At 40.7% G+C, this 72,089-nt stretch overlaps 4 protein-coding genes across 4 annotated transcripts; all 4 read left to right on the top strand.

Moving 5' to 3' along the window:
* Positions 1–16,668: 16,668 nt before the first annotated feature.
* On the top strand, positions 16,669–17,625 carry LOC117270281 (stefin-C-like). Its single transcript, XM_078173543.1, has 3 exons — positions 16,669–16,839; positions 16,942–17,046; positions 17,281–17,625. The coding sequence occupies exons 1-3, from the start codon at positions 16,756–16,758 to the stop codon at positions 17,416–17,418; spliced, it is 327 nt and encodes a 108-aa protein (XP_078029669.1). The 5' UTR covers positions 16,669–16,755; the 3' UTR covers positions 17,419–17,625.
* Positions 17,626–21,159: 3,534 nt separating this feature from the next.
* Positions 21,160–34,142, top strand: nus1 (NUS1 dehydrodolichyl diphosphate synthase subunit). Its single transcript, XM_033649294.2, has 5 exons — positions 21,160–21,697; positions 23,657–23,788; positions 30,997–31,149; positions 33,257–33,356; positions 33,625–34,142. Exons 1-5 carry the CDS (start codon positions 21,298–21,300, stop codon positions 33,713–33,715), a joined length of 876 nt encoding a protein of 291 aa, XP_033505185.1. The 5' UTR covers positions 21,160–21,297; the 3' UTR covers positions 33,716–34,142.
* A 5,949-nt stretch (positions 34,143–40,091) lies between these two features.
* Positions 40,092–57,938, top strand: slc35f1 (solute carrier family 35 member F1). The gene is made up of 8 exons (XM_033648163.2): positions 40,092–40,537; positions 42,832–43,007; positions 46,778–46,905; positions 50,332–50,491; positions 50,710–50,866; positions 51,239–51,291; positions 53,081–53,235; positions 53,612–57,938. Exons 1-8 carry the CDS (start codon positions 40,443–40,445, stop codon positions 53,843–53,845), a joined length of 1,158 nt encoding a protein of 385 aa, XP_033504054.1. The 5' UTR covers positions 40,092–40,442; the 3' UTR covers positions 53,846–57,938.
* A 2,410-nt stretch (positions 57,939–60,348) lies between these two features.
* serinc1 (serine incorporator 1) lies at positions 60,349–69,783 on the top strand. The gene is made up of 10 exons (XM_033649100.2): positions 60,349–60,502; positions 61,326–61,487; positions 63,598–63,791; positions 64,001–64,080; positions 64,958–65,095; positions 65,509–65,678; positions 66,871–66,961; positions 67,149–67,290; positions 67,437–67,661; positions 69,213–69,783. Exons 1-10 carry the CDS (start codon positions 60,464–60,466, stop codon positions 69,349–69,351), a joined length of 1,380 nt encoding a protein of 459 aa, XP_033504991.1. The 5' UTR covers positions 60,349–60,463; the 3' UTR covers positions 69,352–69,783.
* The last annotated feature ends 2,306 nt before the right edge of the window (positions 69,784–72,089 follow it).

The raw sequence follows: 72,089 nt of genomic DNA, 5'->3' as shown, positions 1-72,089 counted from the left end.
TACAGACAGTGTTTCCCAACTGGAAGGTCGAAGTCCAAAAGTGGGCCTCGGGTTTGTTCTGAATGGACCACAAGTGACTCGCAAGTTTGTAAAAACGTGCGGTTTCCTGCTGGAGAGTTAGTGACTAACGGACAGCTACTTAACAGAGACAGCAAACTAGCCCAAGGACATGGCCAAATGCAAGTATGACACTGAATATATTTAACTGTGTGGACCTTGAACTAATGACTAAGGAGAAATCTGGACCAGTTGGGAACCGCTGTGTTAGTAGATACATACAGTCACTCTTACTTTGGGTTTAGTTGCACATGTGAATTTGTGACAGTAGTAAAAATATGGAATAACACCAGCCTTTCCTTGTAACGTTTTGATGTCTCTTGGGCTCCATAGTATTATTTTGAAAGGTATATTGTGAGTTAACACGGCTACCAAGCACTGCTAATCAGTCATTTAGCAGCCATACTGGCTCTGAGGTGTTTTATCATCTACACACAAGCTCCTGACCTTACTTTTGGTAAATGCTTAAACAATTTACTGTCAGAATCAGTGCTGCATTACAAAAAAATCTGTTTTCAGATGGAGTAATTCACTCAGCCTGTACGAGCATTGATGGATTTCTGAAGAGTGGAAGGTTTTATTTATTCAATAATGATGCTGATACACATCTGCTGTAACTCCAAGTCAACACAGTCTAGACACTCGACTCCTCCACGCCCTTTGAGCCTCACATGCATCAACGTGCCTCGGAGGTGTCTTATTGAAGAGTTGTTAAATCCACAGGCTCTACGCAGTAAATAAGGTTTGATGAAGATGACAGGCAGTATTAAAAAAACACTCCCAGGCAAAGAGCCAATCAGGGATCAGTACTGTATATATCAAACAAATTCATTTTCTTTCTTATTTTAAAGGAAAAATAATGTCTGTCTAACCCAGATTAGTGTCACAGGTCAGTTCTCTGGGTGGAGGGATCCTGCTGCAGTGTAACTGAGGAGCATCACTGGCCTTTTGTTGACTCTGTGAATTTCATCAGCTCCTAACTCCGGAGTCAGGAATACACCGAGTTAGTGAGCCAGATGAAAATTATGTCTTTCCATCCCTCTCCTCACAAAAAATGCTGTGGTTTTTTTTGTTATGATTGAGCAGATAATCACTTCCAGATGTGCTCCATATGGCTTCCCTGCTGTCTGGCCTGGTCCAAACACATCGGGGCGATGGAAGTGAAAGACGACTTATTCACTCGGTCTCACTAACACATGAAACCTTATCGTGACAAACAGGCAGAGGTTTGGTTTGCCTTTGAAACCGGCACTGATAAACATGAACCTCAGAACGAGGCCAAACATTTCTTGTATGATGGTGCCATGAATGTGTTAGGATGTGAGATGCTGCCATCTGCTGGCTGTGCAAAGGCTCATTATGTTACTAACTGGAGACTCTGAAAATGTTTTCTCTACACTCTAAAGACACTGAAACAACATTGCATTATGGAAGCAACACAGAGACAAAAGTGGTATAAGTTTAACAGCCATTTATTATTGAAAAATCTAATTTAAACAAAACTAAATTTATAGAAATAATTTTAAGTATTTTATTTTGTAAACTATGCAACTGATTTTTTTTTAATTCTGAATACATTTTTTGAAATTAAAATATGAAATTTCGTAATTTGCAAAAGCTGAATTTTAGTTTTTTTTCAGTGTTCACAAAGTCAGTTTCAAAAATCATTGTTTCAGAATTTTAAAAATCAATTTAAGCCACAAGTGGCATTTAAAAAATTAATTTTACTTGAGTTGAATATATTGGATATTTGAGATTTGTCAAAGGAGGTTGGGAATTTTAGTTCGGCAATGAATAAAGTAGCATTGATTTATTATCATATGTTGATGTTTGGGGTGTGAAATGTCTTGAAATTTAGATTTGTTGTAATAAGCCCTCTTTAAGCAATCATTTCTAAATTTAATGCATTGACTGAGACGTGACCCTAGATGGTGCAAACTGAATTTCATATTAATCTCTGGCTAATTTAACTTTTTTCCGGAGCTTTTTCATGTCAGCAGTTGCCAAAAGAAAATACCATCAGCAGTTAAAGCCTGTGTCTTTATCTCCTATTGAAACTTTGGTTTAAAATAATGGTTATCTATGGTCCTATATTATGTTTCATCTTTAATAAATTAACTTTGTCACAGAACTAAAGTGTGATTTGAATTTATTTAACCACCTTGTGTGAAAATTGTTGATATAACCAGGTTTAGTAAGTCTGCTTAAAGTTACGACCATTTTAACAAAGAAAACTAGTTTAGTTGGACTTGATAAATACAGATGAGTAATGGCTGTCAAACAGAGTTAAGTTAGTATAATGAAATATCTTAATGTTGGCATTAATTAAAATATGTTTGTCATAACAAACTACATTTTGTTTTAGTTATGTTTGTCAATTAAGTTAGCTGTAAACTGACATTGAGTAAATATCATTTGACCATATAATGTTCAAATTGCTATTAAAGTCACGTTGGTTGCACATGAATCAGTTACTGCCATATTCATAGCATTATTAATTCTATCTAACACAACTCAATTGGGTGGTAATAGCTGACATTACTAGATTAACTAAATCCAATTTTTTTTTCTCTTTTGTGAGTTTAGAGACACATTCACACCTACGAGCAATTAAAAGTCACCAATTAACCTAACCTCCTGTGTGTGTGTGTCTGTGTGTGTCTGTGTGTGTGTGTCTGTGTGTGAGGAGTGTCACGAGGAGCACAGAAGACACTAACAGCGTCCTCTGAGCTGGTCGGGACAGGGTGCTCCTCATTGTCTTGTCTGGTGGGTGAAAAGGGTGGTGTCATGGGTTGGGGTGGGGGGGCTGGGGGGTCCTGGACTCACTGAGGTGCTGAGAGTGGTTCAGTGGTCTGCTGTGGTGTTGGAGCTTTCTAGGATGGTTGACGTCCACTCTCAGCTGCCCCAGGAGTCCTGTCCTGTGAAACACAAACAGTAATGACTTAAGACTTTTGAACTCAGCTATACATGGAACGATATTATAAACAATGAATAATGTTCAAGAAGGCTCCTCTCATGAAAATAATTCACATATGTAAAGTTATCTTTATCTGAGCAACACTTTATGTCAATACTGGTACTTTGTAGTCTTAGTGAGGGGATTACTTACTGAGCCCAGTGAATGGGCCTGTGGTCATCTGTCCTTCTCATCTGGTCCTGTGGTCATCTGTCCCTCTCATCTGGTCCTGTGGTCATCTGTCCCTCTCATCTGGTCCTGTGGTCATCTGTCCTTCTCATCTGGTCCTGTGGTCATCTGTCCTTCTCATCTGGTCCTGTGGTCATCTGTCCCTCTCATCTGGTCCTGTCTTGGTCTTCCACGTCGCTTATTACCATCCCTCTGTTTGTTACAGCTACCTACAGCTGAAAAGACAATCTGATATTATTATACTGTCAGAGAGATAAATACTTGTAGGAGACTTGTTGCTGTACTGACTTACCTTTGAATGGTATGGTCACCTATACTTTATGAAGAAAAATGCATAACAATATAACGTGTATCAACTGTTACCTTACCACTGGTGTGTGCATATGAAAATGTAAAATATAAATAAAAAGCCTTGATGCAAGATGCTATCGAGGGCTTTGTTAGCCTTGCCAGATGCAGAGGATTCCAAATCCCTGGTAAATGCATCCTCGATTAAAATGAAAAAGTTGAAAAAAACTAGCGTGCTCTGTGTCGGTCGTGTGTGTGTGTGTGTGTTTATTTGTGTTTGGAGTCGGAGTTGCAATATATAGATGGTTGTGCCAGCGCTGCTGGCCCACAGCCCAGCTGCAATGCAGCATGCACTGGAACTTATGTCATCTGTCTACCACTCACTAGGTCTTGTCACCAACACACAAAAAACAGAAGTCCTCTTTCAGGAGAGGTCTCCATCCCCATTCTCCATCCAGTGTTCCCCATCAACAGTGTACCCTTCAAGGTGGTTAACCAGTTTTGCTACCTCAGCAGCATACTGACATCCACATGCCAGATTGATGATGATATCCAGGCCTGCATCAACCTGGCATCCTCTGCCTTTGATCATCGTCAACATCACCCTGAGTCTATAAGCATCAAGGCGATTTTGGCACAGAGGCAACTCCGGTGGGTCGGCCATATCATCCGGATGCCTGGATGCCGTTTGCCCCATCAGGTGCTTTATAGACAGCTCCTGTCAGCCAGCAGAAAGCCCCTTGGACAAAAGCAGCAGTTTAAAGACCAGCTGAAGGGGACTTTCAAGAGGTGCAACATCACACCCAGCAACCTAGAGTCTGCTGCAGCTAACCGACCACTTTGGCGCTCTCTATGTCACGATGGGGTCATGCACTTGGAGGAGAGTCGCACCCAACAACAGAGGATCCGGCAGACAACCTCACGCTACCGAGGGCTTTGTCAGCCTCACAAGATGCAGAGGTTTCCAAATCACTCGTAAATGCATTCTAGATTAAAATGAAAAAGTAAAACGTAAATAAAAAGCCCTGGTGCAAGACGCTACCGAGGGCTGTGTTGACCTTGCCAGACGCAGAGGTTTCCAAAACACCTGTAAATGCAACCTCGATTAAAATGAAAAAGTAAAATGTAAATAGGAAGCCCTGGTGCAAGACGCTACCGAGGGCTCTGTCAGCCTCGCCAGACGCAGAGGTTTCCAAATTACTGGTGCATGCATCCAGCATCATCAACTATATGAAAAAGTAAAATGTAAATAAAAAGCCCTGGTGCAAGACGCTACCGAGGGCTCTGTCAGCCTCGCCAGACGCAGAGGTTTCCAAATCATTGGTGCATGCATCCAGCATCATCAACTATATGAAAAAGTAAAATGTAAATAAAAAGCCCTGGTGCAAGACGCTACCGAGGGCTGTGTTGGCCTCGCCAGAAGCGAAGGCTGCCTGGGGCTTTTTCAGTCCTGCCAGACACAAAGGGTTCCCATCAGTGCCGTCAGTTGTCGTCACTGAAGTCGCTGTCCAGGGACTCAAAGAGAGTCAGGCAGTGTCTTCTGAGGTGGGGGAGCTGAGGCCTGCAGTGGAGGATCTTGGGTCTTAGTCGCCGTCCTCACCAGTCATCCTCTGCCTCTTCACACTTACCTCAGGTGTGTCGCTGTCCTCCCTGCTTCTCTTGGTGGATGGGCTGGGGGTGGAGGCTGGGGGAGCAGAGGCTTCAGAGCTGGAAGAGACTGCAGGCGGGATCCACTGGACGCGAGGGAAGAAATGAATGTAGTCCCGAGTGTCCTCGTCATCCTCTTCTTCTGCATCCCCTTCGTGCCTTACCTGCAGTGTGTTGCTGTCCTCCTTGCTTCTCCGGGTGGGTGAGCTGAGGGCAGAGGCTGGGGGAGCAGAGTCTCCAGAGCTGGGAGAGACTGGGGGGAGACCTGCGGGACGCTCCACGGGCTGCACAGGAGGCTCCGGGGGAGGAACACCGAAAGGACGCCATCCGGGCCAAAAACCTCCAGGTGGGATCATGACGGTACGGGAGAAACGTCTGAAGTCAAACATGCTCAGCTCTTCTTCCTGTGCGTCCTCCTCATCCTCTTCGTCAGAGGAGAGAGGGGGAATGAGCTCACCTTCACCTACCTGAACCTCTCCATCGTCCTCGACATTTACCTCGTCCTCACTTACCTCTTCCTCACCAGAGGAGATGTAGATGAGGAGATCTTCGTCGTCGTCAAAGTCAAGCGGGGGAATGAGGTCACCTACATCTACCTCAACCTCATCATCGTACTCGACACTTACCTCGTCCTCACTTACCTCTTCTTCACCAGAGGACATGTAGAAGGGGAGATCTTCATCATCGTCGAGGATCCTGACGACTTCAGGAAGGCCATCCTCTGCTGGGTGCTCGAGGATGTAGAAAGCACCACCTGAGGAGGATAGATATTCAAATGATAAGGATTTTTCATTCAATCTCTCATTAAATATTTTGGATTAAATCAGCAATCATCAAAATTTGAACTGGGAAATAAACTACAACATCTCCATGTAACTACACATGCACTACACTTGTAACAAAGCATCAACACACAAGGGGCTGCGACTTTTAACAGTAACATCAGACACTGTGCAGTTCAGCCACTGAGTTTGGACAGATGAGAGATGAGAAATTAATGTAGCATAATATCACATTTCATAAAGCTGCAGTAACAATGTGATTAACGTGTCAGTGGGTCAGTTAACCCATTGATGAGCAGGAGCTCTGAGTAAAGGCGGTTATTCTGCACCAACCAAACACTTGTAAGCAGAGTGCGAATTATACAATGACAATTGGGGGGGGTCAACATTTTCTCCAGGGTGTAAAGGGAACCCAGTACAGAGCAGGCGTGTACTTCAGTTAACAGAAGTCTTACAATCCTTATACTATCTTGCTTGTTTAATGAAATGTCTGCAGTCTGTAGATGATGACAAACCATATTCTACACCATTTAACAGCTCATGGGGCACATACTGTACCACACAAACAACTTTTGCAGTCAGCGGTCACCAACAAAGTATTCTAGATCTAAACTGCCAGCAAGTCAGCTGTTTTCTTAATTTGAAAATAGTCTAATAGTAAAAATAAAGCAACATTCCACATTATAGATCCTGTACTGGTCCCAATATTGAAATGAATGGATAAGATAGGACTCACTCTATAGGCTCAGAAGCCTGGGCTAGAGTGACTCTCATCTTTTCCATTAATTCAGAAGTGAGAAACATATGGATCCTGTAGAATAAGGATTTATTTTTCTATTAGACTATTTTCAAGGTAAGAAAACAGCTCACAAAGTTTGATTTTGGGGTGGTCTTTGCCTTTAAGTAGTAGCTAGGTTAATGTTCAGTTTTCAATTATTCTATCAAATGTACTGTAGTGTACTGTGGCCTTTGCTCTGTTGTAACTGCTTTATTTCATTTTAGCTTGTTTTTATGTTATTGTATCTTTATTTTTTTTATTTTAAATTTTAACTCTTTCTACTATATTAATATTTTTATATTGCCTTTGTGTTGCTTCTACATTTTTACCAAATTGATACTGTATGTTGATATTTGTAAGTAAAGCACTATGAGTCACCTTGTTTTTAAAATATACTATATAAATAAAGTTGCCTTACCAAATCACTCTTACTTTAACAAAGTGCCCACAGAGGTTTGGGTTGCCTCTCCTGGGCTTTCCTCCCTGTCACTGCTTCCACCACTGTCTATAACTTAGTGATGTCAGAACGTAGCGTTATCTCTACAGCTAGCTAACATTAATCCATTGTCTCACTGCTTGACTGAGCTCCAGTGTAAGCTAACAGTCACATAATATATGACATCTTACACTGAAAGGCCAAGCCATAGACACACATTAGCATTCACCTGTAGTCTAGACACCTGACACAATATAATTCTGAAACTCTGAAAGTGAGAAAGTAAAGTGTATTAACTAGCTAGATAGCTACTTACATTAATTTACAGCATTGTGTAAATGCAGCGCGAAGTCTTTGTTTGTTTGTTTTGTTTTGTTTTGATGCAGCGACTCCCCCCCTCCTAAACACTTGGATGTGCGCCAGCCAGTGGAATGACTGGAGTGACGCAGGCATACAAGACAAGCCTAGATGAAATGGTATAGTCCACTTTAGGGGTGTCTGAAATTGTACTACAAGCTTCGTCCTGGCATGAATATGGAAAGTACTGTATGTTGTAATATTCATGATTACTGATAAGAAAGGTAAATGTTTCAGCCCCCCCAATCTGTTATTTATTTATTTATTTATTTTTTTTTTACCTTTTTTGGTGACAGAACTATAAATGGTTTACAATAAACAGCATCAGTGTATTTAATATGCATCGCACTACATGCGTCATTAAGCACAGTGAACCATGGCTACATTCATCCTAACAGTGTACACATCACAGCGCGTGCACATGCATAACGCGCACACGCACTCACAGACGGTTACTGAACAAATCGCTCTCTTGTCCCTCCTAAACAAAATACCACACTAACGAGCACGAGCGCGTTTCAACATTAAATGTTAAAAATAGGTTTATATAATATGATACAATAAATCACAACTCGAGGCACCTGTGCATCCCTGCGTCCTGACGCTCACAGGTAATAGTTACATCGTTTCCATGGCGACAACTAATAACATTTTTGGCATTACTCGAAATCCGACACAGTCGCCATCTTATTTTCAGTAAATTCAATCACACATTGTCACATTTGAAAGATTTGATCCCTAAAACAAAAATATGAGTGTTTTCATATCACTATATTCATTGTTAACACACTCCACACCTGTCCCGGTAGATTTAACACACACTGTCCATCTAAACATCCATTTACACCAGAAATCATCAATTAATGTCTGTTTGAATCAAATGTGGAGTTTTCCAAGTTAGGCTAATAACATGGTGTGAACCGTCCACATTTCATCTCTAAAAGTTACACGGTTTCTACACTGATAACGATTTGAACGATTTCAGAGGTGGGATCAACAGGAAAATGTTCAAATCAATGTAAAAGCTGTCTTACCTGCGCGGTTGGGGTCCGGCTCACACAGGTGCTCCTCCTCGGTCCATGGTCTGCTGGCGGCCATTTTCGGGCTCTTCGGTTACCCACAAAGTTGAGTGATCAATCAATCAATCAATCAATCAATCAATCAATCAATCAATCAATCAATCAATCAATCAATCAGCGATCCAAAAGTTTGTAAAGTGTTTTCCAACAACTTTCTGCTTCAAAACTTTCCACAGTTTGGCTCAGGTCCAAATCCAAGTGCAAAGGGAGAGATCTGAAGGGTGTGGAGGCTTTATATACCTGACCTCGCCGGGTCGTCGTTCTGTTGCCATGACATTTGGTGACGCACGCGCCTTTGTGTCACTGAGACAGAGAGATGGACATTTTTATTTATTTTTCATATTTGTTTATTTATTTATCAGCTACTTTCACAGATTTTTTTTAAATAAGCCATTCTCCCTCTTTCATTAACTGCTATTTCTGTGTAATTACTGCTACAAAAATAAATGAAAATAAATTATAAAAAAATGAAATAAATAAATCTCAAATGAAAACACTATATATCAAACCATAACCACCCTTAACATTATCATGCAGCAAGACCATAGCCATGGAGTCAACATTGGGAGGGACCAAATCTGCTAGATCCCCCCAGTGTTAAAAGCCTGACCCAAAACAATATTCAAAATCTTGAGACTCATTTCTGTTGGCCGATATTTGTAATCAGAAGCATGTAAAGCTATTGTAATATAGTCTGAGACTGGTCAGGTGCACCTCTCTGTTGGTGGCGCACAAACACACACAGGAAGCTGTCTTTGCATCTGTTCTGTACACAGTATGTTAGTGTATTATGTTAGTGTATGTTAGTGTTTATCTCCTGATTCCTATGCTACAATGCAATAAATGTAAAACTTTTTAAAGTATTTCTTTATTTTATAAATAATATCAGAATATTTCATATGTCATTGAGAAATGTGACAGTGTCTGACATCTTAGATAAAATAGCTGTTGTACAGGTTATGATTTAGTATGGTTTGACTTAATTGGACTTAAAGGCTGTAACTGTTACAAAGGTAACTTTTAACTGTGTGGGTTTCAATCATTTGGTGAACTACTTTCATATGTAATACTCCTAATATTAAATGTTGATATAAATAAAATGCGGAATGCTTTAGATTACCTCTATGCATGTACAAAATCATTCTTCGACATTTAATTCATACAAATCATAAGTTATTGTAAATTGTTGCAGGTGTGTGGTCTGAAAGACATAAACATGAAAATAAAACATACATCAGGTTATTATTAACTACAAACAAGTTAAATAGGCTTAGCTGACAGAGCTCACCAGTAATTGTACTCTGAGTTATGATACTGCTACAGTTATTAACAGGAGAGAACTAATAATTCTATTAACAAAAATGCTGCTGTCAATAGCAATAGCATGCTAACACTCATATCAATGCCCAAAGTATCAAAATCAAGGCCCTGCCAACCGTGTGGCTGGGTCATGCCTAATAAGCAATTAACAACTACACAATAGTGTTAATGAACAGAAGCAGGATTACAATATATATTTGTACATGTAGTCAAGTATCTTGACCTGGCTTATCAATAACAGTGTTAATCAAACAGAGGTGCAGTCAGCCAAAGTTTAAACAAGCTAAGTGAAGCGAGACCCAGCTACAGCCGGCAGGTACTTTGATGTTATGAATGTTAGTGTAACCAGGTTTTAATCAACCTGTGACACTGACATGTAAAACAGATCTCAAGGTCTAGAGTCACCACTCCTGCTAGTGATGCCCTGGTTCGAGAATAAAGATAATAAGAATAACGAGAATAAGATAATAATTATCAAAATGTTTTGACTGACAGTGAATAACTAATAAATCTTTGACTGTAAAAATCATTGACTTCACACAAAGAATAATGACACATACACACTGTAACTTGTTGTTTTGTTTCGATTATTATTCAACCACATTTCATTTCCAAAGTTGACAACTTCAAAATGTTTAAACCCCAAACCAAAATAAAATAAAGTCTGGCCGGAGAGAGAAAAATAAATAAATAAATAAAATAAAATTTAAAATATATATATATATATATATATACACATATATATACATATGTAGGCTATATATATAGCTGCAGCTTTAGTTCATGTTCAGTTGTGCACAACCCTGTACCTTTTTCTTTCACTCTTCAAGATCCAACGTGATGGACAGATTTTACTGATAGGAGTAGAGATGGAGTCCCGAATCAGGCCTAAAGTCTTGAATCCAACCCTCAGTCCATGGATCATGCTCTCCTCTCCCCTACAGCAATCTGGTAGTGGACAATACCGCTGCTCCTCCTGGTCACTTGCGCCACTGCTCTCACAGTTCAAGGCTATTTCAACAGATAAATGTTTCAGACACTCCTTAATCACATTCCCCAGGTCTAAATGTTATTTTTTTCTTTTCTTACAGAGAACTACTTTCTGTTGTTTCTCCCTCTGCATCAGGTTCAGAAAGGGAAAGGCTAAATAACTAACACAGCCTCCAACATTCAGAATCAAATAACTTACAACAACACACATTTGAGCGAAACAAAAAAAATTACAACTCAACATGGTAAAAATCTTTTAACATTGACCATATAAGATTCTCTTTGGAAGTCTTAACAATATACTTTAGCACTGATATCGAACAGATTAGCATATCAATAGCAATGGCTATCACAACAGATAAATGTTTCAGACACTCCTTAATCACATTCCCAGGTCTAAATATTATTTTTTTCTTTTCTTACAGTGGCCGTTGCCACAGAACGTTTGCCAACTGCTGCAAAATGTAGAAAAGCTAACAAATAAAAAAATAATATGATTCAACCTGGGCTATTTTGTCTGATGATAATGTGAAACTGGAAACTCTGACTTTATGTCATCCTAACTTATTAATATGATGTCACTAAGGTCAATTAAGTGACCCATGGAGACTGCTCATGCCAATTTTCATGCTTGTATCACCAACTGAACGTTTACACCACATAACTGCTCCAAAAAGGTGGCGTCCATCTTGAAAAAGTGGCTGCCATCTTGAAATTTCAAGTGGCTGGGAGAATATTCTTGTTAAGTGACTCACAGAGACTGCTCATGCCAAATTTCTTGCCTGTATCACCAACTAAACAATTACATCACTTAATTGTTCCATTAAGGTGGCGTCCATCTTGAAAAATGGCCACCATCTTGATATTTCAATTGGCTCCGGCAATTTTCTTGTCAAGTGACCCATGGAGACTGCTCATACCAATTTCCACGCTTGTATCACCAACTGAAAGATTATGTCACTTATCCACTCCACTATAGTAGCCTACTGATAGATAGGTAGAGCTACAATGTACTATACACGAATTATAAGATAAAAGTCAAACTACAGATAGTTGGGTTTTCATAATATTCATTTGTTTAATATGTTTCAGTTTTGACTAAGGCCTCTAAACCATCTCAAAATGATGTCTCTTCTCATATATGTGACTTGTTCCTCTTAATTTTATTATATGACGCCTCATGACTTGAATTTCTGACTTATAACTTTAACAAACAGAGATTTCCATTACAATTATTATTTATAAACTTTCCTCAGCTTTGTCTCCCCCTGTGTGAAATGTGTGTCCATAATAAGGAAAGTGACAAACAGAACTTTATTTTGAAACATGATTCAACACCGTTTGACTACGATTTGTGATTTTGACTTGGCGGTTGGCATAAGCTGGTTTGTGACTGGATCGGGATAGCAACACAGGTAGTAGATGACAGAGCCAGCCCTCCTTATAAGCGATTTAAGCGGCTGCTTAGGGCCCCGCGGCCACTAGGGGGCCCCCAGATGGATGCACGGTAAACTGAATTGACTGACTGTCACATCTCTAACGGAGTTAATGTGTTATTGATTCCACTTGCCATCACTAGCTGTATTTCTGTCATCATTGAAGGTGGACTGCATTTAATTTATTATTACTTACCTCAGGTGTTCGTGGCTAGTAGCCTAATGTTACAAGAAGTACATTGATTTGGAGGGCTTCGGTACATAGACAGTATAAAAGAAAACGATACAGTAAGAAACCAAGCATGCACAAGTTTCGCAGATTAAGAAATGCAGCTGATAAAATACCCTGATAATACTACTACGGAAGTGTCATGCTTTGTCAAGCCCTCTTAGTGTTTAAATTAAGAGTGATTTGAATATCTGAATGCGTCTCGCAAACTGACCTTCTAAATATGGTGGTGAACTGAAGACAACAATAGTTAAGGGCTGTGTTCACAAACACCCTTTTAAATAAACCCTGATAGCATTAATACTTTTCTGAATGCTCATGCAGTGTTTCCCATACATTGACTAGACTATGGCGGCCCTGTAATTTTTAACAATCAATACTCCATCTCGTGCTCAGAAGTACAAATAAACAAAGAAAATAATTAGTCCCTCCAGAATTATGACATTTTTACAGTTTCTCAATTGCTGAGACATGCTTAATGAAACTGCTGGTGCATCTCAAAATCAAGGAAGAGTGATGTCATTCACCTACGGGCCCCGCTGTCACTGATTCAACATGCTGAATCAGCCAAAAAGAAAGGTGACTGGGGCCGATGAGGGGCAACATTGCGAGACACACCGCAGCGACCAGGCTGGCAGATGCTCACCGACGGCCTAACATTGACCAATGGCCGACTGTTGGCTTGGTGTGTCAGGGCCTTTACATGTCAACAACAGTTGAAAGACACAGGAAAACCTGCACACAAAACATTATGATGTCACAGTGAAGTTAACCTTTGACCTTTTGGATATAAAATTTCATCACTTGGTCACAACAATGGAACGTACAGACGGCCCGCCCAAGCACATAATGCCTTCGGCAATGGCTATCGCCGGCACAGAGTCACAAAAAAAGAACACAGTTCATGCTATGACATGCTCACTTTCCTTTTCTTTGGTATACACTATAATTATGTATAAATAAGTATCAATAAATAGCACCGGCATATAGCACAAATTACTGCAAGGTAGACAGGTTCATACTGATAGCTGTATTTTGTTGTCTATTGTGTAGTGATTGATTGAAAGCAGGACCCTGGACAGGTCACCAGACTATCACAGGGCTGACACATAGAGACAGACAACTATTCATGCTCACATTCACACCTACGGACAATTTAGAGTCACCAGTTAACCTATCCCCAACCTGCATGTCTTTGGACTGTGGGAGGAAGCCGGAGTACCTGGAGACAACCCACGCTGACACGGGGAGAACATGCAAACTCCACACAGAAGGGCTCCCACACCTGGGATTGAACCGGGAACCCTCTTGCTGTGAGGCGACAGTGCTAACCACCACATCACCATGCCGCCTGTTTGATAGTCAACCCTACAATATTGTCGCAAGACACTAGTGACAGATATTGTAATGCTACAGGTTGTTAGTGTTTTTATAGTTGTGTAATGAGTGATTAAGTGTTAGTGTTAGGAGACAAATGTTGTCAGTGCTCTGAAACCTGACTTGATCGTGAGATGTGATTCGGTAGTGCATTTTGGACATTAGATTAATTGCTGTGCTGACATGAATGTCGGTAAAGAGAAGTGTCTGACCGGTTTATAAAAAGTGAATTTAGCACAGAGCATTGTGCAAGCTGATGTGGGATACAGCTGCAGGCCTGGGCGTATGGTTTCAGTTGGCAGGATGCGTGAAGAAAAAGGTTGCACAAGAACACAAATTTTGTGCCAGCTAAAAGGCTGCTGTTGGCATCACTCCAGGTTCTTGACTGATTATGACCTTTAGATTACACTGCCTTTCTGAAGCTGTACAACTCACTATTATGAACCTCTTCAACCACAGACCTGCCAGTGGGCTTGTCCTTACAAACTCATGCTGTGCTGTTAAACATTATTCAAATCCACACAACTTTTCACCCAAATATATCAGGCTAAATTTGATACCACAGAATACCATAGAATACCACATTATATGTCTTTATTTATGTCTAAAGTCTTGGAAAGAATCCTCTTTACTAGGCTAGAAATGTATGTGATCACTACGGATAATCACTTTGGGTTTAAAAGAAAACATAGCACTGATTTATGTATTTATGCTTTAAAGGAAATGGTTGCCAAATACAGACACCAGAATTCTTCAGTATTCTTATGCTTCATTGATGCATCTAAAGCATTTGATAGAGTTAACCATGCTAAATTATTTATGAAATTGATTGATAGAGGTGTTATGCCCGCCAGACGTTCCAGGTGAAATGGGGTAACAACATCTCTGCTCCATTCCATGTCAGCAATGAGGTGCGCCAGGGTGGACTTTTATCCCCTATCTTGTTTAATGTTTATATGGATGACCTGTCAAAACAGCTGAATGGGTGTAACACTGGCTGTCTTGTGGGTGACACTGTTGTCAATCATCTCATGTCTGCGGCTGACGTGGTAATAGTCCGTACAGTGCTGGACTGCAACAATAATTGAAATTTTGCACACAATATGGCAAAGATTTTGACATCAAATATAATGCAAAAAAAGTAACATCATGATCGTAAAAGGTAAAGAAGACAGGAAATGATCTTTTCCTACTTTTCATCTGTGTGATAATCCTCTCGTGATATGCAAGGAAATTAAGTACCTCGGGCATGTCCTCACTGGTGATCTGACAGACAACAGAGATATTTACAGACAATGTTGTAAAATTTATGCACAGGCCAATATGCTGCTGCGGAAATTTAAAATGTGTTCTGTTGATGTTAAGTGTTCACTGTTCAGAGCCTATGTCACACCTCTGTATACAGCTCATCTCTGGCATTCGTACAGTGTGAGGAGTATGCAGAAGCTCAGAGTGGCATACAATGATGCTATGAGGCTGTTGCTTCACATTCCCAGATGGCATAGTGCCAGTGTACTGTTTATGTCTGCTGGTGTGCCTACATTTGAGGCTCTTTTAAGACAATTAATGTACAATTTTATGTCTCGCCTTGATGTGTCTGAGAACAGTATCATAGAGGCTCTAACCAGCCCTATGAGAAGCAGTTATTGGTACACATCTAGGCTCAGAGAGCACTGGCGTTATAGCCTATATATTAGTAATGGCGTTTGACAGCCGCCTTGTGTGTGGGTGTTATGGACCTACAGGTCTGAAATAAAGATTTATATATATAGCATGTAATTCATAATATTCATATCATAACTCCATAACCTTATATAATTACTGGTTTGTGTGTTTACCTGTGGGTTTTTGAGGCTACTCAACAGTGAGTTTATGATATTTTTTTCATAATAACATCAGTATAATAATCTGACAATATAGTCGAGACTCTCCAGATATCAGGGAACAGGTGCTGCTGCAGCCAAAGCTGAACAAAGTTGGCAGAATATTTATAAAACAGGCAAATCAGGATCACCACACACAGCACCATGTTACTGGCCTCTATAATTAAAAGTTAACACCAAGAAAAAAGATGCAGCATGCACGGCAGTAATCCACACAGCAATCTGCCAAATCACAACAACATTATTTCAGTTCCAAGGAAAGCAGGGGGGAAACGTGGGACTGATTACCCTGGGCCCCAACTGGAGGGGGGCCTTGAAAAGTTTGTTTCTGTCTGTTAACTAATCTAAAATCAGCAGCATAAATTGGTTGAAAGACTGAACTTTGTGAAAAAAAAAAATACTGGAGGCTCTTTCAGACCACTGTCACCCCTTAAAGGTGCAAAATGGTTTAGTTTGATTCGTCTCTAAACAAAGCTAAAGCTGAGTGAATGACTCCTCATGCTGCTTGAGGACCAATACTCAGTCGTCTTTCCCGCCCAAAAAATGGAAATCAAGGTTCCAAAAAAGAAAAGAAAGAAAGAAAGACAGGAAAAGGAATGAAGGCAAACCGAAGCATATTACTCATCAAAATAATATAATATTTGAATTTCAGATCTGGACGACACAATAAAAATCTGAATCATAAGATTTGAAACAGCCTTTTTTTAAAAAAAAAAAAAACAAATCCTCAACTAGAATTTGGAAAGAAATTCATGAGAGAGAAATTCATGTGAGGGCTGTGGTTACATATTCAGCTCCACCCAACATGTAGTGAAGCTACCTGTCAGGTTTTCTTCAGGGGCGGTTACTATTTATAAATACAAGCATATGTGATAACAGGTGAAACTGTAACGAGGAAGCAGACAGTTGACTTCTCAGTTAACTTCAACGGACCGTGAGACAATCGCCAACATGTCTTCAGGTGGGCCAGGGGACTTATTTGCATGGAGCGAGACAAAGGATGCCAATGAGGGAACTCAGGAATTTTGTGATAAGGTGAGCTTCAGTCTCTCTTCATTCTTCATAACCTCCTCACACAACTCTCTGGTTTGCATTTCAGTCTGGATTGACCTCATATTTAATTCCATTAACACACAGGTGAAGGGAGAGGTGGTGAAACAAACAGGCCAAAACTTTGCAGTTTACAAAGCAGTGAAATACAGGAATCAGTGTCTGTGTGGAGGAGAACACTTTGTCATCAAGGTAAATAATATTGTGACTGCCTCAGATGTGTGTCTTTGTTTAACATACATGTTGAATTAACTGTGACATCCAGTTGGACCTATGACACTTAGAATTCATGGCAGGACAGTGAACAGCAGTTATACACATCCTTGATGGTAAAGATCTTCACTGTTCAGCATCAAAAGATCCAGATGAATATATATTTTTGGATGTCCAATTTTCTTCTGTTTTTTTTTTTTTTTTTTTTTGCAGGTTCAAGTTGGAGAAACCGACTACATTCACCTGTATGTCACTCGTATGACTGGGATTCGACACCCGGAGAGTGTACCTCCATCACTGCAAGGTGTACAGCAGAACAAAACCAAAGAGGACCCCCTGGAACCTTTTTAGAGACTGATCCCAGAACCTGTTTCAACAGTGACAGTCTTACAGGCTGCAATCTAATATTAAAATGCTCTGCTTCTTTATTCTGAAATGATCTGACGCTGACTTTAAATGCATTAACACATAGAGATAAAGACATTTGGTGTTGGGAAGCAGCAAGTTGAATGCCATACCTTCTGAAGACATAATAAAGATCAGATCATTGAAAATCTATACATGCTTCTTGTGGTTCATTTACAGGGTTTGCTTTTCTTTTGTTAAGTCTGATATCTAAAATATATGTCGTCTTGGCTAGAAGAAATATTTTTTAAAAAAGGTGAATAAATCCCTTTAGTTTACTTGATGGGTGCTCTGGAGGAGGACTATATAATCTCATAAGTATGTATGAAATATGGTGACATCACACACTGACACCAAGTCCTGTCTAACTTTACTGAATAAGGCAAAAACAAACATTAAGGGTCTAAAGGGCAGCATGATAGATCATCCTCACAAATACATCCCAAAACTATTTGTCAGCAGCACCTCACTATTATTTAACATCAAAACATCAAGGTGAAAAATGCAGGTACTCAAAATCCTTATATTCTTTCCACGAAGACTCAAGCTATTTATAAAAGTATTACGGGAGGTACACATGCCCCCCTGACTCTAACATGCAGTGGCTTTTGCTGTCACCAAGTGACGAGTCTTTGAATGGTGTGTCTGAGTGTATCCACTCCTCTGCTCCGGTTGGGGAGGAGGCCAGCAGACAGACTTCATTGACCTCTTGTGGTGAAAACGTGACATTCATCCAGCTCTACCTGTCTGCCTTTCAAGAATCCTTCTATGAATCTTTGCAGGAACACTGTATGCAGGTTCTAGACTGCTTTGAATGGAGGGCAGTAAGAGATGTTGGTTGGTCACCAAAGATTACTGTTAATATGAGTTAATGTGACCGTTTTTATTTTACTTTTTACAACTGTAAGCTATAATGTGCACAGTTTTATTTTTTTTATCTAAAGCTAAAGGGGCATTTTTGGGGGGTTTGAAGACATCCAAGGCCTAGCCCAGACCTCTGTCAGAGGGATCCTTCCCTGGATTTTTCTTTTTATATATACAAGCTCTAAATCATGAAAAACATTGAAATGCGTACCTTAAACATTTCATTGAGGCTACTTTCCAGATTAATTATGATGTAAAAACATTAGTAGCTGTTAGTAATTAGTATGAGTTTTAGGTAGAAACAGAATTGCAACTGCTATTGTCAAACATTAATTGACAAGAGTTTAATTTATGTTAAAAATGGGGGAATGTAACTTAGTACAATTACTCAAATACTGTGCTTAAGTACAATCTTGAGGTACTTCTACTCCTCTTTCAGAGGCAAGTATTGCACTTTTTACTCCACTGCATTTATTTGACAGCTTTAGTTGCTTTGAAGAATGAGATTATTAATACAACATGTAATCAACTAATAAATGATGATGTATTATTATAGATTAAACTACTCACCACTATATAAAGTCATTACAGTGAGCTCCACCTTTACCAGCAGACACATTAAAGTGATGAACATATTAGGAGTCAGTATTGGAATATGAAATGGGTTTTCTCTCTCACACACACACAACTTTCAGACACAGTTCGTGCAGTGTAGTGTGTGCACTGTTCATCTCTCCATCATCTGCAGCTGCCTGTCAGTCCCTAGCTTGCTGTGACTGTAAGAAGAAAGTCTGTTCATGCACAGAACTTTCACCCATGGTAAAATCAATAAGTCATTTAGCGTTGAGCTGTTGTTAGTGGGTTCAACGACGAATCGCATTGCTGATTTATCGCATCACGTGATCTGGATATTGTAACATGGACCCAGAATAGACTCCGCAGATATAAAGTTTGGTGTAGCCATAGCAACGCCCTTTATAAACAACAAGCCTGACAGGCTCTTTGAAGTGAACGAGTGAGCTGCTGCACTGTCTTTCTCCCTCACAAACTAGCTTCTCTCAACTTGTTCCGGATCAAATAATCTGAAATTAATAGATACAGAGTAAAGTAAAGCTTCACAGAATTTGAACGTCATTAGATCAGCATTTGAACAGAAATAGGTCTTAAGATTGAGATTGTCCACAAAGGTTTGAGACTTAGCCTGCTTCTTTGGTTTCTGCCTTTGAGAGAGAGTAAGTCATGTTCATAAATATAAATTGATTAAACTTTCCTTGGCCATGGAAATAAAATATTGAAATTCTTAACTGAGATGGTTTTCCACTTTAATGACCACATAAAATGTAACACATTATGTTTTTTTAAAAATTTTAAAACACTTTATTTATAACAAAGAGGTATAGGCTGCAACAATTGTCATACAAGAAAACAACATCATGACAGAGGTATTAAAAGTTTATTCCTATTAAGTCCTTTCAGAGTTCTAAGAAAATGTACTTCCTTTAAAATACTTAAAGTCTCTGTAGCTTTTTTGTTCTTAACATCCTCTAGCAAGGCACCATGCTGTTTGAGTTCAACAATAAACCCATTAAAACAGGACTTATTCAGTTTGTGGATATGAAATGCACCAAGAATGATCAGAAGCTGAATAATATACTGTAGGTGATATTGCTATCCATCCCATAGAACACAAAATAAAACATCACATCAAATACCATAAAACTTCAGTTAAAAGCTTAGTCCCTTTTACTAGCCTGGTGTGGCTACACATTTTGACAAATAAACGCCTGTCTCAAACAGACCCCTGGTCTGGTTGCCAAGAAGTTCATTTTTTATTAAAGTTCTTCAGATGTATAAAAGTATGTTTTGGCTACCTCTGATTATGCATCCATTCCTCAATTACCCCATAAGTTATTCATATTACTTTAGTCCGTAAGGGTCCTCAGATCAAAACAATCAAAAGGGTTTTTCATGAAAATTAATCCAAGTTGTGAGTTTTGTTTTAACAGGATAAAATGGTGTTGTGTCAGTATGCCAGGCGCTGTAATCCTTGAGTACAATAACTCACTCTCTCTCTCTGATCCGCTGTCTGTCTGAGCTAGATCAAATGATTTATATTTGATTCATATTAATATGTTATCTGAAGCCTAGTTTTTACATTTGTAATATTCATACTGGTTTAAATAAATGATTCGTTTGTATTGTCCATCTTTGCTGAGCAACAGTATTATGTGAAAGAATTTAAAGGCCTGTCCCAAATATTGATTTCAGTGATTTAAGCAAACAATACCCTGGGCTAATAAATGAAGTTTTACGGTACATGAACTGTATATTAGTGTCCATTTTCCTATTTATAAAGTCTGCATATCTGTACAAGATGAACTTGAATGCTCACAGTGAAAGAACAAATGAAATATTGTCTATTTGAATTACAGAAAGCATATGTATAATCTATATTTAGCTTAAATCTCTACAACACTTCCTTAGCTGGGTAACTACTATGTAAAATTTTAAAAGAATACTTTTTTGTTTTTAGTTTAAGATGTTTCTGATGTGTGTTTATTCATAATATAAATATTATATAAATATATAAAAAAATATGCTTAGAGCTAATAATGCTAATTTTTGTAGAATGACAGTTCTTTAAAAACTGAAGGGAACCCATAGGGACAGTAAGCTACGTGTTTATTGGCCTGGCTTGATGTCTTGTTCAGTCGGCTGTAGTAGCACGTCACTCTTCCTTCGTCCAATCAGCGGGCTCCGTGTATGACGGTCAGGGTTCACATATATGGGTTCACAGGTCAGGGGTTGCCAACAAGAAAGGAAGATGGCGGCTGGCTGACAGGGCTTCAGGCAACGATGAAACAGGTTTAGCAGGCAGATAATACCGAGGAGTAAAGCGCCTGCACTGCTAATTCTGACTATTGCCCTTTAAGACCCTACCGACAAGGAATAAGGACACCAATGGCGCTGCTGTACGGCTTGTTATGGCGGTTCCTGCTAGTTCTGGTCCACATCAACAGAGCGCTCGTCTCCTGGCTCCGTGTCCGGCTTCGGAGCTGGAAGGGTCGGCTGTGGGAGAGGGCGATGGCCGCTCTGCTGCTGCCGGTAGCCTTGGCTGGGTTCCCGGACCACCAGAAGAAGTTGAATCAGAACCCCGATGCTAATGCTAACCCGGTAACTGGAAACCGCACTGCTAGTCGCCGCTCCCGGTGGCTGTCTGACGGCAGGTCTCTGGAGAAGCTGCCGGTTCACATCGGCCTGTTGGTAGCGGAAGAAGAGCCGAGCTATACGGACATAGCAAACCTGGTGGTGTGGTGTATGGCTGTCGGTATATCATATGTCAGCGTCTATGATAACCACGGTAAACGTTTACGCTTCACCTTTTCCATCCACCTCTTTTCGGTGTCTCTGCTGGCCGAATAAAGACTCCCATTTTAATTAACCTTTCTATAAAAATGCTGCTAAGTTACATTATTTTCGTACTCTCCATTCCTCACATTCAAAGTTCATCCTCCAGATTGTACAGCATGCAGCAGCTGACAGGGACAGACTGTCCTAATGTCTTATTGATGTGTATTAAAGTAAATTCAACGCTATGAAAGTGTCTTAAAATGCAACAGTGTGCAAAACTCTAATATAATCCAGATGGCTCAGGTGCACAGAGAAAAGTCCTATGATATCCTGTTTAAACTACACTTATTTTCTTATCTCAAGGTTTTCATCCGCCCCATTGTTTTTGATTAGTTTGATATGATAACTTTGTGTGACTTTCATAATGTTTAACAGCTGTATACAGTAAGAAATGATCCTTCCCTCCCCCGTCTTATTTCAGTAACGTCATGTGACTGCACAGGGTTATATTAGTTTGTTCCACATTATGTTCCTCAGCTGTAAAGTTAAGCAGACACTGCTCATTTTGTGAGAAACGGAAATGTGACTTAATTACTGGGCCTAGCTTGTTGAAATCTGATATTATTTGGATCTAAATTATTTTCCTGAGACACACAGTCTGACTTGTGCCAGCCTCTTCCAGAGACTCATAGTTCAGATGGTGCCGGGACACGATCCCAGTTTAAAACACAAGCTGTGATATCCATTAGCTGGGCTTAAACAGAAATGCAAATTGGACATGCAAACCCCTGCTTTATCACTTTATACTTTAAATATCTACAAGGCTTGGGTAGTGTCTATATTTCTCATACCTTCCTGACATTTCTTCAGGGTATATGGAATATGATGATATTATAAAGCTGAGCTGCTGGTGATAGAAGTCATTGTAACATGTATGACATAGCCTACAGTACTGTGTGTCTAATATGCATTTAGCCAACTTAGACAAGTCTTGCTGGGTTCAAATACTTATGGCCCACAGGATCATGCAGGCATAGGAAATAAGCATCCTTCCCTCATAGATTCTCACTGGATGACACTTGTTGCCACGGCAGATATGACACATTGGTGGCCCAAAGCGAGATGATGTGCAAGTTGTCGTGGCAGACTGGCAGTTAAATAAAAATCATGTGGCTGGTAAACTGCTTTTGTATTTGGAAGAAGTCAACTCAAGATAAAGTTAAATGTGGCATTATTTTTCATTATTCCATTTATAGTCATATTTAATTAATTAGCTATGAGATCTATACGGCATTTTTCTTTTTTACTAGTCCTCTAACGTTATCCCCACCACTTGCAGTCACCATATTTCTCAGCTCAGTTATCTGTTTTACCAGTAGACGCTGACCTTAAATGGTGTGTGCCATGCACTACAATACCCAGATAGAGAATCCATCTCCATGTCAGTTTAATAGAGTGAGAAGCGTCTGTATTTTTGGTGGTATTGAAAACTACACCTTAGAGATTACTAAATACCATGGTATACTGTAATACCTTGATGCCACCCAAGCCTGTTTTTCATAATATATTCTCTTTTCTGCATGCTCACCCCTATGAATGAAGTGAAAGACTCTCCCCTGTAATATTGCCCTGTTCCTGTCTTCTCTTTTAAAACTGATGCATCTGTCTGAGGGGAATCATCTTTAAATACGTGATATGGACAAGTACTTTAGACTTTGAGTCGGTGGTGCATGTTAGAGCTGTTCTTTCTGATTGTGGATAAACAGGACACCTGATCATTTAATTTAGCACTTCCATACTTTTGTGGGAACTGTGCCTATGTGTCTAACCACAGCTGGTCAGAGCAGCAGTGTTTCATCCTCTGCTGCTTTCACCTCCAGCATCTCAGCAAAATAAATAAAAAATGTCTTTTTCATTTTATTCTGGATTGAACGATGTATTTATCATCCTCTCCTGCCTTCTCACTCAGGTATTTTTCGGAAGAACAACTCCCGTCTTCTGGAAGAGATAGTAAGGCAACAGCAGGACCTGCTGGGTGTAGACGGATCCAAATACAACGTGGAGTTCCTCAGCAACGGCAGTGACAAGCACCAGCACCACGGTATGTTCTTAACACCACTGGCTCTACTGTTTCAGTCAGTGTGTTTACATTCACTTGAGTATAATCAGGTTACAGTCAGCTTTCACCACTAAACTGATTTTTAAAGTTCATGTAAAGGAGACACCTGGTTTCTTTAATCTGGGTGGGGGATTAAGGAAACCTAGATTTTTCCTTGAGAACCCCAGTTCACTATCATGTGTACACTTAAGCTGGTTTCTAATCAGCTTTTTACCAATATGCATGACAAAAGACTGCCAACAGGGTAAATAACAGTGGAGCGGATAGATGAAAGATGATCATGATGTTGAGCCATGCATCCTTGTATTTAAAATAACTTGGCAACAAAATGCAAAAATGTAGTTGCAAGTAGGGACTGAAGGTTCAAACTTTTTATGGTCAACAGAAGCAAGCAGTTATAATGACCCAACATTAAAGTTGCAAGCAGCACTGAGCGGGTTTCAGACTTCACAAAGTCAGTTCAGCTAGTTTAATTCTAGATTAGGGTTGAGGCGGTGAAAAAATCTTTGAGGCCGAAGCCGCTTTTACATAGCGTGTTTAAGATGGGAATATTGTGCCGTTATTCTGCCTCGCCATTCTGTATAAAAGGCACACAGAAGGGGGGGGGGGAGGAATAGCTGGCATAGTGGAACCACAAGCTAACATACACTAGATGCTGACAGAGTGCTAATGAGTGGCTCAACACTTTTGTCTTCTTTAAATCCAAAATGTCGCCATACTGCTTTGTTTTAGTTTTCTATTCCTCTAAGACTAAATCTGTCTCCTCACGTCACCTCAAAAAAAACACATGAACTTTCCATTAAACAAACACAAAGGGTGCCACTCTTCCCCCTCCCACTTTTACTGAACTTTAATCTGCTTCATGTTGCCGACCTTGGCTCAGTAAATTGTGCTCAGACTGTCAGACACTAGTGGCCCTGCCAGTCTGTAAACAATCATGATATTCTCTTAATCACGTTGTCATGTTGCTTATTATTAATGCAATTTGGATTTAGTGCTGTGATGCTGTCAGCACAAGTTGCTGATATAGGCTACTTTTTAATTTGTCAGAACGTGTGTCATAGTGACAAATGCAGTAGCTCAGTCCATAGGGACTTGGGTTGGGAACCGGAGGGTCGCCTGTCGAGTCCTCGTCCGGACCAAATATGGAGCGTGGACTGGTAGCTGGAGAGGTGCCAGTTCACCTCCCGGGCACTGCCGAGGTGCCCTTCAGCAAGGCACCAAATCCCCCCAACTGCTCTCCACTTTGTGCATGTATAGGTCCTGTTTCTGCATGTGTGTGTCTTTCGGACCTGTGTGTTAATGAGAGCAAGAGTGAAAAATTGAATTTCCCCTCAGGGGGATTAATAAAGTATATAAAATTTAAAAAAAAAAAAAATTAAGTTGGTCTGCACAATATCAAACTGGGTTAAGCTCGTTTACTGGAATGGACCAGCAAAACCAAAAATCAACCCAACTCTATTGTACATCTTCTTCTTTCGGCTGCTCCCTTTAGGGGTCTCACTCCCAAAAACCCGGAATGGAAATTGTTAATTAACATATCATTATGTCTGAGTTATTGATATCAATTTTTATTTGTAACGGATTGGCTGAAAAAAAGAAAAGAGGTGATGTCTTCATGTGGCTTGCGGATAAAAATTATGATATATTTTGTTTACAAGAGACCAATTCTACTCAATTAGATGAGATTAAGTGGAAAGGAGAATGGGGGGGTGAGATTTACTTTTCTCATGGGTGCTCCAGTTCTAGAGGTGTGATGACAATGTATAAAAAGAAAGGGAATATTATGGTCAAAGAAACAGTAGCACATCACACAGGGAGATATATTATACAGCATATTTTGGTAGATAGTATAGATTTTGTTTTGATAAATTTGTATGCACCCAACTCGGATGATGCATTTTTTTTTGAAAACATTATTAATATATTACAAGAAAAAGAGCTACACGATAAGAGGCTGATAATGGTTGGTGACTATAATACTGTTTTAGATCGAAAAGGCGCACAAAATAAGAATTACCATGCCAAATCATTTAATGCTATTTCCGATATTATGTCCTCATTGGATTTAATAGATATATGGAGGCTGCAGAATTCTAAACAAATAAGATATACATGGAGACGAGGAAATCAGGCAAGCAGAATAGATTATTTTTTAACCTCTTTTTCTTTGGTACCATTAATTAAGAAAGTTGAAATTAAAGAGAGATTTAAGTCTGATCACCATTTTATATCTTTGACTGTCTGTACAACAACATCTCACAGAGGACCCGGATATTGGAAGCTGAATCAGCAGTTGCTGAAAGATAAGGATTTTATAGAAAAAACAAACGGATTTATAAATGATTTTTTTCAAATAAATAATGGCACTGCTGACCCTTTGGTTATATGGGATGCTTTTAAATGCGCGCTAAGGGGTCACTGTATACAGTTCAGTTCTAGAAAAGCCAAAAATCAATTGGAGAAGGAAAAAGCATTGATAGCTGAAATAGAAGCATTAACACAACAAATTGATAATAATATAAATGAGTTAGAAGTAGGCCAACTAAAGGTCAATCTGGAACACAAGACAAAGGAGCTAGAACGATTATATACAGAGAAAGCTAATATAACTTACCTGGGTAATAGAATAGAATGGGTTGAAAAAGGAGAGAGATCAACTAAATATTTTTTAAATATGCAGCAAAAATATATTTTTATGATTCCATTAAAATACCTCTGCTTAATACTTTCAACTGGTCATACAGCATGAAAAAGCTGTCAGAAACTCAACAGCAAGGGTTAATTTCCTTGCTGTTAAAACAGGATCCAAATGGACAGTACAAGGATCCAACTATATTGCAGAATTGGAGGCCAATAACTTTGCAATGTAATGATGCAAAAATATTGGCCAAATGCCTTGCAAATAGATTAAAAAGAGTATTACCAAATATCATACACCCAGATCAATGTGGATTCCTGCAAGGTAGATCTATTACCGATAATATTAGACAAGTAATTGAAGTAATTGAATATTATGACCAGAAAAACATTGCTGCCTTGATTTTTTTTTCTGTCGATTTTGAGAAAGCTTTTGATAAAGTACGTTTGGATTTCATTTATAAATGTTTAGAATATTTTAATTTTGGACCCTCTTTGATTAACTGGATTAAAGTAATTTATAGTAATTCTAACTATAAAGTCCTAAATAACGGATTTTTTTCAGAAACAATTAAGTTACACAGAGGACTGAAACAGGGTTGTCCGATTTCGGCGTACTTATTTATTCTAGCTATAGAAATTTTAGCCCAAAAAGTGAGAGCAAATAGTGAAATTGAAGGTTTGAGAATATTTACTTTAGAATCAAAAGTTTCAATGTATGCGGATGATGTAAATTTTCAAATACAACCAAATATAACAACTTTTACTGCACTAGTCAATGAGTTAAATGATTTTTTCTAGTATTTCTGGTTTGAAGCCCAATTATGAAAAATGTACATTACTGCGTATAGGGTCCTTAAGAGGCTCCAACTTTGAGTTTTGTTGTGACCTACCAGTTAAATGGTCTGATGGTCCTATAGATGTCCTAGGTATACATGTGCCTAGAAATATGGAACATATAACAAAAGAAAACTTTGAAAAAAAGCTTCTTAAAAGCGACAGATTATTAAAAGCCTGGCGAATGGCTAGTCTGACTGTTTATGGGAAAATAATAGTGCTAAATTCTTTAGTGATCCCTCAGTTTGTTTACATCTTTATGGCATTACCATCACCAAAGGAGGATCTTTTTAAAAAATATGAAAGAATGGTTTTTGTTTTTTTATGGAGCGGCAAGCCAGACAAAATAAAGCGTGGTTACTTATATAACGATTACAGCCATGGTGGGCTTAATCTATTGAGCCTCAGAGCACTTAACTTTGCATTGGAGGCATCCCTTGTGCCCAAATTTAACTCAAATCCCCAATGGTTTTCAGCAAAGCTATTAACAACCTTTCATCCTCTTTTTCATAAACAACTTTATCCTTACTTTCAGTTAACTGCCTCTCAATTTGCTCTGTTGAAGAGAAAAGCTTTTCCTTATTTATCAGGTTTCTTGGAAGAAGTTATAGTCAGTTGGCTTCAACACCAATACCATCAACCAGAATTATCTCATGAAATTCGAAGTCAATTGTTATGGTACAACAGTAATATTATGATTAACAATATGTCCTTTTTTATTGAATCAATGTTTACAGTGGGTTTATTATTTGTAAATGACCTTTCAAATAGTAAAGGTGAAATTTATGCTATTCTTTTTTTGCTATTTATCTATTTATTATTATTATTATTATTATTATTATTATTATTATTTTCCTTCTTGAAATCTAATCTCCTTAAAAACTACAACAGGAAGCCAATTTATCTTTGTTCTCTTTTTGATCATTAAGTCTTTAGGCTGCTGTTTCACCTGTTGATGGTGGTCTCTGTTTTTTGCGTGTTTCTGTGAAGATGTATGTTTTGTTGTTTTAAGGCCTTGGTTCTGTAAACTGTGTGCTATGTGTTCTATATCTTTAGATTTGTTTGTGTCTTGTCCCGGTATTTTGTTGCTGTGGTTGTTTTGTGTTTAATTTAAAAAAAAAAAAAAAATATATATATATATATATATATATATATATATATATATATATATATATATATAAAAAGACAGCGTTCAAAGCTTCACCTCCTTGTCCTTTGCTTGCTCACTGTACATAAAACAAAATATATAAGACAATGGTAATCTTACTAGCTAACTGGCAGAATGCTATTATAGAAAGCTGAGTCCCACTTCACTCCAGGGCTGGATTCTGTTTCACAAGCATTCATTGCCTCATTCCTTCTAAAGGTTTTGTGAGCATATGAAGCTAAAGTGTCTGCCGTTGCACAAGCAGGTAGTGGGTCATTTTCATTACACACAGTCATATATTATTGCCACAACATTTACAGAGCAAAGTGCACGTGCAATAAACTGATTTGACATAATGCCTCTACTGTCACATCACGCCACATCATGTCGTCCCACATCACTTCGCGCCATGACATGTCAGATCGTTCTCCTCCAAGTGAAGACTGTAGAATGAGGAGAACGTGATAGAAAACATGGCAGGTTGTGTTCACAACCTACAGACTCAGTTATTTCACAATTCATCCTGTCCACTGTTGTTCTGTTGGATGAATACCAGGACAGGTCTTGGACTAGTTTTGTGGGATATTCTTCCAGGACACAAAAGACAGAAACTGAACCTGCCAGCTAGCTCACAGAACCCCCCCATCCACAGGTTTCTATTTCACACTAAAATGCCAAACTTATGTTGAACCTCCCCACTCATCACTCCTTGAATTTCTCTGTCTGCCCTAATGACTATTGCTTACAGCTCTGATGCTATAAAACGTAATAGAGGAGATAATGGGCTCCCTTGTTTGGTTGATCTAGATAGCAAAATGGGTAAGAAAAATACTGAAGTAATTCAGTTTGTCTGTATTGAAGCCTTTGGGCTATTATATAATATACAGATCCAATTAAAAAATCCTGGCCCTGGAGCTGAACCTGTGGAGGGCATATTCCACCAGAAACTTTCACCCTGAGAACATTGACAGGGTGGTTAGAATCTCTACTCATCCACAGTAAGTGGAGAGTTTGTCTAATATTATCAGAGCAGCTCCTCTCTTTTACAAATCCTGCCTGGTAAACATGTATTATATTTGGTGTAAGCCTTTCTAATATTGTTGCCAGAGTTTGAGATATAATTTTCTCATCCGCATTACTTTAACCCACTCATTCATTTTACGAACTGCGGGCTGAATCGTGTTGTGGGTGCTGTGTGGTCCACCGATCATTTTCTAACTCGCAATGAAAATAAACTGATTCACAGTGGGATTTTTTGTACTTTAGATTTATATAAGGTGCCAGAGTGCATGAAAAGCATTGAAATATAGCTTTTTAAATTTAAAAATAAAGTGCCAGCGGAGGATCTCCCAGATACTCCAACAGAGGTCTGGGCTTACCCCTGAATGTTCTCAAATCCTCAACACGCCTCTGCGTACACCTGATCTGTGTGGGGCTGCTGCAACTGGAGTTGCCGTTTGGCAAAGATGACTGAGGTCAGCAAACCTTAAAAGGTTGAAAACAGGCAATTCATTTATGTTTGATTATTAATTGGCCCCTGGCCTCCTGAAATTTTGCAATAGTGTCCGCCGGCCATGGCAAATTGAGTATCCATGCTCTACCTCTAGTTGTATAATTACCTGGATCCAGGGTCCTTGTGTTTTTTATTATCAGTGACTCCTCACTTGGTTTTAAATCCTTTTCCACTACCGTCTCATGATAAAATTCACATTGTTCTGGTTGGCCATCCAATCCTGGAGATTTACCACCTTTTTAGATGTGAAACAGTTTTTTATAACTTCTTGTAAAATTACTAAAATATTTCTACCCTTTCTTCTGTTTGACACAGATTCTTACAAAAATCAGAAGAGACTGGAATATATCTCGCTTGTTTTTAAAGGTTTTTTGCCATTAATTCTCCATCAATTTTATTTATTAAGCCCAGTATCACAAATCACAGTTTGCCTCAGAGGGCTTTACAGCATACGACATCCCTCTGTCCTTGGACCCTCACAGCGGATAAGGAAAAACTCTCCAAAAAACCCTTTAACAGGGTAAAAAATGGTCGAAACCTCATGAAGAGCAACTGAGGAGGGATCCCTCTTCCAAAACCAAAGCTGACATTCCTACACTGTCACATGAATTATGGGGTATTTTATTTGTTTGGTTTATGTTTGACTGGTGAACAAGTAGGTACTTGCATTGAGTAGCATTTTTTGTTGGCATATAACTTTTTGTACTGTACTTTATGTTTTAAGTTCATATCACAAGTATATTGTCAATATGATCATTTTATTTAAAATGCAAATAAAAGTAGTAAGCTTAGTCAACCAAACTACATTTCTCCCGAGGTTAATTTTGCTATAGTTCAGCTTCTTCCGGTGTGAAGTAAGTTGTAGCTTGCAGGGCTATGCTTTCAACGTAGCTTCCCCAACACTGGCTGTGACCCACAGGCAGGGACTGAACTGCAGGATCAGTGACCGTCAGTCTCGCTTTAAAGATGCAGGACCAGGAATTTTTCATTATGCTCAAATGCTAATGATCGGCAGTGGAAGCTAATCATGTTTGGCGTTTGTGTGTCTGTCAGTGGTGTCCTGTAGGCCCACAGTGAAGGTGTTGTCTCCAGAGGACGGGAAGCAGAGCATCGTCCAGGCAGCGCAGCAGCTCTGTCGCTCTGTGGAGAACAAAGAGAGGAACTCCAAAGACATCAGCGTCTCCATGCTGGACATACTGCTCAGAGGTACCACGTCATGACTGTGTATGAAAGTCCCCAAGCCTTTAATCATATCAAAACACACTTTTTGTCTTTATATACTTTCATTTGTCTGGTGGGCTTGTGTCTCTCACATTGAATGTCTCTTGTGTTTTGGATGCAGTGTGTCAAACATGTCTCAGCTTTATATTTTCTAATAAATCTTTGATATCAAAACAGTGCAGCATTAAGCAGGCCTTACTGCCACAACCTACACACAAAACTAATTACATCCCCATGATCGTATGCTGGTGAACATCTTGATAACACCTCAGGGGGGAACACAAAGCTGCACTGTAGCTTCCCACCTGGTTTAGTGAACCAACAGGGAACAGAGCAAATCAGCTGCCCCAGTCACAGCTGCGACATTATGCTTTATTTTTACACCGGATCTACACAGGAGGCGTAGCGTGAGCAGCGCGTTAGCAGAGCCGCATCAGCAGCTATGCCTGTGCCTACGCAGGATGTGTTCAGGAGCGGTAATGAGTGTAGGTCACCTGCGTTTTGGCAGCACGCAGAGCCCAACACCGGAAACGGAAGCACATAAACATGAACATTGAAATACACTTTAGATCACGTACACACGTGTATAGCCTGAGTGACACACCAGCCTGCACACAGCTGGGTTCGTTAACAGGAAGTGACTGATATTCTAGGTTTTATTTGCAGCATACAGAAGAGGACATGTGTTTAATAGTATTCTGTTTTCCTGATAGTGATTATTTATGTTTCTTTCATTTAGTGGGCATAAATCATCCATGTCGATATATTACACATATACGTATTTATCTGACAAACAAGGTCTGAGGTCATGTAATTACACCACAGATTACTCACAGGGAGATTTTCACACTGAGATGTCCAACTCAATATGTGTCTTAGTCACAATTGTTTAAAAAACAAATAGCTCTAAGAGATCTGAGGGGAGCACCACGAAGCAAGTTCGACAGAGCCAGGCTCTATCAGAGACACTGTTATTACGAAGGTGGTTATCGTCTTGCTCTGTTAACCCACTCTTTCTCTATGTGCATTATCATAAAACAAATGACTCGTTAAGTGCGTCATTTCACCCTTAAAATTGATCGAGTGCATGCCGCCTCCTTCCCCCCATTTATAGAATATTAAAAAGGTATTTCACAGTTGCGTCAATTATGGCAAGAGGGATTTTAATAAACAGTTGAAATGGGAGATGGAACTGGATTTCAGAGTTTTTATCACACACACATGCCTCTGGTGAACAAAGAATCCAAAAACTGAGAAAATTCTTGTTGAATTGGAGTCATAGGGGTCCATGTTTAACAGCACGAAAACTATATCAAAATATCTGTTCATAAACTCTCACAAAACCCATGCAGTATAATCCAAGTCTCATTCATGCATTAGTATGCTCAGTACTTTCCAAACAGACAGCTCTTTCTGACATTGAACTAAACTAAAAGAGAAAGTTTTCTATGCTCTCTTCAAAGCCAGACTCCATTTACACAAAGTCACTTTACCTTACTGAATATGAGAGCTGGTAGTCTCCTGCTGCCTCAGTCATTTGTATGCGTTTCTGTGTGACTTTGGTGAGTCTAAACATACCCTCTAAAACACCAAAATCTTTTGATAACACAAACAAAGCACCGATCGAGGCAGTGGTAAACCAGCAGCTCCTGTGTTCAGCGAGGTAGAATTACTTTTTTTGTCGATGGAGTCTGGCTTTGTAGAGAGCATAAATAAGTTTCACCTCTAGTTCAATTCCCTGTCAGAAAGGGCTGTCTGTGAAGTACTGAGCATATAACTGGATAAATGAGACTTGAATTACACTGCACAAGTTGTGTGAGAGATTGGAAACAGATGTTTTGATGTAGTTTTGCTGTTGTTAAACGTGGACCCTTATGACTTCAATTCATCAAGAATATGTCCCTTTCTGGATTCTTCATTCACCATGGAGGCATATGAGAAAAACAACATTTTCTTCACAAAGTCAACGGAACACAGGGGGAGCAACTAGTATACAAATAATCATCTGGGAGGTGAAGTGCTCCTTTAAAGAGTCCATATGGATAAATCAGTTGTGTTGATGACATGCTGCCTGTCTTTGTGCTTGTTTCAGAGTCTAAGAACATCCCAGACCCTGAGCTGGTGGTGAAGTTTGGTCCAGTGGACAGCACACTGGGCTTCCTCCCCTGGCACATCAGACTCACTGAATTCATGTAAGCTACTGTCTGTCTTTGGGTCTGCGTGTTTGGATGTGCCACTTGAATACATCAATGATGCACACACTAAGAATTCTCAATTGGGCTTACTTGATTTTGCATACACAGTATTTGATATTATAAAAAAGCCAAAATTAAACCTTGAACATGAGCAGTAGATGGCACTGTTCAACTTTCAGTGCTGTTGTGTTTTTCTCTCTGGGTGCCTTCACTTGTGTACAGATACTTCCTGTGTTAAAGTGTGTGCCCTGTTCTGTGTCCTCAGCTCACTGCCCTCCCACAGAAACGTCTCCTACGAGGACCTGTTGGGTGTCCTACAGCGGTACGGTGCCTGTCAGCAGCGGCTTGGTCAGTGATACGCAGGCCAGTGTCAGGCTCTTCAGACAGGAAGAAGAGTGGGGTTCACAGAGTCAGAGGAGAGTTTGGACAGGTGGTGACCCCTCCATGCTTCGCTGTGTCCCTCTTCTCTCCCCAACTCTGTCCATCTCCTGGATCTCTAACAGACTAAGACAGCTGAAAGGCGAGAGAACCAGGAGACAAAGCCAGCCAGCTCACTTCCTGCCACCAGCTCTTGTCTTATAATAAACTCACATTCCAGGACTTCTGGAACATGCTCTCAGAGCCGAGAGAAAATAGCACATCAGAGACACACATTGACATGAGAAGACAACCCTGTTCTGTCCTCTCAAACCCTCTGGCTCACTGTTTGTCATTCAGTCTCCAGCTGCTGTTTTCTGCTGAAGAAAATGACTCGCCTTCACTCAGCAGATAACAAAGAAGAAACAGGGCTTTGTGCCTGTCCTCGTGAGGCACCCTGGGAAATACAGCTGCATTTCTGGGAGAAGCTCAACTCCCAACAACACGTGAGCCGACCAGCGGAAGTTGAGCTTAGGGACAGAGTGGTTAATAATGTGTAAATATGAGAAATTCATGTGGCTCTGTGTTTGTCCCTGTGGCCTCCAGCTTGCAGTCGTGTGTTCATGTGTAGTGTTGCTTCAGACACAAACAGAAGTTTGTTTAAGGCTCCTGTTGGACTGACCAAGCTCTGAAATAAAGAAATACACTGTCTGTCTATCTGTGTCTCCTGATGAAAAGTTCATTTCACGTCTCTTTTAAAGGACAACCCTATGACAAAATAATCTTAAAGTTCTAGTGTGTAGGATTTACTGGCATCTACTGGCAGAAATGGTAATATTTATAACTGTTTTCACTATTGTCACCTGAAAATACTGATTGTACAATGAGCCATTTATATCGACATACAAAGCAGGTCCTCTTCATGGAAGAATATAAAGAGAACTGGATACAGTGTTTGAGGTGGGGCCTCGTTCGTTCCTGTGACAACAGCTCAGTGGCACAGGAAGTCAAAAAGCTTGATCTCCATGGCATTATGTTAAGCTGCTCTTTCGCACCGTGGGGCCCATAGAGCAAGCACATTAGAAATTTGCGGCGCCAGAGCAGCTATCTTCTGGTTTAGCCCTCTGCTAACTTGAAAGGGATAAGATGACTTAATAGTGCGGCTCTTCTAGACTTTCCAAGTCTTATCGGACCGAATGAATTTAATTGAGTTAATGAAACGACTCATTTCATGGTGGTTTTGACACTCAAAAAAATGTATCCACTGATTTACAGACGTCTCTTTCACAGTTTAAATCTATTCTAATCTAATTACACGCTTGGCCACTACTTCAAATTGCCCTCAAAAGTCCTCTTCCAAGGAGTCCGCCATGTTGTTTCTATGGTAGCCCAGTGCGGACAAGCCAAACACTGGCTTTAAACAGGATAATTTGTGTTTTCACCTCGGCCAGCAAAGATCCGCTACATGCTTAGCACACACCAAAAGTTTCAGTTGGTTGCAGTCTGCAACCTCACCACTAGATGCCACTAAATCCTATAAGGTGGACCTTTAACAGCTCCAAATATTGAAGGTTTGGTGTATAAAATTTGGGGGGATTTAGTGGTTTCCAGTGGTGAGGATTGCAGATTGCAACCAGTTGAAACTTCTCCTGGTAAGAATTCTGTCTGTGTTCTTTCTTCAGAAGGTTTTCACTGTGAGCCGAATTGCCCACAGAGGTCTCCTCCTCTCCAGAAGAAACAGATCTGGTGATTGAAACTGGTAAACACAATACAATGAATAAAGCAGTTTCATGTTATAAATCTCCAATGCTGTTTGGCTTGTTGAGCACAGACTGCTAGCCCAGCACCTGCTTATCTGTGTGTACCTTTTTTCTCTAACTTTTACTTGGAGTGGAATTATCTACAGAGGTCTCCTCCTCTCCAAAACAAACAGACTGTGATTTGAACCAGTAAAGACACTAAATAAAACAGTTTCGCATTAAAGATTTTGTGGAGGGGCTGCTAACTACGGTGGCTGACATGAAAACATGAATGGCCCTATTTAGAGCCAGTGTTTGATTTGTCCATTCTGGGCTACTGTAGAAACATAGTGGTGCAACATGGTGATCACTATGGACAAGGACCCGACTTCTATTTTTAGGTGATTAAAGAAAAAAAAATACTTACATACTTATATAGCCTACTATATTCCATTTCTGCCATATAGCCCCTCTAATCCTACCCTCTGGACCTTTAACTAATCTTGACTGACATAGTTTCCTTAACAGAGTTGTAACTTAACACATAACCAGGGTCCATATTTGGGTCTCATAATGACACCTTAGCTATCTCCTTTCGCTGATGCAGACATGAGATGATGTCAAATATTGATGAAACTCTACAAAAAGCAAGTAAATGGACCTTGTGTTTAGATCATTTTGCCAAAATACTATTTGGATGAACTTTCACACTCAACTTGAGTCTTAATCCCATAGATTTGACAACATTTCTATCACTAATAATAACTTTATCCATACGGGAACATGGTAATATCACTAAAAATAAGAAACACAAGCAGTCAGATGATCAGAGGCTGGAAACCAACCTCAAGGTTAGACAAACTTATTTGGAGGCAAATATAAATATAAAATGATTACTCAAACTGTCCATTACTTCTACGCTGACCTACTTGCCCTTCCGCTAACGTTTCTTACCTCATCTGGCTTGACAATATTATTATTTAAAAACATGAATTGTTTCACCTGTGCTTTCCCTGCTAGGACAAATCAAAACGTTTGCTGTGCAAACAATCAAATTAATAATAAGATGGAACAATAAAATGTCCCTCTGGTTCAAACTGGTCCAAAGACATGCAGGTTAATTGGTGACTCTAAATTGTCCGTAGGTGTGAATGTGAGTGTGAATGCTTGTCTGTCTCTATGTGTCAGCCCTGTGATAGTCTGGCAACCTGTCCAGGGTGTACCCTGCCTCTCACCCAATGTCAGCTGGGATAGGCTCCAGCACCCCCGCAACCCCCAACAGGATAAGCGGTTATGGAAAATGAATGAACAGAAAGTAATAATAAACATGTCATGTTCGAGACAGTGATAATCAATGAAATTCATCTTACTAGTTGATAAAAAGTTTAAAAACCACTATGTTGTGACAGCACACTGAGATAGAGTGGGTGTCACATTTACAGTTTTTAACATTCATACAGTGATTTTTTTTCTTTGAGTTAATGTCATCCCAGTCCTCTGACCATCAGGTGTGGTAAAGTCGGTACAACATAAAAGTAAGCTATAACTCATTATCGCAATGCCTTAGCCCATTACTTCATGCCACTGTGTTTCAAAGTCCTCTGCAGCTATAAACAGACATCCTACCATAGCCTGTAATCATGTACACTGTGTCTGGTGCATGGCTACATTCAAATTTTTTTCTGTTCTCTAACTGCTCCTTTAATTTTCTACATTATGTCATTCATTCCTCAACACAGTCCTCTTCATGTTACCTTTCTATATCAACAGACAGCAGTATCCCAGAAACATCCCTCATCCCTCCATGAAGTGGCTCATGATAGATCACAATCTTGACTGTAATCTGTTACATTAAAAAAAGTTTCTTGGCAGTTGACTGACTGTTCCGGGCTACTGTAGGTTTTTTTTCCTAGTGTTCAGAAGTTCAGAAAGTACACGTGGTAAAAACAAAAAATAAACTAAGAAAGAAAAAAAAAACCTAATTACGAGCTTACCATGATATTTATTGCTAGCATTTAGTATAGGGGGTAATCCTTAGCTGTGTCCCAAATCTATATACTACATACTCATTCTGAACAGGTTTTGAGTCTCTTCACGCTGAGGGTGCCTCCACACCTAAGCAGTTTGGTTCAGCTAAAAAAAAAAAAAAAAAACAGGTCTGTTTGCGCGGTTAGTACGGTTAGCTTTGGCTGATGTGAAAGCTGTTAATTGAACCCTGGCGTGGACCAGACAACCAAACCAAGATCCCTCGAAAAGGTGGGTCTTGGCCTGCTTCCAAATGGACTCTGGTGCGGTTCATTTGTGGTGTCAGAAAAAAACAAACAAACCACAGGATTTTATGACAGCAGATATGTGATTTTAACATAATTTCAACAGCTATCTGCTGATTGTGAAAACGTGTGTGTCTCATAACTGATCCTGATAAAGGCCTCTTATATCCCATAACCTATTTATGCTAATGCATACATGTAACCATGGAAACACATTTGCATGTCAGTGAGGGTATTCTCCCTGATTAAAAAGCTGTTAAAGCTGCCATCAGTGTATCCGACTGCGTGCACTTTTTCGGTTCATTAAGTCCATTAAAAAGTGTGTGACAGTGATGCCACAGCATTGAAGCTCCGAATTGTTACTGTACAAGACGCCTTCTTTTCATCCTGTCTCTACTTTAGTCATTATTCATAACATGAGTTATAATGATTGCAGTCTAATAATAGCTCACTTATAATGCATACAATCAGTTATTTCTTGATGATGTCATAAATATAAACACTTTAGAAGTATTAAAGTGCTGCTGCATTAACTTCTGTGAGTCACCAGAATTTGATTTCCCCACGTGGGTCCTTGATGATACAGGATGACAAACACCAAAACTGTCCAGTCAGTGAGTAACCTGTCAGTCAGTAGGACTCCATGTTTACTCCCTCTTGGTTTGTTTGCAAAATGTCAGTGTGAACAGGAACCGAACCAAAACTAGAATGCAACAATGTATCATATTTTTCCCTCTGGTGTTGACCAAATGAACCCATCTACAGCTGTGAAAGCTCCCTAAAATGATGATGAAATTAAGCTGCTAAACCAGTGATTCCCAACCAGGGGTAGGCTTCTTGCACCCCAGGGGGTACTTCTGCAGTAACCAGGGGGTACGTGGAATTTCCACTGTGAAAAGTTGTGTTGTTGTTTTTTATCACCCCTCTGTTGGGGTACCTAGAACACAGATCTGGTACTAAAAGGAGGAGCTGTGAACACTGCAGTCTGTTGATTGGTCAATAGCGGACGGTCACTCTGCTCAGGGCTGAGTTGCTGGGTTTATGTAACTACTGTTCATACTGTGGCAGGTCTTACATATTTTAGTAAACTGTGGCTAAAAAATAAAGGATGTTTTTCTGCCTCTCGCAGCAGCTGTAGTCTGAGAAAAAATAATTCACTGGGCTGACTGCCGGTGACTTTTAAGGTGGAACGCTTACTTGTACTGTCACTCAATGCATGAGTTGACAATGTGAATCCATCAGCACACCTTAAATTTTACTGTGACAACTTTGACCATTATGGTCTCTCTTGGATGACACAGGCTTTTAGTAATGAGTGGATCTTCAAGTGTTTAAAACTATATTTCAATTTCTTTTTTTTCTTTTTAAAGATATTTAAAAAAAATGAGTGACATGCAACATAGGGCCACAGGCTGAAATCAAACCTGGGCTGCTGCGGCAACAGCCTTGTACATAGGACGCTTGCTCTATCCACTAAGCCACCAACACCCCAACTATATTTCAGTTTTGACGGGATTATGTGAACTGCATATATTCTAATCCTCACTTGGAGAAAAAAAAAAGTGTTGCGGAGCATTGTTCCTGTGGGCTCCGGCAACACTAAACCCTGAGCTTGCCTGAGAAGAACTAAATGCATAAATTCGTCATTTTTAAATGCACCATTGAGAGAAACTCACTCCAACCTGTTCTATTATGTTCTGAAAATGTCGACGTGCAACCTCGTTCTGTGGATGATAAATGAGGTGTAGACTTATGAAGGAGGACATACAGTGAGTATGGACAAAGCAGTGAGTGACAGCAACCCCAACCACATGAAAGAGTGCTGTTTGCGGTGGAGACGCTAGGGTCTAGGTACCATGTCTGAAGGGTTACTTTTGGTTCCAAAGGTACCATACTGAAAGTGTTTGATGGACACAGGGCTGAAATACGAGTGTAGGTAGGTGGAGATGAAGATGTGAGAAAGGAAAGAAACGGAAGATGTCGACTGAAGTCCCCCCACCCCCTCACCAACAGTAAAGGTGAACTTGAGTTCATCTAACCGGGGGTGGTGGTGGTTCTTCAAGAAAAGGTTGAAATCAGCACTCTAAACAGTATTCAGACTGAACAACTAGATGTCTGACTGAGCTGCTGATGGACACAGAGGAAATGGAGCAGGAATGGCATGGGAGGAATTTGGCCTCATGTAATTATAAAATGCCAGCTTTGTCCCTGTTTCACTAACCCACAAAATGATTCCAGTTTTAAATCACAAGTGGTAACATAATTTGAGAGTAGTTATTTTGGACTTTTAAAGCCTGTCGTTGCAGGCATGCAAGGACTAACTTCACAGGACTGTGCCCTGAGTTAGACATGCTCATACATCCTGATGTATTACGTCTTCATCCCAGGAGGGTGTCTGGGTGAAAGGGCGCCACCTTGTGGTGAAATCAGCTTCTCCGTGATAAATGCAGGAGCTGGCTCTGAATCCCGTAGTTTCTCACCAGGGAAGGACATCCCTGCAGCAGGTTAGTGCCACCTGAATAACATAATTACTACACGCTGCTGTGTGCTCCCCCTGAGCTGCACTGCTGCCTGCCACACGGAGACCAGGAGGCTCCGCTGCTGCTTCTCCTCCGCCGCTGAGGTGAGCCTGCTCCCCGTCCCCTCCTCCTCCTCCTCCTCCTCCTCCGGTTCTCCCCGGAGCAGAATGCGCTGATCTCCGCTCAGTCTGTGGAAGGATGATGTCTGTCGTCTCCACTGTGGAGAGCGTTCCCAGAGGTACGGGCACCCCGGCGCCGAGCCTTTACCAGCGGATCAGGAGGGTCTTAACCAGGTAAGGTGATGATGACGGAGAGCATCCCTTTGCATTCACTCCACGCTCAGTCACGGCGGCAGCAGCGTCTCATCACTGCGGACACCTTTTGTTTCAGACACAACCTGTAACATCAAGCCGTCATATCCAGTCTGCTGCTGCTGCTGCTGCAGGAAGCATGTTGTGCAACAGATGTCAACATTACAACCATCCTGCATCTGCCCTTTGCATGAGCATCACATCGTGCATGTGTGTGTGTGTGTGGTGTGTGGTGTATGTGTGTGTGTGTGTGTGCTCAAGCGTTTGACTGGGGACATTCCTGCACCCTGTGGTACTGGAGCGCAGCCTGGACACGGTGTGCTGGTTCGGTGCCTGCTGGCTGCCATGCTGGGTCTATCAGCCTGTGCTGAGGTTGTGCTGCACAATGGCTGCTGTCCTGCTCTTGTCTCATTCATGTCTGCCTACATGCTTCACTCTCACTGTCTCTTGCAAACTCCCCATGTATTCTCATGCACACTCTCTCACACACACAAACACACACATACAAGCCTTGTCCCCTACCCTTACCTGCCATCTGCTGCACTTTTATCCCTGGTTTCGCTTGTGATTGTTGAGCCTGGCTGCAAAGCTGAATTTGAGACCAGCATATCAGGCCCATGTCACTGTGTTTGGTGTGTGTGTGTATGTGTGTAAGGTGATGCTCTTGTCTTGTTGCTGCCACGGACACAGAGGAATCTTATTGTAATAAATCCTTTATTAAAAGTAGGCGGACAGAACAAAGCAAGCTCCCAAACAAGCAAAGAAAGGTGACATGTCAGAAAAGCAAACTGAATAAAATACAAAACTGTACATACACCACAAATAATACAGTTGGTAGATATTCCCACCATATTGGGTTGGCCTCTCGGTCACAGTTATCCAGACAGGAAAGAAGTTGCACATAAACTCATGTTGGTCGGATTTGTCCAAACCAAGAGTTCCACTTATAACTCACTGGCAAGAAAAAGCTGCAGCTCACTTTGAGCTGCCGTTAAGGCCAAAATGATCCGCCTTGTTCTTAAATTCAGTAGTCAGGCTCAAAATAAGTCAGCTTTAATTTTAACCACTGAAAACATAAACTCATGGATATGGAGTCTAACAGATAATGCTTTAGAGGCTGATACAGATATTGATATCTCTGCAAATGATATATTGGCAGCTATAGGTTTCCCTTTACACTTCATTGTTACATCTTGTTAATGCAAATATATAATCATGTAGCACATAGTCAAGAGGTTCAGTTGGTATTCAGGCCAAACATCAGAATGGGGAAAAAATGGGATCTTAAGTGACTTTGACTCTCCTTGGATTTTCAAGCACAACAGTCTCCAGAGTTTACAGTGAGCAGCCAAGATGACAGGAAGGCAACAGGAGCTCAAATAAATAGGACATCGCAACTGTTTTAACAGAATCATATCAACTTAAGAGGTGGTGATATGGTGGTGGTGATAGGAATATGCCACCCTCAAAGTAATCATTTGTGTCTTGATAACTCACCCCGTGTTGCGTTGAATTTGTGACGAAAACTTTGTTTTTCTCACATGCCTCCATGGTGAATGATGAATCCAAAAAGTGAGAAAATTCGTGATGAATTGAAGTCATAAGGGTCCGCAACATAACATCCGTTTACAAATTCACATACTTGCAGTATAATCACAGCAGGAATAAAAACCATGATATTTAAAACATTTTTTCTCACGTACAGATGAGTAGCGATCCTGGGCATGTGTTGGAAACTCTGCTCAATGGAATGCATGGGCAGAGTTGAACACATGCTTGTCCAGGTGCGCTAGTCATATGCAGAAGTGTTATAAAACTTAATGTTTTAGCAAAAAATGAATGTGTTTTGGAAGTACTGACCATACGAATGGATACATGAGACTTGGATTATACTGCATGAATTGTGTGAGAGTTTGTAAATGGATGTTTTGATATAGTTTTGCTGTTATTTAATGCAGACCTCTTTGACGAAGATTTTTTCTCAGTTTTTGGATTCTTCGTTCAATGAAGGCATGTGAGAAAATCTCTTCTTCACAAAAAGTAACATGGTAAAGTAATTGATAACAAATGATCTTTTTGTAGTGACCAAGTACTGTATGATTTCATGATGTATTAGTGTCAAACACAAAGCACTTACCATATTACTGACTGAAATATATGTGACTGCTGATGTCACACTGGGGCTTATACTGAGACTATCATATTGTATCATGATGTAAAAATTGTCCTCATTGAAACACTGATGACCCTTTGTCTGTGTCTCCTGTCCTCTGCAGGGACCTGTTGGTGACCCTGGCCCTGGGTCAGGTCCTGTCCTTGTTGATTTGTGCCATCAGTCTGACCAGCAAGTACCTGGCCGATGACTTCCACGCTAACACGCCTGTGTTCCAGAGCTTTCTCAACTACATCCTGCTGTTTCTGGTCTACACCACCACACTGGCAGTCAGGCAAGGTACAGTACAGACAGAAACTGAGAGCTGTGTGTGTGTGTGTGTGTGTGTGTGTGTGTGTGAGACCCTGATGTAAATGCTGTAAGTATCTCTCTATAGATATCTGCATATGAATGCAGAATCTGCAGGCAACAAGACAAGATTTTGATTCCTGTTTGCTGAATAGTACTGACCAATCACGTGTAAGCAGCAGCATGGAGAGCAAAAGAGGCAGAATGCATTGGGCAGAGTGCAATCTTGGAACCCATCGGCTATCATCTGAAAATGATGCAAGCTTTCATTAGCTGTTTTTCTCATGTATTTGCATTCCTGTGCACATATGATCTTAAAGAGATAAGCTGAAATGACCAGTGCAGATTTTCATCATATCTCTGGACATATTGGCTGTGGCTGCTGCAGTCTTATCGTTGTTATAATGATAGCTGATGGGTTTCAAGATTAAGTAAACTGAAACTAGGAGTGGGCGACACCACATATGTGTTTTCTACTCAGTACCATATAATACCCAGGCTACAATCACTGACACTGATACAGATTTTTATTAAAAGCAGTTCTTCGGAGCCAAATGATTGGCTACACATAAAGCCTTTCTTTCTTTCAGTTTTAAATTGCAAACTAGACACCATCTTGAGATGGGATAGCTCCAGCTGCGATACAGCAATCTGCAGTCTAAGGCTAATGTTGACAAGGGACGTAAAGCCCCTTCCCCATTTCCGACCTTCCTATCTCTGGTTTCCTTGCTTGGACCACCCATTTTTAAACTTGGTCGTCATTTTGATCTCAACTACATACCCGTAAAGTGTGTAAACAGTTGTGATGTTATTACATTGACAAAATATGTCCACAAACAGACAGACAGGTAGACATACAAAAATACTCAAAATGGCAGAAATGTTTACTGTGTGAATTCCATGATCAAATTGGCCAATGTCCGCACACATGCACACAACATGAGAAGAAAAGCAAACAATATAGCACGCACTACTATGTACCCAGAATGTGGTCTAACTTGAGAAGGATCCTTTTTTTTTGGGCATAGATCATATTCACGCTAGCATCGACCATCGGCTGAAACACTTTTGAATGTGTACACCTGTTGTACACATCATCTTGTTTTTCATGTGCTCTCTGTGTGTTCCCAAAATAACTGGCACATTGGTACAATGAGGGTTACGGTTACAGGTCATTATCAAATATTTTATTGACCGGTTCAACCAAGTTCAGCACAGTTTGTATGTATTATTAGCTGCTCCAATTCCACACGCAGAATATCCCGGCTATTTCAAATGAAGCAATGCAAACCAGAAAACGTGGACAAATTAGATTTCCCTCTAGCTCCCATTTGTACAGTATTGATTATGAAGTCACTTACAGGATCTCACATGACCTTTTGCCATGTAGGGAGTGATCGACACAGATGCAACTGTCACAAATGTCATTGTGTGAATGACGTTCATGACATTAGAACTATTGTTGCATTGTTGTTTTGTGAGAATATGCTTATATATGTAAGGCGTATAACACATAACATTGTCTCTTGGCATTACAGTGTACATCAGATTGTGCCAGCATCAACTAGGTGGTATCATGGTATTTTTTAAAAAAATGTATATACTTTATTAATCCCCCTGAGGGGAAATTCAATTTTTCACTATTTTGTCATTAACACACAGGTCTGAAAGACACACACATGCACAAACAGGACCTATACATGCACAAAGTGGAGAGATGTCAGAGTGAGGGGGGCTGCCTTGGACAAGCACCCCGAGCGGTTGGGGGGTTCGGTGCCTTACTCAGGGGCACCTCGGCAGTGCCCAGGAGGTGAACTGGCACCTCTCCAGCCACCAGTCCACGCTCCATATTTGGTCCGGACGGGGACTTGAACAGACGACCCTCTGGTTCCCAACCCAAGTCCCTATGGACTGAGCTACTGCCGCCTATGACAGTATTCAGTATTATTTTCAATACCGTCAAAAATACAGCCGCTTCTCTTTCTGTTAAACAGATGCGGACATGTAGCTTTGAGGCGACGTGTTGTAGTGCACGGCCTGTGCCACCAGAGGTCAGTCTCTGCTGGTGGAACAGGCAGCTGAGCTGAAAAAGATGACGACTGTGAGTAGTGGGGATAATGTTACAGGGCTGGTAAAAAGCCTGCCAGCAATAGCAGAGTGAGACAATAGGGGAAAAACAAACATATTTTCACATCTAACTGTGAATTAAGGGTTTAGGGATTTACTAGAGTTTGGCATTGTTGGAAGAATGGAAAGACATTTTTGGTGAGTTTTATTTTGTTTCTGTCCTGTGTGAATGAAGTGTGTGGGGGGCACAGTGACTTCTAGCATACATTTTTTTTAACACAAATACCATCGTATATCCTGATGAAATGTGAATGAAGGGAATGAAGATATAGAAAAACAAATTCTGCCCAAGCCTACCAATAACCCTACTGTAACAGGAAAATGTAAAGTTTGACCTGCCCGTTCCAGCTGCCAGGGGAGAGGATTCTCTGGAGGGAACTGACAGCTCATTCTTTTCTAGGGCTTCCTGGAGTTCTCAGGCTTTCTCAGGTCTGCTCGGTCCAACATGGTGACTCAGCTCGAGCTGATCAATTCATCTCTGCCTCTCAGTAGTCAGCGGGACCTTTGCTCATTCCCACTTGGCTGGAGTGATGGTGGCAGCTTTTGTCAGATGTGTGTGGAGTTAGAGTTTCTTTTAAAGTCGCTGGATGCCAGCCATCAGCACATTCGGTGCAACTCAGGGATTCAGTGGAGATCCAGGCGAGCCCAGAATTCAGTCACCCAGACAAAACCTTCTTGGCTCAGTTTCTATGGTTCCTGTTTCGAAATTAGCATGTTAAACATGCTTTGGATAACACATCAGTTAATATGCATTTAATATTGCATTGTGTAACTGAGTGGGCCACATCCTGGTGTGTGGGATACTGGCCCTGAAAAGGGGTTGGTACCTTAAATTGGCCAGTTGTCCATTATAGTTCTAATTGAGTCTTTGCAGGCCATTACCTCTCCTAGAGTTCTCTATGAGGATGTGAAATTCACCATCACAACCACTGCATTTTGTCCAGCCTGTGTTCTCTATTCTGTTCTCTAAACAGATAAAGGTAAAGATTTGTTTCCTAGTCATACTCACAACTTACTCCTAATACTCTAACAGCAGGAATGAGACAACATGAGTCAATTATGCCACTAAGGTAAGACATTTATTTGCACAAGTAATAAAATAATAATACACATAATACACAAGAGAAGAAAAAAAAAAATAAAGACATTCTCATATGCCTTCAGCCGAACCATTGGATAACAGCCTTCCGATGATCACTGGTGTCTGAGTGAAGATATAACACTTTAATCTTCTTACACTCATCTTTATACACTCAAACAAGAGTCAGTGTTTGGGAGTCTGATGGTTTGAAGCTAAAAACTGTCATGGCAGTTAAATGTTATGTTTAAAGCCACGTGGTCTTCCTCAGGTAGTATGCTGTAATGGGCTGGGTCATCTTCTCCACTTGCTGCAGTGGTTGGCTGTCTTTGTTTGTTTGTTTATGTTGATGAGGCAGCTGTAGATGAGATGACTGCTGATGCAGGTAAGTCAAGGTCCAAACTAGGGAGCAGTAAAGGACTTTATATACTGGAAAGGCAAATCTGAATCAGCTGTATACAAAGGTCGTCCTCTGTGTTCTGTTGATGCATAACTTCCACTGATATGCTTTAGTGTTTCCATTATGTACCTTGTCTCTCTTTCTCTGTCTCACTAGGGGAAGGGAACCTGCTTGCAATTCTGAAGCAGCGCTGGTGGAAATACATGATTCTGGGTTTGATAGACATCGAGGCCAACTACCTGGTGCTTAAAGCTTACCAGTACACTACACTCTCCAGTGTACAGGTAAGTTTGTGTGTGTGTAAAACTTTGTTTACCCTCACTTTCAAGACATAACATGAAAGAATACTGCAATTTACACACATCAGAATGATGCTGAGAACTACTCGTCCTGTTGTATAATGTCTTCTGTGGCCCTAATGATGTGTTCCTTACAAACTATGGGGTGGAATTTCAAGGACCTGGGCTTTTACCAGGGGGAGGGTCTAAAACAAAGATGCATTTGAGCTGCATTGTGGGAAATGTAGGCTCAATTGATTTTGAAGCCTGGCCTATACCAGGGAGTAACGCCTCGTTTCCACTTACATGTGTGTAGGGGAGACCGGGGTAAGATGAGCCACTTTTCATATTCAGGATCACTACATCAAGGCTATTATAGTTTTGTTGCTAACTAATACATTTGCATATATTTCAGGACGTTGTGCATCCCTACAAACAAACAGAATGAGTGTAAACATAACTGTTTTGATAATATAGCATGTCCAAAAAAAGTGGTCTCATGCACAGCTTACCCGTGTCTGGGGTAAGTTGAGCCATCTCCCTCCTTCCAATCCTAGGTTGGTGTCCTTGCTAACAGGAGGGCCAATTGTGGAAATGAAGGTATTATAATAATCTGAACTTGTTTATTAACACATTTGAGCATTCAGAACCGAAACTCTCATTCTCTCATCATCTTTCCTCTATATGTCCTCCTTCATCCTCTCTAAACTCCTCCCTCCATCTTACTCTCGTTCCATCCACCTCCCTCCCTCCTTCCATCCATATCCCACCTGCCCCTTTACTCAATATCCCACCTGTCCAGGTTGCAGGGGAATACAAACTGCTGGGACTCTGAGGTTTGGGGAGTTTTGCGATTACATCGCTTCTTGGGAAGAATCCCTCATCTTTCTCCTTGAAAGTAAAGCTTGGTTTACCATATCCAGCTTTGCCTCTTCTCAGAAACTTACGGCTCAACTTACCCCTGTTCAAATTGCTCAACTTACCCCATAGCTACCATATTGACTTTATTAGCCCCCACAGCTAAAATGGTGCACTTTCATGCTAGCTGTACTACCTAATTTTGTAGTTAATAGATACCACAATTGATGTATAAACCTAATTAAAAAAGATCTAGTTTGGTCTAAACACAATCCCCATGAAACTTATGATAGACTAAATTCATTTTCATGAGTGAAAAATGCTTTTTTGGACATAAATCTCTAACCACTAAACTCATGTGGTTCTTACCTTCACAGACTCCATAAAATGATGCCTTCCTCCTAAATATTTGGTCACATGCTCAATTTTATTTACGGTTTCCTAGCAACAAGGGGTGGCTCAACTTACCCTTTGGCTCAACTTACCCCAGTCTCCCCTACGGTGATGAGCCAACTGGAAGTCCATTCATTCCTATGGGAATCTTCATGATATTCGATGTGCCTCCTCTCCATAATATTTTGGTCTGGAATTTGCTTCGAGTATGTCAAAAAAATTTAACTTTTGTGGTGGATTTTAGAGAGACCATATGATAGTGTGCTAGCTTAGCTAGCAAGTACCTGGCAGGTCCTATTTCTGTCCCGGTAATGTTTTAAGCAAATATTCCAAACTACTAAATGGCGAAAACCCAACAAAATTACCCTCTCCCATATTGGCTACAGGTAGTTTCTATCAGATTTCTATCCATCCAGAAAGAAATGCATTTTCTTGCGCTGGACACTAGAGGCATCATCCGTATATTTACAGATATATGGACACCAGTCCCAAACATAAGTGGAAACGAGGTGCAAAGGTCAGGATACATCATACTCACATCAACTCTATGAAACAGGTAGGCCTCCTGTGAGTCCTTTTACCTTGATGAGGTACACTACTAAATGACTAAAATGCCTCTCTAACTGGCTCACATTACATCGTGCCTATTACCACACAATACATGTATTTCTTCTCCCAGAATCACATTAATTTCCTGTAAGTAATGCAATAAATCCTCATTGTAAATTCAATACTTGACATTACATTGGGGCTGTATGTAGGCAGCGAGGCACTTATCTATGTGAAATGAAGGAATCAACTTACATTCCTGGATCAAAACTGCAAGAAATCAATGGCACTGAAAATAGCCAGAACCATAGAGTTGATCTGGCAGCATCTCTGCAGGACAGATGGGCTGGGCACAGAGCCCCTGGAGTGGCTTTTAACATGAGTGTCTGGCTCAGAAACACAGTAAGATGATACTGTTGCACACAGTTTGTGTATCTACAGAGACACACACATATTATCCTAGAGTGTGTATAGCTCTACCTAACACATTATCACAAAAATAGGGTCGCTGTGCAAACAGTGGCTCACTTACTCAGTTGAGTGATTTTAAAGGGCCTGTTGAGCAAGTTCCAAAGAACATCAACCACTAGAAATCCACTCTTCTTAAAAAAGAACACCAAATCAACAGACCCTTAATTATTTAAGACTGTCCAAATGATAAAGTCAGATCTTCATCAGTCCTTACTGTGTGGAGCACTCCCCTTGCTGCCCATATGAAACTTGTGTATCAGGCTTCTTCTACCCCTTCAGCATTCTTTTTAATACCTGCTTAACAGCAGTCAACAAAGTCCACAGTTTAGCAATGTTTCTCCCAGTTCAACCAGATGGCTCATTGAGCTACAGCAGATATGAAGTTCATGTGTTTCCGGACACTTTTCTTCCCAGCTGGATATTTTGGCCCAAACACAGACACCACCTAAAACCCCAATGCACACCATAAATAAATCAGACAACCCTCTGTGATCAGGATCCAGATTGGTTTTGAGTCTTTTTGTATCAGTACTGTCCTCCAGTTTTGAGCTCTTTTCTCATATGACCGGAGAATCAGGTCTGGACATTGTCTGAAGTTTCTCCTTCACACTTGTAGCATGCAACCGGACATTGTCCGTGTCTTAACTACTGGAAATCGTCCCTTTGGTTTAGACAAACAGTAGCGGTTTTGTAATTTGGTCAATTAACAACAGAGTCTTTTGCTGTTCCTCAAATTTGTCTCATGACTTTGGCTTTGGCCCTTACGAACAAAGCTCCCAAATCTAGCCATCTCTCCAGATAGACATTTTTGTTGCTGTCTTCCTTTAAATGACACTTCTTCTTCACCCTCGGATGAATGGTTTTGCGAAAGCCTCTTGGTAGAAACGTCATCAACACACCCTTGCTGTGAATTCTACGGACAGTTAGCTGCTATGAAAGGGGCCTATGCCAGAGAGAAGTTGGGCTCAAACAACAAAGTCCACCTTGGTGGAAGGGATGCTGTGGTTAAGAGTCTGTGGTTCTAGTCCACTGTTGTGCAGTCAAGGTGATTTTCCAGTGCACTGCTGCCGTGAATGTAAAAGTAATGAACCCACCCAGCATGAAGAAACAACTGACTGAAGAACTCATCATGTCTGTGTGTGTCTCTGTCCTTCCTCTCAGCTGTTGGACTGTTTTGTCATCCCAGTGGTCCTGCTGCTGTCCTGGTTCTTTCTTTTGGTGAGGTACAAGGCTGTCCACTTTGTCGGGGCAGGGCTGTGTCTGCTGGGTGTTGGCTGCATGGTGGGAGCTGACATCCTGCTCGGTCGGCAGCAAGGCCTTGGTGAGTACATCTGATTGTGGTCAGCTCATCTCGGCCCACAGATACAGGTCGTTTTTGGTTTGACTCTGAACCACAAATGAAATATTCCTGACCTTAATGTGGCTCACAAGCTCAGGGTGCAGGGACACTTGGATGTTATCAGTTCGTTTGACTTGCAGCCCATCTCTTGCTCATTTGCTCAAAGCAGTCTTCTCTCTTCGTTCTCCCTCATTTGTCAGGAGAACAGAAGCTGTTTGGGGACCTTTTGGTTCTGGGAGGAGCAACACTGTACGGGATCTCCAATGTCTGTGAGGAGTTCATCGTGAAGAATCTGAGCCGTGTGGAGTTCCTGGGCATGATGGGACTCTTCGGATCTTTCTTCAGTGGCATCCAGCTGTGAGTTTGTGTGGTGGGGAGAGATATACCTCATAAGAGGCTGGGCAGTGGTATAAAGTTGTGGTGTTTGTACTTTACTTGCATGTTTGTGGAGAACCCTTGCTTCTGTACAAATATCCAATCTTAATCTTAACATGTGAGAGGTGCAGATGCTGTTGCCAAATATGAGTTGACTTCAATCAGAAAGTTCTCTGAACACTTTCTAAATTTGACTCTGGTGTTCAACAAAAGGATTCCATTTTTGTTAAGGTTCGAAATAGGTTTACAGCTCAGTGGGACAATTTTCCCAGTGGATACCATGTGGTTCCTACTCTGTGTGTGTAGGGAATTTGGAACGAGACTCTTTTAATCTGCATTTGTGCTCTGTTGCAGGGCCATCATGGAACACAAGGAGCTGCTGAAGGTACCCTGGGACTGGCAGATAGGTGAGAACACACAAACACATACAATTTGGGTTCATACATGCAAGTAATATTACCTCAAAAATGTAATTAAAGCAGCTATAAGGGGTTTTAACTGGTTATGAAACTGTAACGCATGTGATTTACACCCAAAAGCAGCACCAATGACAGGCAGAGCAGTTTATAATGAACTTAAATGCGGCACTTTGATAAATACAGAGAGAGAGCAAACTGGTGAAACTACTGGGAGAGTCAGTGTCCAGGTTCAGAGATTTCAGAGAAGCAGGTTCAGTCCGGGGCTCTTGACGCAGAACTCTGAAGCCGAAAACAGGTGAGTAGCCAGTGTTGTGAACACACAACAAACAATTCCACTGTGTGCAACGATACCATGTGGGAGTTGGCAGAAGGCAATGTCAAATGAGCAGGAAATCTTAAAAAAAGGAGTACTGACAAGAGAAGCTGACACACCTGTTTGAAGCCAATCGTAGACAGAGAAGGTCTTGCCAGCGACGATGACGAGTGGAATCCGTGGCACACACACAAAAGCGGACGTTGCAGCCACACAGCGGAGCAATTCACAGCACAGTAATCCATAGACGGATAAACAGGTAAATTCAGTATGGAGAGCTGAGTGACGGTCACCCCAAACAGTGAACAGAAACCAGGAATGTAGAAGCAGAGCTCTTGGTTGGGGACAGAAGGCTGAGTGGTTTACCAGGGAGCAGGCGAAGCAGGAGAGTCGAAGACAGGCAAGGTTGGCAACGAGAAAAAAAAGCAATCTGGGAACACATACTTGAAAGTCTTGGGTAGAATGACAAAGAACAATCTGGCAACAAGAGTCTGTGGAGTTGGAGTATTTATAGTGGCAGGGAGCAATGAGGCACAGGTGAGAGCAGTTGGCTTGATGAGGAGAGTGTGGTGGACCAGCTGCAGCCGGAGATGTGTGGACAGGTGATAGGCTGGCAGGCAGGGTGAGTGGAAATTTACTGGGTGAAGAGAGTGGCATGTATGGCAGGTTGGAAGTGCACATTGTGACAGAAACAGTCTCAACTGATGCCTTTATACAACGTACATAAGCAAGCGAGCTAAGCAGTGAGAATATTGGCTAATTCTATATAATTATACTTAATACTTATACTTAAATCTGCTTGTCCTAGTACTCCTAATGGCATTTGCATGAATCCACCGCGCCTGAACGAAAACAACCAATCAGAGTCAGGAGGAGTCTCTAATGCAGTGTCAATCACTGCTCTTGCCCCCTTCCCTGAGCACTCAGTTAGGCTCAAAATTGTGGTTACGGGTGATACAGGTGCAGTATCAGGATTCAGGAGAAAAAGAAAAGAACTGACCAAAGAACATAAAAGGGACAGAGATGGAGCACAGGTGAAAAAACAAGTCAACCTACTATGTCTAATGTTGGCTCTTCAACGAAATTCCTTTTAACCCAGCAACCAAATCTTAGTTGTAGACTAACATGTAAGGTAGGTGTCTGAACTGTACTAAAACAAAATTTACTTACATAGCCAAAAATACATATATTACCACATTACTATCAATCTTCAAACAGCTATGCTTGAAAAAAACAGTATTAAAAATAAGTTGCTTCTTTTCTTCACTGGCTTGCAAAACAAATGCACATGCTAGCTATATCAAAATCTTAACAACACACGGCAGTGGTGCTCATGGGTGGTGCCGCCAAAATCAGCACAAAATGAAAGTTCCTTGTAGTTGCTTTGACTGGTAATTCAAACATTGTTTTAAAAAGCAGTGTACATGTAATGTAAAATCATTTGCGCCCTCTGTGTGTTGGCAGGTCTTTTGTACATTGGTTTCAGTGCCTTCATGTTCGGCCTGTACAGCTTCATGCCGGTGGTGATGAAGAGAACGAGCGCCACCTCAGTCAATCTCTCCCTGCTCACTGCTGACCTGTACAGCTTCTTCTGTGGCCTCTTCCTCTTTCACTACAAGGTAATATCAAACTGCCAGGAGGCATTTATTTAATGATTCTAGGTCAAAAGATATCCAGACATTTAGGGTTGCTTGATTTTCATTGTGGGTAATGTACTGTAGATGGTTTTGACAGGGAAGAGGAATGTGTAGAACAGAACGACAGTATCTGTGGTTTTGGTCCTTTTTTTAACTGTCCATTTTGAGTCTGACAGTGCTAAACAATCACAAAAGTATCATTTGTATATTAATTACTCACCCTGTGTTACATTGAATTCCTGAAGAAAGCTTCGTTTTCTTCAGTGTTTTCTCAACGAAACACGGAGTGAGTAACTGATGTACAATCATTTTGTAGGTGAACTGTCCCTTTAAGTCTGTCTGTCTTTGTGTTCTGCAGTTTTCTGGCCTCTATATATTGTCATTCTTCATCATCATCTTGGGCCTGGTCCTTTACGCCACCTCGTCTACCTATGTGGCCCAGGATCCGCGAGTCTACAAGCAGTTCAGGAACACAGGCGGCCAGCTGGTCACTGACCAGCCCCAGCTCGGTACTGGAGTCCTGGAGCCGTCCGTCACCTACACCAGCCTGGGTCCTGAGGCGGCAGACGAGCTTCCTGTGCGTGTAGCCTAAGCTCTGGGAGGGAGTTTAGTCTGTCAGCCTGGTGGATCAGTGAGTCAGCTGCAGCCTCTAGGTTCTGCCCACAGTTGTATACAGAGAAGCAGGGCAGCAGGGCAGCTGGGTGATCACCCAGGTACGTCCAGGTTTTCGTTTTATGGCCTGTTTTGGGGGACACAGTCTCTCCACCCTGACCACGTTAAGAAAAATTCATGTATCCACAATTTGTACCTGAAAAATGAATGAGCAGAATGTCATTAAAACAAATAGCAGAGTGAAACTGTTGAGTTCACTGTGATCAAGGACTGTGAGTAGACAGTAGTGACTGAAAATGATCATTCATGTAAATAGATGATATTGTAATTTTACTGTATTTAATCTCCTGCTTTCTTTTTATATCTGTCAAGAATGTTTGTGCTCTATACCTGTGTATATGCTAAAGTATGATTTTATTTCTTATTATTTGATTGGAATCTACAGTGTTTCTAAATCTACCCGCGCAAATCCTATGAGGAGCTCAGTAAGTAATACACAGACTGGAGCCAGTTAATACTTTCAAAGCAGTGGGACATGAGGGGAATTAAAGTCTCCCTACAGTTCGATGAATTTATTTACCAACTTTGTATCACACAAACCCTCGCTGGTGTGTAAATGCATCAGGGCTGTAGCTGCCAACTGAAGCTATGGAAGGTTTGTCCTCTGATGTTTTATAGGCTGGAACAAATGTATTTACACTTAAGATTTATAAGTTTAACTATTTTTAAACCAAAAAAGCATCCTGACGGGGTGAAGAGAAGAGGCTTTAAAACAGCATTTAGACCTTATTCTTGAGAAATGGAAATAGTACAAATTAAAGACTTTATTTTGGGGTCTGGTCAGGTGGTGGCGTTGGGGCTATCATTTAGGTGAATTACGATTTATGACCTGAGCATTTTTGGATTCCTGGCTACAACCCTCTATTACTTCTTCCTGTGAAACAAAAGGCTTTACGGGAGGATTTACTGACAGTTATACTCGATCCTTCTTGGACCAGGAGCAGATAATCCATGCTGTACTGACATTGTGTGTAGATTACTCCCTGTAGTCCCCCCTGGTACCCAACAAAGATAACTCCTACTATAGTACTATTAGTTACCAGTGTGATATAAAGAAAGGTACTCTAGTAGTCTGGTAGAACATCTTCATGAAGTTGGGAGATTTGATAGTTTAATAAAAAATAATTTGAAGAAGCAGAGGCAAGACATACAGACTTTTAGTCCCTTATTCAAACACTGGATCTACACTTTCCATAATGCAACTTGATAGTGTCCTTCATAGAGTTGAGAACTAGGAGGAACTACTTTGGGCACCCCTGGCTCCAGAGATTAAGGTCCTATTTATTTTTCCTAAAGAGAGTGTAAAATTATCAGTAAAAAAAGATTAATAACTATGTTAAAAAACATCTGCTTATTTGATAAATAAGTTGAAGGCACAAGCCTGAGCACATAAAAACCTTTAGCGGGACGTTAACTATGACTCTCAAGGTGCATTTTGGCTAGAAATATCAAAGCACTGAGCTTAAAATTCTGTTATGAGTGCCCCTTATGGCACGTGGAAGCTAAAGATGACAATGTTGAGAAAGCTGAAATCACAAACTACAGTTTAAATCAATTTTATTTTAAAATTCTGGTTGGATAGTGGTGCGCAGCTGTGGAACCGCTGTGTTTCAGGCCACTGACTGCCTTTTCCTCACCCTAACGGTGGCCGAGGCTCATGGTTATTTAAACCCGTCTTTGATGCTAAAATGGGAAATTGCGTTATTAACGGATACTTCTGTATTGTCCAACCTGGACCTTCTTTTCTTTTCTTTTCTTTTCTTTTCTTTTTGTGTCTAAATTACTACTGGGAACAACAATTTTTAAACTAGTCCAGTAGTAAGTGGGACTGCTGCAGCCAGCATCAGCAAAACAGGCTGCAATGTAACTACTTGGGGCATGTCCACACCGTCAATGTACGTCCACTAAAAGTGCTTGTTTTCACCACTGACAGGCTCAGGTTGTTATTCTAAGTTTCTGACATCATTATAGAAAGGATCCCTACAGAGATAGACCTCTTTGTTGAAGAGTAAGATCCTTTTTGTTTAACCAGAAACAGCCTCAAAATCGCCATCGCCAAACCCACCAGACCTCTTTCAAGTAGACACTAATTTTATTATTGGAAACCACACTTCATTTAGAGTCAACAGAAACAAAATAAAATTCACAGAAACCGTCTTAGTTGATCTTTCCACTGCTCCGGCGAGTTTCAACTCTAGTTGGGTTGAAATAAACCCTTGATTAACCCAGTCAGATGTGAAAATATGCCATCTCTATACACGCTAAAATTACTGTTTATTTAAATGGAGTCTGGTGGAATTGGGGATGGTAATTAATGGGCTGGTTCTAGTTAAAACAAAAAGGATCTTACTCTTCAACAAAAAGTTTGATCTTTGCAGGGATCCTATCCATTATATTGTCAGACACTTAAAATAACAATCAGCGGCTGTCCACACCAACACGGGTATTTGTAAAACCGTGACTCTTTGCTCATGGTTTGGCCTTTCATCCACACGTAACCGCAGTTTTGGGCCCCTGTAACCAGAGTTATTTGTAACCGGAGTCCAGGGTTGAGTCCTGCTATTTAACAGCATATCAGCACTTTGTGGCTGTATCATACAACTAACGCTGCTAAACCACATCCAGCAACAGAGATGCAAGAGTGTCCTATTACAGAGACTGCTCCTAATGCATAATAGTATGCTTGTTGTTGTTTTTCCGGTAATGACGTTTTACTGCCTTCTGATTGGCTACAATGGCCAGTTAGGAGTTATATCGCCACCTACTGCTTTGGCATGTGTATTACATTGCTTGATAGTGGAATATGCGGTGTCATGTGGACGGAGGTATTTTTATTACACTGCTTGTATGGGCACAGATTTTTAAAAACTGGAGGCCAAAAAAGTTCGGTTTTAAAAATACCCGTGCTCGTGTGGACTAGGCCTGAGCCTGTCAGTGGCAAAAACAGGCACTTTTAGTGGATGTACATGGTTGGTGCGAACATGCCCGAGTAGTTACATTATAGCCTGTTCCTCACTCAATACTGGACCAATTTCAAAAATTGTTGTTGTTATTAGTCACTTAGACACAGAAACATGGGAAAATTGTGTTTCAAACTGGTGACCATAACATATAAACTTATGGGACTGCTACATTACATGGAAAAGTCCTGTGTTTGGTTTTGAGTAACACCGAGGATATTGTTACCAGCGCCCCCTCCCACTTGACAACTTTGGTCTCTTGAAGCCTGAGCCAAAATGACCCTGATGACAATGACGTTATTTTCTCAGACTTGACAAAGCTCTTCCAGAGCCACAGAAGACGTACAAAAATAGACTAAAGTAGAACTAACCATGACGAGGAATAACCATTAGTCTTGGTTATCAGGCAGTATCTATGACTGTTGATCCAATTATTGTTTTGCACTATTGACAATAAAAACACAACAACTAAAATGAAATGCAGTCAGTTATCAGGAAATGACAGAACAGAGTTTTAATATGTTGCTGTCTGTGAATCACATTACCAAAAACTGCTGTTTTCCAGCTGAAGACGAAAGGAGAGATTTAGTTATTTTCTTGTTGTTTATCCATTTCACTGTGGAAGGCCAGTCTGAGAACACACTGATGAGACAGATGGGACACACAAGACTGTTGTTTAATGAGAGGAACAGTGCGCTCCAGACTGAAGAGCATTATTTGGTTTAATGTATTGTTTTTCTGTTCTTTTTATTTCTGTCCTACTTCTGTTGAAATGTAATGTTAGAAGCAATATATTTTCCTGTTGATTTACAGGAGAGACATCACAGGGTTACTGACTGGACTGAAGAAAAAGTTGTACAGTTGGTTTGGTGCGGGTCCTTGTTCACTTTACGACTGTATATAATCTCCTGTCTGGATTATTTACAAAGGACTTTCATTATTCTCCTCTTTTAATTGGCTTTTGTATCCTGTTTGATGTAGTGCATTGGAGTTACTGTCAACAATGTGCTTACAGTGATGTTCCTATAGTAAAATAAAGCATCTTTGTCAGAACACCCAGACCACAAAGTCTGTGACCACAGTGGCAAATTTTAGAATGTACATTAGTTCAGATTATTGGTGGAATTGAACACTTGAATCTGACAAGCCTCACAGGAAGAACACTTTAAATAGACATCAACTTTCTCATCGACATTATCTGGCAGCTACTGTAGCCCTGGGGACATCAGCATCCACCACAGCCTTGAGACAATCTTTGGACATAATTTTTAAAGCATAATATAAATTAGCATGTACTGGTACGTTCATTCTTGACCTGTGGGAACAATATGTAACAAAATAATCTACGCTCAACAATTTAGTTGCTAAATTTTAGAGCTTTTAAATGCATCTCATGACCATCTCATGGGAACATGGTCCAGAAGATCAAGGACATCAATCAATCAATCTGAGTTCGGTGGAATTTGCTTTCAGTCCAGCATGGTGGGTAAGCCCAGTACAGCAGTGCCAGTAATCAAACATATATACATATATCAACATCACACTAGATGAGACACGTGATATTATTCACATATCACCGAAAGACGAAACAGCCTTCAATGTCAACAGGCTGTGATGTCATAAACGATAATGTATATCAATATTTTTCAAGGTATTGTATCAAAGTTAGAAATTCCAGTGACAACACTACAGTTTCCGGTTGACCAGCATCCCTACTGAGGAGGCATTAAACAGCAGCTGGCAGGTAAGAACCAACCTCAACTTGAACGAACACTGCTAACTCAACAGAGACCACCAGAAGCAGTGTCATGACATCGCGTGATGACTGTGTACATCAGTGAAACAGCTGACACCGGCTGTTTGTGAACACCAGATCAAAACCACAAACAGCATCCACGGAAAAGAGGTCAAAAAGGTTGTTCAGCAGGAGTCAGCAAATGACCAGAGGAAGATTGAGGACATTCACATCTGATACCACAGACCATGTTTGAACAGAGACAGGTATTACCATCTCCTCACATATATAAACACTTGTTATCATGTGACTGAAGGTCCATATTTTGGTCAAGTTCTGACACCTGAGCTATCTCCAATTATTAAAGAGGATTGGGAGATACTTTGAAAGCTCCAAAACTCAGTAAGTTTACCTTTTAAGGTCTAGTGTGTACGATTTAGTGACATCTAGTGGTAAGGTTGCAGATTACAACCAACTGAAACTCCTCCTGTGGCATACATGGCAAATTCCTTAGAAGAGGAATCAGTCACAAATTTCCTGGGATGGTAAAGGCATGAACCACCCTACTCTCCCTTTGATTGGCTAGTATTTGTTGCCTTCATTGGTTGGGTTGGTTAGGTTCAGGCAAGAGGAATGGGAATGGTTGGGGTTAGGGTAAGAATGTTAGTGTAAGCCAATCAGAGATAAAATAAGGCAGAGTGGGGTGGGTCATGCCTTTGCTATTTTAAGAACGCAAATTTGTGACCTGCTCCATTTGTAGATATAAACAGCTCATTCTAAGTTAACAAAAACACAACCATTCTTAGTTTCAGGTAATTAAACAATAATGAAAACATAGTAAAGAATATTGTATTTCATTTATGCCAGTATGTACCCCCATGGACTCATTAATGCTCAAAGTTAAATACATATATGGGCACGGACGAAACCCTCTGTCCGTTCTCTGCATTCATTTTGTCCGTATCTGTCCACGTTTTCTGAAAGCTTACAGATATGAATGAAACAGAGCAGTGGGGGCAGTGTAACATAGTAGTTCAAGCAAGATATGACCACAGGAGATGACAAAGACATTTAAAAAATGGTGGAATGGAGTGAATTAGTAATACAGAAGAATTCTCTGTGTCACATGACGTGATAAATTTAATGGCCTCACAGTCCACTGCCATCCACAACACTGTCTCCCTTAAAAGGTAAGCCTATATTACTACAACCTTCTTCAGTGTAACCTCACTTGTTGCTGTCTGAAACTTGACTCTGCCCTCTACTGCCATTTAATGGCTGTATGCCATCATAAAGGAAGCATGAAGGAATAAGGGTCACGATGTTTACAACGTCTGAAATGGACCCAGCCTATCTACGTATTTTCATATGTACAGGGAGTATAAAGGGGCCCTAATCCTACACACTTGATCTTTAAATTAGATTGTTTGTCAAAAACAATTTTTCTGCAGTTGTAAATATGTCTAATTTAAAATCCTTAACTAATGTAGGCCTAATTCAATACACTACTTTTGTTTAATTTTCATCAGGAATGTTTACTAAATGTTTGCAAGCTGCAGTACAAGACAGTTTTTAAGTATGTGTCTTTATATAACAGAGATAAGAGTTAGGGTTTCCTGAATAGTCTGAAGAAGTCACGTCAACATAAACATTTTGTGTACGTGAATAAAGCCTGAGATGAGAGCGCTGCAGTCGTCCTATAGAGGGCAGCAAACCGCTCCTGTGCATTTAAGCTACTGGACCTTGTATTAGTAGAAGAAGAAGTCAGGCAGCGCATCATCCATCTTCGAGGAAAGCACCAGCCATCTAACGAGAGACCAGAAAAGAACAAACATCAGCCATCATGGGAGCCGTGTTGGGACTGTGCTCCATGGCGAGCTGGGTGAGTTACACACGTCTTTTCTTCACTGACACTGAAAGCAGTGACGTTAAATGTGTCGTTATCGCTGTTTTATTTTTCGACACAACAAGCGCTGTCATGACTGCGCAATAACACAAACGGCAGGAGGCCGTCGGGTTAATTAACTGTGACGCAGGCGGACATAAATAAACACAATAAAGCTAGTTAGCGTTCACTAACTGCTCTTATATAATCCAATACAATGTCTATAGTGAGTAATGTGGATGAGTTACTGGCTCTTGTAAGCATGGGAGCTAACGGCAGGGCTACATGACGTCTGCCTTTGTCTGGAAACCAGCTAACCTAAAAAAACCCACAAACATGTCGAGCCTCGACGCTTCCGCTCGTTTAACCGTCCTGCTGTTGCTAACTAAAGATGTGAATTGTATGTGAAATGTTACTTGTGGCATTTTTGACGTGTATTTGGTGGTTTTCTGCGTGTGAACATTGTCAACACGCAGCTGTGGATGATGTCAACAAAGCAGCCGGGGTGTAACGTTAGCTGTTAGCTGTTGCGACACTGCAGCATGTAAACAGGTCAGGTATCAGCTGCGGTCAGCATGGTGGGCTCATTGCGACATGTGGAGGCAGACATCAACACATTTACCCCCAGAGAGGGTCACCATACACGGGCCTGTCTGCTGGGAGGAAGCGGTTTACCTTCCTGTCTAATGCCTAGATCTATATATCTGCCTGCTTCTCTGTGTGTCTGTCTGGCTGCCTGCCAGTCTGTCTGTCTCTCTATCTGTCTGACTGTCTGTGTGTTATGACCAAGTGATTAACTGTAGTACTGATTTGTGTGCAGATCCCGTGCCTGTGCGGCAGCGCCCCCTGCCTGCTGTGCCGATGCTGCCCCAGTGGGAATAACTCCACAGTGACTCGCCTCATCTATGCCTTCTTCCTGCTGCTGGGAGTGGGTGTTGCTTGTATCATGTTGATGCCCGGCATGGAGGGGCAGCTTAAAAAGGTATGCAAGGTTTCTCAAATAATGTCGAATATACCAAACTGTGGGTTATTGATTATTACAGAGTCTGTGTTTGAATTTGTGAGGTCCCAATTGCCACAAATATTTGATCTAATTTAATTTGTCCATCTTTTAACATCGTATCTCATTATGAGTGAAGCTATTCTGTGTGATAGTCCATACCTCTGATGTTAGAAATCTTTAAACCTACCACTTAACCCATCTGTTGACAAAATGTACAGTAATCTGCTTACTTCAATAGGAATGCCTTATTCCTATGTAAAATCTACATTTGCATGGACCACATATTTACTGGTTACCTTTATACTTCTTAAAGTGCTTAAAAAAAGAAAAAGATGAGTCTTAAATTTGTTGCTGCATGATGAAAAGGTCTTAAAAAGCCTTTAATTTCAGTGTCTGATACTGGTATACATGAGCTGGAACCATATCCTATTATTGATATTTTTTATTGCTAACTGTGGTTAGAAGTTTGTAGTGAGAAAGCCGAAGCAAATGGAGGAGACAGTTTTAACACTTGTTCGTTTATGAACCTTTGTTCATGTATCTTTGTCTGAGAAGCCAAATCCTAACATAATAGAAATACAGTACACACACACACATTCACGCTCCACCTCCATCTTAAAGGGACACTATAATAAACACAAACATGGTTCTTTTTAGAGCTCCTTTCAATAACCATTCATCCACACCCCCACTGTCGTGCTGGAGTTCCTGATACAGGACACAACTGTCTCTGCCTGCACATTCTTCCGCTTTGTCTCAGGTTCTTTGACAAAAAGTTACATAACAACAAAATTAATTTTGTTTGTTCATTTACTTAACTAGGAAATTGCTAAAAACCAAGCTGACTCATACAGTAATGAATCAAAACTGCTTTTGAAATATTCTGGTGTTATTTGGTCAGTTGCCACCTCCGTGCACGTGTTTAAAGAGTATTCTGAAATACCCTTGTTTATCATGTTTAATCTAAAGAGGTTCACTCATGGAGCATTAGATCTTAAATCTTAATTACATTTAACTGTTATAACAGATTAATAAACACAAGTCACAGTTGCCAGTTGCATAGACTGTTGTACTTTTTCCTGCTGCAATGATCAGATTTGCCTGCGGGGGCTCTTAAAATTCAACCTGTCATAATTTTGATGTTATAATTCCATAATTGCAGCAGTAACGCTAATTCTAAGACCTCTGTGATGTCAGAATGCCTGTTGTACTCGCAGTGTGATTTGACAGTAGTGGTGGCATTATTCACTAAAACAATCTGCTGTGTAAGGTGTTGCAGATGTTTCACACATGCATGTTTTACATTTACCTTTATGTTTCAATATTGTTTTAGAGATCAAGTAGAGTGTTTCATTGAAACATATCAAACTCATGGATGAGATACTGACTCTGAAAAATGGAAAAAAGAGTTTGCAAAGATAATGCTCCCATTAACATGTATGTAATCATCACCAAGGTGATGTTTCAAGTGTCAAGCCAGACTAAGAATCTACAGACACACCTTCAGGTATCTACTAGGCAGGGTCACCTGGTACTAATCAGATCCCTTGCATTGAATAAATAATTAATACATACATATTAGACAGATGCAGACAATAAGATGATAACTCACTCAGCATGTTAGGGAACGTTGTAACTATGTGACTGGGTATATAAATAATCTATAACCTGAAGTGCAGAATAAAGTCTCCAGAGAATGCGCCATATATACACATAAGATATGTACAAAGCTCCATTGTTCACATCAAAGAGACACTCTCTCTGGTCAGTGGACCTTGAAAGTGGCTAGAACTTAACATGAACAATTTAAATATCGCCTGATCAGAGCATCAGGTGTGAAGGCTCATGCAGTCTGGAGACACTGATTCTCACTTTGAGTTTTAGTGACGTGAAGGATTAAACTCATTTCCTTGGTCTTTCTGTTTGATCCTGGAGGCCTTGAGAAGATTTCCCAAAAGTGATCATTAAATTTGGAGGAAAAGTGCAGCAGCTCTCTCAGTGGGTGTAGGACACCCGGTGTTGTATGCCAGCTTTCTGATCTGAAGTCTGTGATCTTGCATCATTGCTTCTGTTCTGTGTGCTGCTGTAGATTCCAGGCTTCTGTGAAGGAGGGATGGGTTCGTCTATTCCTGGCGTGGAGGGTCATGTGAACTGTGACGTGCTGGTCGGCTACAAGGCTGTGTACCGTGTTTGCTTCGGCATGGCCATGTTCTTCTTGCTCTTCTCTCTGCTTATGATCAAAGTCAAGAGTAGCCAGGACCCCCGAGCTGCTCTGCACAATGGGTGAGTCAGCATCCATCCAGCCATCCATCCACAATCTAGTCTGTCTACTAGGCCATAAACTACACTGGACTTATCACCTGCATTATAGCCCACAGGATTAAGCCATTATAGAAATTGTTAGCAGTTGATTTTGTGATGACTGGATCATTTCAGCATTGAATCCTGCAGTTTTTGCCAACAGTGACTGATATCAGAACTCTTACTTACAGGTTTTGGTTCTTTAAGTTTGCTGCAGCTGCTGCCATCACTATTGGATCATTTTTCATTGCTGAAGGTCCCTTCACTGTTGGTAAGTGTCCATTACTGTCTCTTTCCTCTCAAATGAAATGCAACGTAGCTTGCAAGTGTCTGTACCTCTGTGACAGTGAATGCCAGGTCTTACAGCCGTTAGCCTGCGTACGATGTGACATCATAACTGATTTCTAGTGCCCTCATTACCATTGTATAGAAGACAACACATGGTCTGTACATTACGCCAAGATACTCTTTACACCCGGGTGTATTTTCCTGGGCGTCCTTGCAACATTCAGCAGCTTCATACATTCTAAAATCTGAAAGTAATAAGTCAGCTAAGTCTAGAAATAACAAGCCACGTTGACTTAGACGAGACTTATATTCCAGTCTCAAGATTAAAAGTCCTGTACTTAACCCATTCATCCTCCATGCCTCAATCCCTTTGTGGAGTGTGTCCCGGTGTATACTACCCCACCTGACTTTCTGGCAGTACATTGCAGTTTTTTCCCCACAAATGTACCACCTTAATCTCAGAGGATATCAGAGATAAGCTTGCACCAGCCCTAACCATGACCTCTAACTGCCTCCAACCTTGGTGCGTCAACGTGACAAGTAGTAGCCAACACAGAACACAGTGGGATCCATAATAACGCATTATAAGGGTGGTTTTAAATAGTAGATTAGCTACAGTGTGACTATTTTGAACCAGGTGCAAATAGACACTCCATTTTGTAATCCTGTCCTGGCAACCCAGAGTAAGCTTTTGCTGGCCAACATAGTTGCCACAGAACAGGTTTAGATCGATCTGTGTCTTCATTTTGGTTTTTAATTGATTTTAAGGTGGTAAGAATGTCATTAAATGTTGTAGATTCTGGCCGTATAAGAGCCTGCAGATACTGTAGTAATGTACCCTGGCTCTGTGTGATCCACAGTGTGGTTCTATGTCGGCATGGCTGGAGCCTTCTGCTTCATCCTCATCCAACTGGTTTTACTCATTGACTTTGCCCATTCCTGGAATGAGTCCTGGGTGGAGAAGATGGAGGAGGGCAACTCTCGCTGCTGGTATGCAGGTATGGTGACAGTGTTGTTATGAGGCTAAACACATGAATAAAAACATGGTCAAGAACAACCTCAGAAAGTGTTTTGGGATTTGGGTGACAGCTCTAATAAAGACAACAAAGGGCTTTAAGTATGCCATCAATCAAATATGAGTCTGTAGTAGTGGGTGTTTCTTTAAAACATGTATTTATTGTTGTCAGGAAAAGACTTTTCATTTAAACCCATGATAATAAGATTTAAGATGGCAAAGATAATATATTAATTACACATTAAAGATTTGAACAGAATGTCTTGTAGCTTTCAGGTAAAGGATTTCCCTGTTTATTGCTGTTAAATTCTTACTTGACAAGCTTACTTGTAAGTCTATCTTCTTATTTTGCCAGGCACATACTATATGTAATGCATTTGTGTTATGTGTTCACAGCTCTGCTGTCCGTCACCACAGTGAACTACTTATTGTCTCTGGTGTCTCTGGTCATGTTCTACGTCTACTACACCCACTCTGATGGCTGCACTGAAAACAAGGTCTTCATCAGCATTAACATGCTCCTCTGCGTCGCTGCCTCCGTCCTGTCAATCCTGCCTCAGATCCAGGTTTGCACAGTTTCTCTTTTACATTCATGAGCCTGGAGTTCCCTCACCGTGTTTCTAATGCTTTTAGTAGAGGATTTCCAGTTTATTCATATTTATGGAATGTACTTAAAGGCTACAGTAAAAAACCCGGACCATATTTTCCCATGTGTTTGTGTCTAAGTGACTGATGGGAACAACATTTTTTTAATTGGTCCAGTATTACAGGAGAACACTGCAACCGGCAGCTGCGAAACAGGCTGCAATGTAACAACTTGAGGCACATTCACCCTTAATGTACAGGCTGACAGGCTCAGATTATTATTAGAAGTGTCTGATAACATTATAGAAAGGATCCCTACAGAGATAGACATTTTTTTGTTGAAAAGTAAGATCCTTTTTGTTTAACCAGAAACAGCCCTAAAATCGCTATCACCAAACCACAAGACTTAATTTAAATAAACAGTCATTTTAGTGTGTATAGAGCCAGCATATTGCCATGTCTAACTGGGTGAATTAATTAATTAATTTTGTGAGTTTTATTTTGTTTCTGTCGACGAAGAATATAATGTGTTTTACAATAGTAAAATTACTGTTAATTTAAATGGAGTCTGGCGGGTTTGGCAATAGCGATTTCGGGGCTGTTTTTAGTTAAACAAGGAGGATCCTACTCTTTAACAAAAAGGTCTCTCTCTGTTGGGATCCTGTCCATAATGTTGTCAGACACTTTGAATAATAATCTGAGTCTGTCAGTAGCAAAAACAAGCGTATGCACTTTGAGTTTGCACAAGTGCTGAGGAGTTAATTTGCTATCTGTTTTGCTCTTGCTCAGCATTACAATACAAATTTCAAAAAAATGTTTTCTCTGTTGGTCACTTTGACACAAAAACATGGGGAAACTAGCACCCAGGTCCAAAAATACCGAAGTTACCCTTCAACACAAACCCAAGATGCTCTCACAATTTCACTTTTTAATGTCTCTGGATAGATCTGAGGCTGTAAAATGCTACACAGCTGTCACAGAGAGGGTTTAGGGAAAGACATGGATGATATAGAAGAAGCTATAGAGAAAGACTGATACCATCTAGAATGAGCTGATAGACTAACTGCTGTTAGCGGGTCATGTGCCATTTCCTCTATAATGCTCAGCGCATATGAGCTGAGTGCTGGTCTTTGATTGATTTTCCTGCTAATGCCTGCTGTTGTCTGTGTGAAGGAGTCCCAGCCCAGGTCTGGCCTGCTGCAGTCCTCCCTGGTTACCCTGTACACTATGTACCTGACCTGGTCTGCCATGACCAATGAGCCTGGTAGGATAACATCCTTACTGTTTATAAAGAGCATATACATTCCTGTTTCCCAAATACATCAGTAATATTGTAACTACCTATGCAGCCTTCATCTTGCTCTGTTTGCACTGTGAGTTTTTTTGGTTAAGCAAACACCTCTAGCTGGAAATGAGGTTTCTCTAATTGAAATCTTTTTTGTGGCTCACAGACAGGAAATGCAACCCGAGCCTTCTGGGTATTATCGGGCTGAACAGCACCAGCCCTGCAGGTCAGGACCATGTGGTTCAGTGGTGGGATGCCCAGGGGATTGTGGGATTGATCCTTTTCCTCATGTGTGTCCTCTACTCCAGGTAAGGAAGCCTTTTAACCATCTATCAACTTGTGGAGAAACTCACAGATCAGTAAACTGTTTGATTACCAGTCTGCAGGTTCTCTGTCTCTCTGAGTTGTTGTTTGACAACACCATGTTCTCTCTTCTTCTCTGTTTGTCCAACAGTATTCGTAACTCGTCCAATGCCCAGGTGAACAAGCTGACTCTGACCAGCGATGAGTCGGCTCTGATTGAGGACGGGCCTCAGACTGACAGCTTCGAGGAGGGCAGCGGAGTCAACAGAGCTGTGGACAATGAGAGGGACGGCGTCACCTACTCCTACTCTTTCTTCCACTTCATGCTGTTCCTGGCATCACTCTACATCATGATGACGCTCACCAACTGGTACAGGTAGGCTTCACTGTGCTGCCACACAGTCAGATAAAGGAACATGTCACCCAGTGCAACAGTGTAGCTCACTGATGTGGGTTGAATGGACAACACTGGAGCTCTATGGCACAGAGGAAGAAGATATATCCACCTTCTTCTACTTGGCGAGGATGACAGCATCCTTGGCAGACATTACTGTTTCTCAGAGGGTAGTGGGCTGGGATTTAAAGCAAGAGTGAAAATACAGGCATCATGTGAGAACTAAGGAATCAATTGATACCAACCATGTCATGCTAGCTTGTTGGGAATAATGCTCCAAAGCTAAATTTTGGTGAAGGAAAAATTGGCATAGCCATTTTCAAAGGGTCCCTTGACTTCTCATCAAGATATCTATTAAAACTAGGTTCTATGGATACCCAAGAGTCTCCCCTTTACAGACGTGTCCAATGTAATGCTAATTCCATGCAGTTTGGGGTAAAAACCATGCAACTGCATGCAGTACAAATGTGTTATTTTTGCTTTTTTATTTCAATATTTCTGCACACTTGGGTCACTAAACAGTGTTGGAAATGCAGAAATTGGGTGTGACTGGAAAGTTGAGATTCTTGTGGATACAACAAGCCCAGTTGTATTAATGTGTGATGATGTTACACCCCCATAGTAGCCATTTTATTTTAGCAAGACCTTGTTTAAAAAAAAAAAAAAAAATCCAGGATTTTCAGAGCCTCATAAAAAATTTACAACGTCAGACAATAGTCCCGGGGCATTCAGAAGACGGATGGCCTTCATAGGTATATTGACAATAAGGGGGCGTATCATTTTCCTAAGGTGTTTCTCAAGGTCTTGGTGTCTTAATGTGGTTATTTGGAGGGATTTTGTGACCATTTTTGTCAGTCCTCAAGTGGTCAAAAATGGCTAAATTTTGCACCAAATCTGTGTAACAGATTGTTTCAACACAAAAATCGCTGCAACAACTTTCAGGATATAACTGAGCATAGGAAGGGAAGGACATCATGACAGCTCTCTACACTTAAAAAGTTTGAATAGGTGCCTGACTGAAACACAATGTTTTTTACATATTTATGACTAGAAAATAAAACTGCATCTCAAACTTGTGTTCAGGTTCCCAGCTCTCAGATAATGTATGCCACTTCTATTTGGCATCCATTGTTGACCAGTTATCTCCCCCTAAAGACCCCCTGTCCCCACTAAAACAGACAAAATAGGTTTATGGTTGGGAAGGTTAGTGAGGGAAAAAAAGGCACATGTCCCCTGAACACTGCTATACATATGTATTTAAGTTGAGTCCAGGCTAATGTCTTTGCTGTCATCCTGTGGTTTAACACATTTACTGCAAGTAACAGGATTGGTCTATGTCAGTTTAACGCTTTGAAATTGAAATGTATGTTCTTATAAGTAGGTGGATCATGTGAGATAAGCTGTCAATGGAGTAGGTGATATTTCTGCTTCAGCTAGCTTTTATTTTTTAGTGTTTTTTTTGTGGACCCAGACTGGCAGCAGAGCATAACTTATTCAGCTGATGTGTTTCTCTGTCGTCTCCTCTCTCTGCAGCCCCGACGCCAACTACGAGGCCATGACCAGCAAATGGCCGTCGGTGTGGGTGAAGATCTCCTCCAGCTGGATCTGCATCGCCCTCTATGTGTGGACGCTGGTGGCCCCACTGGTCCTGGTCAACAGAGACTTTGACTGAAACACACACTGTCCCCAACGCTCATACACGCATCCATCCACGCTCTGCTTCACCTGTGTTTTGTTTCAGCAAAGTCAGTAACAGTAGGTAGCTAACCCTGCATCAGTTACCATCGGAGGGGGCGGGGCTGCACTCAGACTGGCTGTTTGAGGACTGTGTAGTTTGGTGGCTGTCTGTACAGTCTGTGGCAGCTTCCTCACTGCAGGGCTGGTGGATAGAGGGCGAACAGGTCCTGTCCCAGCTCTGACTGCAGCCCGGCCTCCTCTGGTGTAACGTCATTGTGAATCCTCAGCAGCCTGTTGCAGTGGTTTCCCCATTGTAAATAACTCCTGTGTATTCCTAGTGGATGGTTTAGTTTTCTTTCTATAAAGACAGAGCTGCATGCTTTTCCTTTAAAACGTGATGTGACATAAACAGTAGCTGTATCTAAAGCTTTTGTGAGGATGATGATGGCTTTGATCAGCAACAGTTGGAACTCTGACTGCGTATTACATATGGAAACGCTGTTACACGTGAATGAACTGCTTAGATTTTGCTGTCGTCAGATGGATTCAGTTGTGTATGAGCAGGACTCCAGCTGTGGCACTGAGACGAGAGCAGGAGAGCGGCTTTTTGTAGTTCACTACCATCGCCAGGCATGAGCAGTGCTGTGTAGCGTTGTGTGTGTGGTATTCTAGTCACGTGCTATCATGTGTTGAAGCTCTACCAGCTGTGTGTGTCCTCTGCAGTTTGCACATACACAACAAAGGCATTCCTGTTTTTGTTGCTTTTGATTTGAATTTTGACTTTAAATGTAAAATTGATTGTTTGAAACCTTCTAGATAACTTATTTGGTAGTATTAGGCATTAGCATGTAGTTTTCTCACACACTTAGCCGACACATTGTGTGTGTGTGTACATTTGTATGATCGTCTCACCTGTGCTTTTATCCTAATATGGTTTTTCTCTTGACATGTAAGAGTATATTGTAACTCGTTTAATAAAACTGAGGAACAAAAAAAGCAGAGTTTGTTTTGTTTCTTGCCTCTGGTGGCTGCACAGCACTGTCACCGTGAGGCCTGCAGTTTCACAGCTGCATGTTTGGACAGAAAGACCAGCAACAGTACGGACAAAAAGATGGACGATTTACCGTGGGCCGCTGAGAGGAAAAACCTTACCTTCATCAGTTAAGAATAAGAAAATGTGTCCACTACATATGTCATTTTATTGTGCTTCCATGCCGGCTACAGCCTCGGCCAGATGCATTATGTTTTTAGGCTGTCAGTCTGTCAATCCATCCCATACACGTTAACGTGATATCTCAAGAAGACCTTGAGAAAATTTCTTCAAATTTGGCAATGTCCACTTGGACTCAACAATCAACTTATTAGATTTTGGTGGTCAAAGGTCAAGGTCACTGTGGCCTCGTCTGTCTCATTCTTGTGAACGCATATCTAAACATCTTGAGTTTTTTCCCCCCAAATTCAGCACAAATATCCACTTTGACTCAGCAATAAAGTCATTAGATTTTGGTGGTCAAAGGTCAAGGTCGCTATGACCTTACACCCCTCATTCTCGTGTATGCAATATTTCAAACACACTATGAGGGAATTTCTTCAAATTTGGCACAAATATTCACTTTGACTAAATAAGGAAGTGATTAGATTTTGCTGGTCAAAGGTCAGGGTCACTGTGACCTCGTTTTGTGACCTCTTGTGAGCGAGTTATCTTAAGAACACCTTGAAGAAATGTCTTTAAATTTTGCACAAACAGCCACTTGGATTCAAGAATAAAATGATTGCAATTTGATGGTCAAAGGTCAAGGTCACTGTGACCTCACAAAACATGTTTTTAGCCATAACTCAAGAATTGTTACGCTACCTATGACAGGATTTCACACAAATGTCCAATAGGATACAATCATTAAGTAATGATGCTGCATATCCAAATCGTCAAAGGTCAACTTCACTGCGACATCATAAAAAAACAAAACGAACGAACCGTATCTTTGAACCGGCTCTTCAAAATGAACGAGAGCCAAAGAACTGGCTCTCACAAGTGAACGAGAAATCCCATCACTATCAGGAAGATAGTGAATTGGTGACACTACTCTTGGGTGTCCACCTTGAAACTGTGCCAGGGGGAAGATGTGTGTGAAGCATCCGTGTTTTCACAGACACAGATGTAAACTGTAAGATAAACTTGACTGGTTGGTTCACAGAGGCATACGTAATCAATTCCAATTATGTTTGCAGATAAATAGCAGTAGGGAAATTGGGGCCATTTCCTCAGTAAACAGTACCTGGTCCTTATGAAAAGTCTTTAAAGCGTGACATGTGGATCATTGTTTTTGACTATGCCTAAGATATTTCATGAAGGCAGCAGGAGATGTGCTTTGTTTTGCACTACATGAAAAAGGAATAGCTGAACATACTAGTGAAACAATGAGTAACAGGAAACTTTGTGGGTGTGCATCTGATTTCCCATCGCTGGTCCCCCTGTTTTTTGTCCTTTGTAAGCAGCCATCAAACATTTAAAAGATAATGGGTGGTCAATATTTACATTTTACTCCATATATTTCATTTTATATATACTGTTGGATGGAATCCTGGAAGAAATTGATGAAATGAATAACATTTTGTGAAAGGCTGTTACATCATGATCCTTAAAGGTCTAGTGTGTAGGATTTAGTGCCATGTAGTGGTGAAGTTGCACAACTGTAACTTCTCCCTTGTGCCAAGCGTGTGGGAAAACTAAAG

Source organism: Epinephelus lanceolatus, chromosome 13 (assembly GCF_041903045.1).
Source record: "Epinephelus lanceolatus isolate andai-2023 chromosome 13, ASM4190304v1, whole genome shotgun sequence".
NCBI lineage: Eukaryota > Metazoa > Chordata > Actinopteri > Perciformes > Serranidae > Epinephelus > Epinephelus lanceolatus.
This window is presented reverse-complemented; position numbering and strand designations above follow the sequence as displayed.

What these genes read in the sequence shown, in the direction of transcription:
- serinc1 (XM_033649100.2), top strand. Translation starts at nt 60,464, where the DNA reads ATGGGAGCCGTGTTGGGACTGTGCTCCATGGCGAGCTGG. An exon ending in ATGTGTGTCCTCTACTCCAG is followed by an intron (nt 67,291 to 67,436) that starts GTAAGGAAGCCT and finishes TTTGTCCAACAG; the next exon opens with TATTCGTAACTCGTCCAATG. An exon ending in ACGCTCACCAACTGGTACAG is followed by an intron (nt 67,662 to 69,212) that starts GTAGGCTTCACT and finishes CTCTCTCTGCAG; the next exon opens with CCCCGACGCCAACTACGAGG.
- nus1 (XM_033649294.2), top strand. Translation starts at nt 21,298, where the DNA reads ATGGCGCTGCTGTACGGCTTGTTATGGCGGTTCCTGCTAGTTCTGGTC. An exon ending in TGACAAGCACCAGCACCACG is followed by an intron (nt 23,789 to 30,996) that starts GTATGTTCTTAA and finishes TGTGTCTGTCAG; the next exon opens with TGGTGTCCTGTAGGCCCACA. An exon ending in ATCAGACTCACTGAATTCAT is followed by an intron (nt 33,357 to 33,624) that starts GTAAGCTACTGT and finishes CTGTGTCCTCAG; the next exon opens with CTCACTGCCCTCCCACAGAA.
- LOC117270281 (XM_078173543.1), top strand. Translation starts at nt 16,756, where the DNA reads ATGTCTTCAGGTGGGCCAGGGGACTTATTTGCATGGAGCGAGACAAAG. An exon ending in CTCAGGAATTTTGTGATAAG is followed by an intron (nt 16,840 to 16,941) that starts GTGAGCTTCAGT and finishes ATTAACACACAG; the next exon opens with GTGAAGGGAGAGGTGGTGAA. An exon ending in GAGAACACTTTGTCATCAAG is followed by an intron (nt 17,047 to 17,280) that starts GTAAATAATATT and finishes TTTTTTTTGCAG; the next exon opens with GTTCAAGTTGGAGAAACCGA.
- slc35f1 (XM_033648163.2), top strand. Translation starts at nt 40,443, where the DNA reads ATGATGTCTGTCGTCTCCACTGTGGAGAGCGTTCCCAGAGGTACGGGC. An exon ending in CACACTGGCAGTCAGGCAAG is followed by an intron (nt 43,008 to 46,777) that starts GTACAGTACAGA and finishes CTGTCTCACTAG; the next exon opens with GGGAAGGGAACCTGCTTGCA. An exon ending in TTCTTCAGTGGCATCCAGCT is followed by an intron (nt 50,867 to 51,238) that starts GTGAGTTTGTGT and finishes GCTCTGTTGCAG; the next exon opens with GGCCATCATGGAACACAAGG.